Genomic DNA, 72,089 nt, shown 5'->3' on the forward strand with positions numbered 1-72,089 from the left:
ACAATTTTTTAATATTGCCGTTTTTTTGGAACTTAAGTAGGTATTATGTGGAAGTACAGTGCGGGAAGTTCTAGCGATGATTTGACTATCTTTAACTTGCATATAGTCTGTAATATTTATTAGTCTTGGTTTGATGAACACTTATTAGATTAGAAATTAAAAAGCGTTTTTTGATTAAAATAGTAACATTTTTTGTTCGAAAACTTTTTTCACAGAGCATACAGTTTAATCAAAAAGGGACTGACAAGTTTTACCCGAAATTGATAAGTTCTACCCAAAATTGTTGTTTCGTTTAGTTGTTTCTGCGATATCTAGGCAATCTTCGAAAAAAAATTTTCCAATAAAATCAATAAAAGTGGTTTCTTTTTCTTTAAAGGTCATTTTTGTTCAAATTGAATGAACAAACGCACAAAATGCTAGATTTTTGTTATCAATTACTGTCTAAATTATTCTGTTTACAAAAAATATGTTTCATACAAAAAATGTTTCCGTATTTATATAGAACAACTTTTTAATTTAAAGCGTTCATTTAATGTTTCTCAGTTATTAACCAGAGAGAGATTTTAATTGAATCTGAAAACTTAGATCGAATTCGATACCGGTACTTATACCGCAGCTAGTATCTTAATACTAGCTGCGAATTTCTCTACTATTTTATGCATGTATTAAACATGAAAACTTTCCTCTTGAATCACTCTATCTATTAGAAAAGCTCATCAAAATCCGTTGCGTAGTTTTAAAGATCTAAGCATACATAGGGACAACAACAGCGAGAAGCGTTTTTGTTTTATACTATGTATTGATGTTCCGTTGAATTTAACATTTTTCGTTTGAAGCCTTTTGCTCGATTAAAATTTATCGTGTTTTAAGCATATGTCAACTTAAAAAAGACTCTGTATATCTGTACACAGTATTTATTAACACTCCAACGACCATAACTCAGAAACGTTCCCATTTGGATCGTCGGACGCATTGAGACTTAATCAGGATGTCAAAGTCTATAAAATATCGCCATACATGAGCTTTGACCGATACCCAATTCTCATGAGATTAGTGCGGTCATATATACGCTACTAACTGTTATGTCCTATTATTGGAATAGTATCTGATGGTTCAATGCAATTCTTTTTTCAAAATTTCAAGGGTCTTAGATGTAACAAATTTCACCCTCGAATCTCAACGTGAATTGGTATGTTTGCAATGGGGTAAACGGCTGATATCGAATTTGCCACATTACCCATAAAAATGTAAAAGTAGATTTGATACCATAATAAAATTTTGATTAAAAAACGAACAAGTTTTAAACATTCAAAGATAAGTGGCCACCTTTTTCTTGCAAAACCGAGTTTTATATGTAATCTCTGTGGCGCTACTCAACAATGACGTCACTTTTAATAAGTTCGCATTTTTCATACTTCTAAAGATTAGCCCATTTCACTTTTCTATCCGTGTTGTGAGATTTCTTCACCTGAAGATTGATCCTTATTGTATGATTATGATTTATGCCACCATACTTTATCATTTAGCTATTGAAAGTTTAAAATTTTATCCAGTTTCACTTTGTTCCTCGATTTAACCGTTTATTTCATTATTAAAATAAATGTTCGGAACAAAATTTATAAAATGAAAGGTATTTTGTGGGTTTTCTAATCAGTGTTTCAGTGTTAGTATTTTGGTGTACCTGTAGTTTTGGTGACCTGATATATGTGCAGAATCGACCAAAAGATTTTTGAAGAATTTTCAATTTGATATTTTCTGTTAACTCTTTTCTTTCCACGTATATCTCCCAATTCATTTGGTAATCTATGCTGATGTGACATTCAAGAGAATGAAGTATAAAAAACTTTTGTGGATGTGTTTTATTTCCGTTTAATGCTCAAGCTCATCCATTTCCGCAGATTTATCAAAAACCGACGATATTTTATTATATCAACATCGGCTTTATCTGTTCAAATACCGTTCGTATGACACTCTTTAAATTTAATTAAAATTCACAATTTTTGAAATCGGTGGTTATAAATATAAAGTAATTTTAACAATTAAGTTAATTTTCTGTTAACTATGCACATTTTGTTGTCAGTTATTTGATTAAATTTTTATTTTACGGTGATGTTTTATTAATTACAATTATTTTTCATTTATTTGTGGTATTTTGTAAATGTATAGCTTAGCGGTTTTTATCAATAATTATTTTATATTAATACTAAAGTACTAATTATTATATCAGCGTTAAAATTTAATAATTAAAGTGATGTCGCAATGTGCACACGATTTGTAAACCGCCAATAACAGTTCTTTTTGTGTATATGAGTGTGCAGTATGCATGATAAAGCTAACGATATGAAGTGGGAATAAAACGAAATCGATTTGAACGTTGTTCACGAAGCAGAGGATATCTATGCAAGATATCGAATAGCATATGGGAAATTATGTTTCCCTTGTTGATTTTCCACAATAAATTAGCTTTTGTCCTAAATTTGAAAAATTGGCTTATACGTTACATTAATATCTGATTTATACCGTATTATTAAAAGCACTAATTGCATTATTAATTTAGTATTTTCAAAAAAAAAAAAACAATTCAAAGGACCCCGCAATATTAGATATCAAAATGGCTTCTTTTTTCTAACGTACACTAAAATGTTCTTAGGATCAATCTGATCAAAAGCTCTCACGACCACAAAAAGTAAAAGTAAAGTTTTTTACGAGTAGTTTTCGAGCTACAAGCGATCAAAGCTACGAATATATTAGTTTTAGTATATGACTAGGAAAATGGCTTTCTGTGAAAATTTATTAACCCGCCCTCAAAATTTTCTTCAGATTCTTCTGATCAAAAACTGTCACACCCACAAAACTTTTAACGAGTATAGTTTTCAAGCTACGGGTAATCAAAGCTACATATACATTATAGTTATATAGCCCGTAGCTTGAAAACTACTCTTTAAGAATTTTTGTTGCCGTGGGCGCTTTTGATCAGAATGATCCAAAGAACATTTTAGGGCGGATTAAAAAAAGTTTCACAGAAAGCAATTTTTCTATCTAATATTGCGGAGTCCTTTACTTCAAAAACAGTGTAGTGTCATGACGTCTTGAATGACATCACGACTTGTCAAACAACCATTTCTGTTTATGAAAGTTTTTAATAAATGTAAATAAATAATCATTTTTGTGTATGACAATGACAATATATGAACCTGCTTCGTTCTATTAATGTGTAAGAAGCGTTTGACATGGCGTGACGTAACACTTTCTGATTGCTGTTTGCTTCCATGTGACTGAAAGCCTAATTTTACTAATTTTATTTTCTAAAAATAATAATATACCTTATTTATTATAAAAAATAATTTTGTGTAATGTTATCTACATATCATGATTAATCATTAGAAACTCTTATCCATCCAATTTATTCTTAGAGACCAAAAGGCTATTGTCGTATTTTATGAATGGAGTAAAATATTTTGTCGCGTGTGAATATTTAAATTTAAAAAAAAATCTGGTATAAATCTCTTTTTTCGGTGGAAGAAGGAAATAAAAAGCAACTGAAAATTTGTGTCCATTTTCTATTATTTTAACGTTTGTATGTTTTAAAAAAAGTGGTAGGCCCTTCGTCACCTCATATTAGCTTTTATAACTAAATTTCCAAAAATACCGGTTAAAATCAAAGCCAATATTTTAATTTGATTTTGATTTATAAACCAACTAGCTGTGAACTACCCGCTTCGCTGGGCAACTTCAATTTTAAATAGATTATTGTGTTATAACCTTCACTTCATATGCCGTCACTTATCTTCCTTTTGTTCACAATTTCGTTTAACCTCTAAAATCTTCAGTGTTTCTCTACTGTATTATGCATGTATTTTAAATAAAAATCTTTCTCTAGAATCACTCTATCTATTAGAAAATAGATAACATCAAAATCCGTTGCGTAGTTTTAAAGATCTAAGCATACATAGGTACGCAAGGACAGGTAGCGGGAAGCGATTTTGTTTTATACTAGGTATTGATATTATTTCAAGTTCACTAAAATAATAATTTTGCTGGTAAAAATTGAGAACGATTTATAATATTTAATATATTTAAATACAGGAATTATCGATTTTAATGAAATATTTCCGCTTTTAGAAAAAAAAAGAATACTCCCCTATTGTCGTATACACATACATACCAGCTGTTTATATCACTCCCTTGGAATCTCATAGTTAAACTTCCCTTAAACAATAGTTAATTCGATTTAATTAGTCTATACTTTATACTGAGCAGCGTAGAAAATGGGATGGATAACTTTAAAATATTTTTCTAACAATTCATTCCTTATTTTATCTAATGCGTTTTTTATACAGTCAAGTGTAGACGAAGTAGATTTCAGCGTATTTTAAACTTTTTGACGATTGACCCATTATTTGTCTTTAAATCGTACAACAATCCAATTATTAGAGGTTATGTTTTCCACATAAAAAAACACGATATTTTATGATTTGAACTCAAACATAAAGTGAGTTAAGCTGCAACTCATTCAATGTTTTTTGAGGTATGCAAGAAAAAAAATCCTCGAACAACTGATTTTCCTGCCTTACGACGGTTAAAAAATATTTTTTGTTTTATCGAAAAATTAAATTTCATTCGATGTATTTTTGTTGATGCATTATTTTTTAAAGAAGTTGAAATTCAAAACAAAAATCTTAGAGTGTCAAATTTGGAAAGTTAATTTCAGTTTTGTAATAATATCATCTAGTTAGTCATACTGAGTGAATTTTCTCCTGATAACAGAGAGGAATAAGACAAAAAAACAGCCAATCTGCTTTAATAATCCAAGTGAAGTTTGTTCACCGGGATTTTCTTTATTTGGATGCAAGAAATGACCTATGAAAAAACCATTAAAAAATTATGTGCGCAAAAAAAAATTGTTCAATGTCGAAGGTCCCGAAAATAGGTTTTTTTTTTTCAAATATCGCGTAAACTATTAAGCTTTTGACATAGGTTTAGTTATTATAAAAAAGGTTCTGAACAAAATACCCGTATAAGCAATAGTTCTCAAGACATTTGGCTTAAAAAATATTTAAAAAAAAATTATTTTTTTTAAATATTTTTGATTTACAAAATATTTTTGAAATTTTTTGTGTAGTAGAGTAAGCAACATACTTTTTCTCTGTAAGTTACTTACATTTCTCAGTTAAATGTTTCGAAAACTATTGCTTCCTCGGAAATTTTGTAAGAAACTTTTATATGTAAAATTAACTCGCGGATAAATTTTATAATAGCTAAAACTGCTATAAACTTAATTGTTTACGAGATAGATACTTGAAAAAAACCTATTTTAGCCACTTTCATTGAACAATTTTTTTGCGCATATGATTTTATTAAAGGACTTTTTATAGGTTATTTCTTGCATCCGAATAGATACTCCTATAGAATTTTTAATTGGAATTTTTAAGCATAAAAGCTTCATTTGTCTGGGCTTTGAAAGATAATATAGCTAACAATTTTCTACCGATGAAGGTAAGCGTTATTATAATAATAATAATAATAAAATTTATTTAAAAAAAACTATGTAAATTGTGAAATAATATAGTAAATACTATGAATTTTGTGTTTATCTGGTTACGTACGTGGTACCAGCAATTAGGTACGAATGCCATTATATATATATACAGGGCGTTCTGTTATTAACTGCAGATCGTTGGCCTACAGAATAAGCTCATAAAGACGAAGGAAAAAGTCATTTACCAATTTTTGATCTGAGCCCTAATTTGGGCGCTACAGGTATGACAAAAATTGATAAATTGGTAAATTCACTGGCTATCATTCGATAACCAGTAGCCAATGATAATCAGTAGATATTAAAAAATGTCATTTGATAATATTCAACTAAAGAAGGGGTATGAACTGATTTCAATTGGTTTATATTATTTTGAAAAAAACATTTAAAAAAAACTATTATATTATGCCATTGGTTTGATCAATTCCCACTTTTTTTTATTATTATATTTTTGCAAAAAAACATGAGATTCTTAGTAAAAAAACAAATAACGTCACAAAGAAGGCGTTTCTTGTTTATTTACGCTAAATTAAAAAAACGTCTTTTTGTGACGTTATTTGTTTTTTACTAAGAATCTCATGTTTTCTTGCAAAAATATAATAATAAAAAAAAGTGGGAATTGATCAAACCAATGGCATAATATAATAGTTTTTTTTAAATGTTTTTTTCAAAATAATATAAACCAATTGAAATCAGTTCATACCCCTTCTTTAGTTGAATATTATCAAATGACATTTTTTAATATCTACTGATTATCATTGGCTACTGGTTATCGAATGATAGCCAGTGAATTTACCAATTTATCAATTTTTGTCATACCTGTAGCGCCCAAATTAGGGCTCAGATCCAAAATTGGTAAATGACTTTTTCCTTCGTCTTTATGAGCTTATTCTGTAGGCCAACGATCTGCAGTTAATAACAGAACGCCCTGTATACAGAATGTTCGATTTACATCTAGGCATATAAATATCACGAGCATGACAGAATACATGCGTTAAGCAATGCATCTAAGTAAGAGGTATTATATACATGTGTTGAACATTCGATATGCGTTGAGATAGTTGTAAGATGCTTGGAGAGTTGGAGTTTCTGAATTGAATAGATGAACTACAACAGTTAAGCCACGATACAAGTCACTTTTGCAATTTCATATAACACCTATGATACCTCTTACTTAGATGCATTGCTTAACGCATGTACTCTGTCATACTCGTGATATTTATATGTCTAGATGTAAATCGAACATTCTGTGTATTAATATCACGTGGTTCATATTAGAACACAATTAGAAACATATTAACTACAATGAGGTAATGCAATTCGGTAACCTGTTTGATTGTGGGATGTATTATTGGCAAGGACAATTCGATTTTTTTGTATAGTCAAGTTTGACTTGGCTCATCAGGTTAGGTAAAAAATATCAATAATCAAAAACTATTTAAAATATTCCAAAATATAATATCAAATGATTTTAAAATCAAATTTTTGACCACAACCACAAAATAATCTTGAGTGTCGTCAATAACGAATTTTCGGCAAAAACTTCTTTTTTTTTAACGTTTATATATCAAAAACGGTGAGGTTTGGTGAAAATTGTCAAAAGTCATAAAATACTCAAAATTTTATTTTTTTGCTTCCATGCCACATTTACTTATCTTGCTTAACACATTTTTATCAGTGGATGACGGCTTATAGTTAACTTGATGTAAAGAAAACAACATTCCTTCAAAATTTTTGTTTGAAAAATTCTTCTTGTCAAAATGTCTTTGCATTTTTAGCATGTAAGCTGACTGAAGTTTTAATAGCGTATTTTACGGCTGTGTTGGTTGTTAGAGCTTTGAAGTTTCTAAATATTTAAATAGCTGCACTTAATTAGTATGTAAATAAAGTTTTGTTCTAGTTTTTAAAAAAAATTTACCTAGCGTGCCAATTTAGGAAATTTTGTTCTTTCACCTTTTTCCTCTATACATTTCTACGATATTCAATTTAAATCACACAGACAGACGTCTAATTTATTATATACAAAGTTTACAAAACTCTTTAAGATTTACTAACAGTGATTTGTTAAATGAACCTGAAAATCACGAAGCCAGGTATGTATTAAATAATATGTCGTCGCATGGAGTATTAGTAAATCATATTATACTCATATAAAAAAATGCAGGGGGAATAATTCCCTACTTCTCTTCCTCCTAGCATACGTCGTTTATTAACATAATAATATTGAGGAAGTTAACTAACAAATGACAAATAAATATTAATAATACATAATAACAAATTGTAATATTCAGACTGAAATAACTGTAGTGGTATTTAATCGATTTTGCTGTCTTGTACACTTGTTTCTAAAAATTAATAAACATGTACGCTCAGTAGTAAACAATCAGGTTGGTAATTGACGTGGAAAATTTAAAAACCTTAGAGGATTTTGAGATTATAGAAAAATCAAGAAATGACTTCTTTTAAAATAGCACAAAGAACCGTTGATCAATTCGATTTCCATAAAAGACACTCGAGCCATTGTTATAATTATAGCTTCTATTTCCTTTCCCACCAAACTTACGTTGATTAATCCTTCAAAAGGTAGGTAAAAAAAATCATAGTCTATACTTGTAGACAAGCGTATTGGAAGTTCTGACGCTTAAACATTTAGTAAAACAAGTGAAATAAACAATTTACTGAGTTAATTTTTGAAATGCCATGTATAGATAATGTTAGTTACGCAATCGTTTGTTTTTTTACGTAATGTAAGTAAATAAAGATAGCCACTCTTACACAGAAAGTAATAAATGTATATCTTTTCTTCTCACTTCCTCATGGTAATAAACAAACACATACATGTATACAAAACATGTATACTTGATACAATATAATACATGTATACATACTATATTTATTCTAACCTAATTTGAGCCCTCACGAGTAAACAGTGCCGTTTTCGAAAAAATGCTTCAAATAAAAGTTGTTTATTTTTTTATAAGAATCATTTTTTGCACATACTTTTTTGTTTTATCTCTTCACAAGAAGGACCTTACGGACCCAACACCCAATTGATTTATCTTGCTCATTTACGAACTCAATCTCATTTTTTACGTCCTGACCACGCTATACAAATTTCAGATTGATATCTCTTTTCGTTGTTTTTAAGTTATCGTGTCCTCAGACAGCTAGACAACCAGAAATGAACTAATTAGGTGATTTTATGAACACCAATACCAAAATTTTGTTTGTAGTTTCAATATTTTTAGTAACTTGGGACTAAACTTAGAATACCTTGGTATATTTCATATATACATTTGTATATGTTTGACGATGTAAACTTTTGTTTATTTTTTTATGAAAAAAAGTTCTGTATGGCCTAGAACGCGATATGAAATGATCAAATTTCAAATTTTGCATTCGTATACGAGGTTTGTCAAAGAATGTAAAGCTCAGGACCTTTATTTTTTTACAATATCTACAATCTTTATTAAGAAAAATTCCTACAATAGGTTACAGGCACAATAGGACTATTTGACAAAAAAAGATGAAATATCTGACAATAGAAATTGTGTATTTACGTAATTTAAAATATTACGTAATGTTATTTTGTAATCATGAGAGTAAATACCTACAGTAATAACTTACAAACACAGTACACTTTGTGTCACAAAAATCGCCCGGATTTAGATAGAGATGATATATACTTAAACACGAGTTTTTTGTGACACGGAGTGAGTGTAAGTAATTAAAATATTATATGCTGACGCAAGTTTCACTTCCATTGCATTTGGAACCGCAAAGAACTATGTGTTTAAAAGAAGCAAGTCTTATTATTGCGACACTGCTTTACAGCAGGCTAACAACTACATTTTTTTAAATCCCTGGCCACCGAATAGTTTGAGACTTGCCACAGCTCCTCTCAAAGAAGTTGGACTTTCTGAAGTTTCCACCATAATTTGTATCTGAGTACCGCAACTCTTGTCATGAAATTCAGTTTTTAATAGTACCATAGTTAATTCCACTCAATCAAACTAGGAGAAACACTAACAAAACTGTTTATACCGACGCCATTTTAACAGTGTGTGGGTTTCAGTGCCAGGTGGCAGAAAGTGGAACTAAATTTAAATGATTTGGCTAGGCAAGGAGTTAAACGTTATCGATCCAAGTCATTTGCCTAGCTATTATAGATGGGCTGTTAATTAAACGGCTAAATATGCTAGTTGGCTGTGATATATATAAGCAAACAAAAAATACCATTCTAGAGGGATTCTAGAGAGCGGTGAGGAAAGTACGGGCGGAGACTCTAAATTTTACTATCATTAATTTTTCAATATTCTAAAATACAAAATGTAATTTTTTGTCGAAAACTTTACAATTTTGTATTTTAAACGTACCATCGTAAATATTTAAAATCGTAAAAGTTAGAGAAAACATTTTTCTGCGACTGTAGTTATTTGGGACATAATGTATAATAATGAGAGTCTATTGTATCATATTTTGTCATATTTAAAAGAAATTAATACTCTTATGGAAAATAAATTTTTACTAACAAGCTTATTGTCTCTCTTTTTTCATCATTTTAAAATGGTTTAATTTGTTTGAAATTTGAGTGTACACATAGAAGGTATATGTAAAGATTCGTTTTGCGTGGTAGTATTTTTCTTGTATCAATTCAAACGTAAAAAATATTGCGTGCTTAATGAAATTGATAATGACAAGAAGGCAATATTAATAAACAATAAATTGACAAATATTCTTATATAATGAGCTCTAACATGAGCTGGCAACGTGATGACCATTCACGATGTTAATACAGCGAAGGCACGTTTCATTTGTCGAAATGTCTCTCCTAAACACCAAGTGGGGTCTTTTAACTATTTACAATGAATGAATTCACGTTGTTGGTGTTACCAAAAGCATGGTTGACTATGCGACCACTCCATAAAGTTTATCATAAACTAATTTGACGGTAAAATAAGATTTGAAATATGGAAAAATTTGGTCGTATACGAACAATTTTAATAATGAAGATAAAAGGTATATTATTATACACAATTTCTTTACAAGTGAAATTTACAAAATTTAAAAAACCCCCGACCAATTTTTTTGGTACAGAACTCTAAACCCGCACTTGAAACAAATTTAAGAACATTCTCCATTAAATTACCTTTTTCCTTAGAGCCTTCTCAAAGCTGAATCGATTGTGAGGATCATCGCCACTTTTTTAGTTGTAACGAGTACGGAACATTAAACTTGCATTGGAAATATATCTAAGAACACTCTCCATTAAATTATCTTTAAAACGAAACAAAAAAAAACAAAATCGGTTTATCCGTTTAGGATTGAGAGCTATGATGCCACAGACAGACAGTCAGACACATACATAGCGGTTAAACTTATAACACCCCTTTTTGGTTCGAGGGTTAAAAATTTATTTATCTAGTTTTAGTATAGAATAATAATTATTTATCAAAGCATTTCACTGGGAAACAAAAACTAGCAGAAAGGTTTACCTCGGTGTTTCTTCTTCTTTTAATACGAGAAGGGTTTCATAGTCCAATTTTAACGCCAAGTATCTCAAGTTTGTATAATTAGCGATACTATTATTTATTTTGATATTTTTAGTCGTTAATGAATTTTAGAATTATGGGAAAAAGTTAAGAATAAAAATATTTTCTGTTATTCTAAAACGTTTTTAACTATCAAATTAGCAGTAATTATGATATATGATGTATTCATTGACGCCTATTGTGTGCAGAACAGTTTATAGCGCCTTTCATGCGAATATAATTATTTAAAGATACAGGCAATATTATTACTTACATAATAATCAAACCTTACAGAGAATCCATAATCGAATTTTTACAAAAAAAAAATGTATAAACGGGCGATTAATTGAAAAATACCTATAATTTAAAATTTTTTGTATTTATTTCAATTTTACACATATATTTGATTTCGAAAGTTATCAGTATAACTGTCATATTAAAATATTAAAACTTCATAATAAATAGTTCAAAGATTGACAATTAATTATAATACCGGATATTGAAGTATTTAATTCTTTAGGGGTAGTATTTAATTCTTGATGGTTATTTATTAATGACATAAAAATTTAGTTGTTCATGCAATGGCCTATATATAGCGATATAAACTATGCACTTATTTTGCATGACTTATGTACAGGTTATTAACTTATAAGTTATAATTTCTGAACTTATTAAATTCGCAAATACCTGCTGTAAAGAACAATAAACTGGGTGAGGCATTTTAATTGATCACACTTAAGACACTTTACTTATATTAAGACTAAACGGTCAATGAAAAATGTTAATTAATAATTAAATAATATAAAATATCTTATCAATTGATATAAATGTAATTTATTCTACAGTAGATTCTAAATATAATTTTTTTACGTTTAATATATAAATAGTCTTTGTTTCTTTTTGTTCAAATGATTACATTGACTCATTACAGATAGACTTTTATAAATAAAATACACTAAGTTTATTATTTAAGGATGTACGAACACAAAAAAAAAAAAAACGTTGTGCCCGACTAAGTAAGGATGTATGAGCACGGTAGTAGGGACACAATTTTAAAAAAATTATATTTTCAATTTTGATGGTGAATTATGTTATAACTTGACAATATAAGACGAAAAGTAAGAATTTTTAGGAATCTGGAGGAATTTTAACAATATCGAAAATTGAACATTTTGTTTAATTATTAAGCTTTCGAAATTTCGAAAACCAAGACAGATATTGAAAAATTTTATTCTTACTTAACGTCTACATTCGTGAAGTTCTAACAAAATTCATCATCAAAGTTGAAAATAATGTACAAATAATTTCAACCCTAAATATAATATTGCCTTGGTGTTCGTACTACTTTAACATACTTTTTAGCGAATTTTCTGTAAGAAAAATCAACTATTTGGATTGAAATATAAAATAACTAGCTTGATACCCACCCGTTTCGCAGGGTTTAAAAGTAAAAATTGGTAAAGCCCACCGCGTTATAGCCTACACCTCCCTTGCTTTCACTTATTCCCTTTCCATAACGAAAGAATGGTAGCGATTGTTTTACACAGGTAAAATATATGTACAATTTTTTTAAATGTAAAACAGTCATAATTCATTGAGTATATCAGAAAAGATGGCTATGAATTGTTTTACATTGACTATTTTTAGTCTTTCAACGAAAATTATTTCGAACATGATCCGTTAATTCGGAACGTAAAATATTTTGAAAGCTTGCATCTTCTGAAATATACATCTGAGGAGAAAAGTTATTTGAAACTTTTAATTCTTTTTAAGACCTATTTAACGACATAGAATACGATAATGCATGCTTTCGCGAAAATTTTTTCCCAATAATTTTCAAGATAATAAATATGTGTTGTATAAAATTGAAGGTATTTTAGAGGTACTTAAAAGGAGGTATTTATGGTGCGTGTAGTAAGGCATAAAGTACAAGACTTGAAAAAAAATTGTAAATAAATTGGTCGTGTTTGGTATCAAATGAAAGATATTGATGAAAAAATTACAACAATGTGTACACATTACCTATGTATTAAATATGAATTTCAAGCAAAACGTTTAAAATAAAATGGAAGTTAAACAAATTAAACTCGACTACACACAAGATGAAAATAATATTAAAAACTAAATTCGACAACGTATAAGATAAAACAAGTATATGATATGGACATCTTTTTTTAATTTGAAACGTTTTGGATTAAAGTTGAACCCCGAGGTCTTCTTCCTTTCATGCTAAATTACAGTTGAAAATCATGATCGATATAGTGCATTCCTACAAAAGAGATGTTTAGAAAATATATGACGTCCTGATCAAGATTTTGTACAATCTATTTGTCCGCGTGGCAAAGCCGCGGGGCATATACTAGTAAATTAATAAACCTGTAAGATGTTAGTCTGTTCGCTCACAAAAAATACACAGGTAAATGTTTGCATATCACAATGCCGTCACATTTAGATTCTAAACTAATGAACAAATTTTGATGAAAATTCTTCAAAATAAATAAAAAGGTATTATACATTTTGCATTAAATAATTTAATTTAGGTGCTTACTTAGATAACAAATTCCCACTTTCGTTTTTGTTTTTTTGCGAAAGGGTTGTTAATTCTATTGGTATTCAGATGTTTAGGAGAACTAGCCCGATAATCTCTCCTGTCCCATTGAGGCACGCAACTGATAGAAAACGATCTCTCTGCGATAGTTAGGCTCGCCGGAAAAGTTGTCAGTATTTGTAAGAACATTTTTATATTAGGGCACAAATTAGGGTCGCATGCGCTTCGATGAGAAGCTATCGACTCTGGAATAGTGGAATTGTTCTGTTTTGCATTTGGCCATCCAGAGTCGGTATTCATTTATAACAGTTGATTCACTATCATTAATGAATCGCTGGTACATCTGAACCACTTTTTTCACAGCCTGAATATCGATATTCAAGTCTTTGACACCAACATTTGGTTCATGTAGTAAAACTCCCAACCGAAATTGGTCGAGTACTTCCGGAGATAATCTTTTGCTCTAAGAGTCTAAGTCATTGATAACGGAATCTAATAGAGATGTAAATTGATTTCCAAAAGTACTACCTCTACCGATTTCGCTATAATTTTTTTCGATTTTTGATATGTACATGCTTTGAAACGAATTTTTAAACAAAATAAATGTTCCCCCCAAAAATTATCAGATGGGGGTTTAGTATAAAAATTAGGAACAATAGACTAACTATTTGAAGCGAGTCATTTTTTTAAATATTTATTAAATCATTAGTCTATTTAGGTGATGGGCATGTCCATCGTGCCCATATGGGTGGACCCGTCACTAGTAATAAAGGATTAAAGTTGGAGCCATAGCTTCCGGACTCCACATAAAAAAGCACATCTTGATATAAATAAGTCAATGATTTTGATAATAATTATAATATGATCGTGTGTGAAATAGCTTCCATGTGTATGTAATATAATATGCTAGACATGTATATTTAGAATATTAGTTTTATAATTTTCATTATATTTAATGATGAAGACATGCTAATGAAGAAATTTTAAATGTACTTTTATTAAAAAAATAAAACTACGTATTCTTCTCTGCTATTATAGTCTTTTCAAATCACATAAATATGATTAAAGGTCAGTGAGACATGTGTAAACACATTATTATAATGTATCATAAAATAATGTTTTAATATTTATGATTCATATTAGCACAACAAAATTATATCAAAAACCATGGTAATAATAAAGAAAAAATTGTTGCATCTTTAAAATTTTTCGCAATTGTTGATTAGGTTGTAAAAACTTCGTACTAAAAAAATCAGCCACTCAGGAAAGGGGTCTTTTTTGGGGGGACAGTTTGGTGTTTTAATTAGTTTTTTACAAATCACTAAAAAACCTATGCATCAAATTAAAAAAAAGGTCAAATAAAAGTTCTAGCTAATTTAATTGTGCACATTTTTATACCATATGTATATATGAAATATACATAGTATACTAAGTTTAGTCCCAAGTTTATAACGCTTAAAAATATTGATGCTACGACCAAAATTTTGGTAATGGAATTCATAAAATCACCTAATTAGTCCATTTTCGGTTGTCTGTCCGTCTGTCTGTCAACACGGTAACTCAAAAAGGAAAAATTATATCAAGCTGAAATTTTTACAGCGTGCTCAGGACATAAAAAGTCGAGTTCGTAAATGGGCAACATAAGTTAATTGGGTCTTGGGTTTTTATAACTTTTCGTCTTTAAGAAAGGGTAAATTTTTTGTTTTATTCATATAATAATGTAAACCTCCGTCTGTTTTCTTGTAATATGTCGTGTACAATAACAATGGATGAAATTTGTTTACGTTGGGAATAGATTTTTTTTTATTTAAAAGGTTGTATTATTCCAGCGCGGTATAATACGGCTCAAGGCAAGGGTTTTTAAAAAGTCAAATATTTCTTTTGTAACCTTTTATTTTCTTTGCACTGCAACAAAATGTACCAACTATGCAAGAAAGTATATTTTGTCTCCCTAATTCTAATTGTATGCTTTTTATAGCATTGATTATTTAGGTGGGCCTTAAATGTCGCAAGTTATTGAATTCCACTCACAATGAATATTTGTCAATTTTAGATTTTCCGAACATTAAAAAATTACCCAGGCTCTGTGAAAGAACCCGGTTATAATTCAATTGAAATGACGGACAAAACTATTTTCGTCTTGCATTCGTCCAGTGCCGGGTTAAGCCAGCGCGGGGCCGGTATCAAATTCTGTTTAGGGGCCCTTGGTTTGCTTTAGATTCTCAAGTTTAGGGTATTAAATAAAACAAAACTGTTACAAATAAACTTTTCTGTATTTAATATGGGCAAATTTAAATATAACACTTTCAATATCGACTTCTTTAAGCAAATCATGCTCTATATTCAACAAAGTGAGACGTTCTTGGCCCATCGTGTTCCTTAATTCATTTTTAATACGTTTTAATGTTGAAAAAGAATGTTCGTCACTGCAGTTAGTGATCATGAGAGACAAGTAAATGGTCAAGGCAATTTTTAAGTTTGGGGAATACGATTCTAAAGAATTATTTAATTAAAGTTTATAAAATGGCTGTTCCAGACTCTCCTGTTACTGTCAATAAGAGTAGCCACATCTGTTTCCAACAACTCTGCGAACTGCACTAATTCGCCACCTAGACTGTTCTCCAAATTATCTTCGTAAGCACTGACCATACTTGAGGATTTTTCCAAAATCTATTCTTTTGTAAGAGATTTTAGCTGTCGAAATACTTCAAAAACACTAGTAATCTTATGATATGCTTTCATAAGTTTAGTTAAAGCAAACAGTAGGTTATCAATAATGACAATAAACACCTGAACTTGTCCAGGTGTTTGATTTTCAGCAAAGTCGTCGAGTGTAGTAGAGCCGCTAAAATGGTCGTACTTTTTATTTCGCTTGATTCGTCTTGTCTGAAATATCTAAAAATGTGGATCGCATTGTTTGAACGTAGACATATAATGATTCATAAAGGGCGTATCCCGTACTAAGGTCTTGATCAGATCAGACGACTGCAGCGAAGCACTAGTCGCTTGCAAGTGTTCTAGGATTCCGTTCCACGTGATTGTCATTATTCCCGTTTCTAACTTATTCATCGTTGAAACTAGTCCATAAGCTTTATTACGCAACTCCGCTTTTTGATCCACGTTATTGAAAATGTCTTGATATGATATGATAAAACCACATAAGGCATGCAAGATATTTTACGCTCCTATCTAAATTTTTTTTTATTACGGTCAGACAGGCGTTGGAGCGCAAGGCCCCAAAATTCACGGGGCTCGTAGCATTTGCTACTCTTGCCACGGGACTAATCCGGCATTGCACTTGCCTCGAATCCGTCACTGGGTAAAATCCGATCTAATAAGGGAGTTTAAACAACTGTGTGTTTAATAAAGTGTAATATAATTTGTTAGAACAATACATGTGTATAATATGATAATTTGTTTATTTATGTCTTCTCGCATTTAGCAATCGAAACAATCAATTTATTCTCTTAATAAATACAAAAACCATTTTATATTTAAAACGGTCATTAACGACTTATCTGTTGATTGGTCTTAATGCTCTGGAAATTAAAGCTTCATGTATATTATTGTTCTTTACTCGCTATAAAAATCTTACAATATAATAAATAGTATTTTCTCTCTCGCACAATAAAAAGAATACATGTTGTGTTTTAAAAAATTAGGTATAAGTCTAAACAAATTAGGAATTTGTCATTTGTTGATTTTCACTAAATTCTAAAACAAAAATAGTAGGTTTTTAATTTTTTTAAAGAATTTTCGGGACCCGTACTCTGACAGCACCTGGAAAATTATATAATTTATAAATATGATGTGCCATATACAGTGTGGGCCATTTTAATCTATGCATCTGAATATCTCGCCAGTGGCGCCACCTATTATAAAATGACCTTAACAAAAATTGTAGAGTTTGATGACGAGCATCATGTTCTGTCATCAGATTGGACCTAGTTCTTCGGGTTCCTTTAATAGCCAATTTAGATTCTAAACGGTAAGAGATAGAACGCCACTTTAAATTATAACTTGTTTTCTTTCGATTTCTTACCATTTAGGATCTAAATTGGCTATTAAAGAAACCCGAAGAACTAAGTCAAATCTGATGTCAAAACATTATGCCCCCCATCAAACTCTACAATTTTTGTTAAGGTTATTTATTAATGGGCGATGATGCATCTGACGAGATATTCAGGTGCATAGATTAAAACGATCCACCCTGTATATATAATGCGTCCAATTTGTTGGTTTGTCGAAAAATGTAAATTTTGTCCAAGATTATAGTACCTACCTTTATTAAGATTTCTAATAATAATAATACATGGACAGAGATAACTGACCAATCGCACGCAACACAATATTTAAGGCACGCCACCGATCACAAAGTTGACTATGAAGTATTTTACAAACGAACGCGTGTGATCCTGCGAATGCGTGCTCGTTTGTTATTGTATTTTCTTCGTGGACTAGAATTTCTAATGCCGCATAGTTTGTTAACGTATAGCATAAAGTGTTTTACGTTGATAGTATTTAGTATTATTATTTTCCCAATAAGCACGAAGTCAAAATTATTTGTCTCTGGCCTCATTAAATATTTCTTTAGAAAAAATGGCACGTTGATACAGAAAGATTCGCCACCTCCTGTACTAGGAGAGAGACAAAGCCTGGAAAACAGACCTTTCTATTTCTTAAATAACCCCTGTTTAATCCATCTCTTTAACTTTTTACACTATCTGTTAAACGTATTTCATTTCCCTTAGTTCTTTGGGCACTGGCGAATTTACCAGCCAAAAGTTAATATGTATTCATACTCACCACGGTACAATGACCAATGATTTATTACACACGCTGTATAAATATTTGATAAAATATATACTCTAAAACCAGTGTATAAAAAACTATAAAAATATTTATATCTGAAACTTTATCAGTTTTAAAATTACTTTCATTGCGATTAGTGTTTATCTTGTAATAATAAAAAATTAATTTTGTTTTTTTTTTCATTTCAGTTTGCAACTTGAAGATTTAATAATGCAATAACAAAATTTAAAAAAAGTTTTTAAAAAAACAGTAATATTTATGTGCCGCCGTAAAAAATGACTTCAAAACATAATAATGAAGATTCATCAGTATCACTGAACGTTGTTTCAATATTAGGTGCATTTATTTTGACAATATGCACCTTTTATTTTTGGGGTTTCTTAATGGCACTGTTATTATTTGTACCATACGAATTATTAATTAGAAATAAAGAATGGTTTTATATTTTTTATAAAACATGTCCAAGAGATTTCAAGTGAGTACTACAATTTTTTATTTATCTAATTTAAAATTATTTATCTCATATTAGCCATGGAAAAGTTTACACTTATTCAAAAGTTGATACATTTCTAAACGAATGTCAGGAGAGATTAAATTGGGTTTTGAACATTTTTTTTTGAATTCTTTTTGAGAAACTTTTCAATTTTAGACTTAATATTTTTTTATGAAATTATTAGAATAATTGACGTAGTCAGATCTTAAAATACAAAATAAAGTTGCATTAAAATTAATTACTTTAAGAAAGTTATAATTTAGTAATTAAAATCATACTAATGAACTAAAATAAAATTTTTAGCTAATGAAGTTAGTTTTTGTTAAAATTTATAAATGCTTTTGATTTTAATTTTGAATTTTTCCTAATTAGTTAAATTTACTTAATTAAAAATCGTTATTATTTTATTAGCTTTGTTATAAAATTTATATTTAACAATTTTTATATTTTAGAATTAAACATTAAAATTGACTTTTCTTTTGATATTTCATGTATTAATTAGTAATTTAGAATTATAATAAAGCGGGCCATTTTAATTTATAATGGCTAATTGCTCGTTTTGTAGTTAACCAATCAAAAAATAACTGATACAAAAATTGTAGAATTTCATGTTCTCGCATCACATTAGACCTAGTTTTTCGAATTGCTTTAATAACTAATTTAGATTCTAAACGGTAAGAGATAGATTGACAATTTAAATTAGAAATTTGAACCTCATAAAAAATAATAATTTTTGTTTAAAACATTTTTTTTGAAAAACGTTAGCTTTCAGAGGAAATTCGACTTAAAAATATGTCATTATTGCATTTAATCGAAAGAAAATACGATAATCTAGGTCATGGACACAGGCGAATGTACTCTATTGCCCTGGACTCTATTTACCGTGTTTTCTTTCGATTAAATGCAATAACGACATATTTTTAAGTCGCATTTTCTCTCAAAGCTGACGATTTTCGAAAAAATGGTTTAGATGAAAAATATTAGTTTTTTATGAAGATCAACTCTCTAATTTAATTATTTGATTATTAAAGAAACCGTAAGCACCAGGTCCAATTTGATGTCAGAATATGATGGCGCTATCAAGCTCTGCAACTTTTGTCCAAGTTATTTTTTTTATTGGAACTACAAAACGAGATATTTGGATGTGTAGATTAAAATGGCTCAGCCTGTATGATTCATAAATATTCAATTTGACAATCTATTTTTAAGATTTATTTCTTAACACATTTTCGAACAAAATTTCGTTTTTAAAGAAAATACTTGAAATAAAAAACCAAACTTTAACCAAACACACTGCCTCTTTAGTCCAACTAAGAATTGAATAAAGAAACATTTGTAATTTTGAACTATCGATAAATATCGTATTAATAAGTTTATTCGAAATACTATTTGATATGGAACCTGAAAATGAGTCAATGTTTTATCTAGTATTTTACAGTTTAGTTCAGCACAAAGAAAGCACTCACGGCATGTTTATTGTCTGATTCAACAGTAGTAAATCATTATTTTTCAATTTATGCAATTGTTATTACATATATGACATTCAAATAGTCAGTCATACCAATTTAAATATTACCATTTGTTTTTAGCAGCGAACGATACAATTTTGATGTTTGTTTATTATGGACTAAGAGATAGAGACGTGTTCTGCTCGTGATTTTACCCGCCATTACCGAAAAAAGGTTTCCCCCCACACACCGTTTGCATAATGACAACAACATTGGAAGGACATCTTAGGAAGGACTACATATCACGAGCAGAACACGTCTCTATCTCTTAATCCATAATTAAAATGTCAAACACGGCTCCTTTCACAGATTTCGAATCTGATTTTTTTATAGTTCTGTTAATGAGAAAATCGTTCGATTTTTAATTTATAAGTTTAAAAAAAATTAAATTTGCACTTTAAGTGATTTTTTTGCAAAAATATCAGGTTATTGGCCTATAGATCTTAAACTACGAATATTACGGCAAAAAGTTTTGGATGAAATTTATTGGAAATGATATGTTATACAAATTTGCTTATCACCATTTTTAATATACCGTGAACCGTTAACTTTATATTTAGCAATAACCATATTAAGAAAATTTTGTATCGGTATAAATAAAAACCTATGCATTATACAGAAAAAAATTTCGAATAAAAGTTATAGAAAGTGTTATTCTGTATGAAGATGGCTGCTGAAGCTCACGCCCCTGCGTTCCGCAATTTGGATTTACATTCGGAGGCTACCCCTAAATATGTTCCAAGACGAAAAAAATTTCAGCAGTAAATTGCATTATGAAACTACTTTTTTTGCTCTGGCTATTGGGGTATTAACTTCAAATTAAAAATTTAGTTATAAAGATGTGAAAAATTAAAGAAAATTTAATCCAACAATTTGGATAAGCAGAATGTTTAAAGTTGGTTTTTATTTGTAAATCTTAAAAATAAACTAATGCAATATAAAAACAGATTAATATTGAAAGAATTTTATCGATTTCATGCTCAATTTATCTTCTCTGCGGCAAAAATATCCTTAAAATATTAACTTAATTGCTAAGAACTTGCTAATTTACTTTTTATTGTTTTGGGAATCATTCGATATTTAACGGTAAAAAGTATTTTAACACCTTTTATTTACTAATTTCTAATGAATACAAATTAAAAACAAATAATAAAATTAATGGCAGGATCATTCTTAATTTTTTACACATCATAAAATAATCAGTCATTATAAGTTATGAATAGTACCTAATCATGATTTTCATAAAATTCAAATTATTTACAACTACAAACACTTAAAAAACAACTCTTGAGCAGCGCAGCTCCATCGCTATGGTCACATTTCTCCTTCAATATATATTTCTTATAAAAAGATGTTTTTTTTTTTAATTCATGCCTTTTCCAGTTCTTTGCCAGTTTTGAATTTATTCCTCTAGCTTAATTTAGAGAGGCTGGAAAAGCCTCCTATAAATCCCGAAAAATATAATATTTCGATATAACGAGGGGGAAAGGGTTAGGAATTTGCACCCTTTTAAAAGACACATCCTGACTCAACCTACATACCGATTTTCTACCCTTTAGCTCAATTTACATAGGCTATAATGAAGTTTAAAGCCATAAAAACGTCGAAAAATCGATTTCTTCCCTTGCCATCCCCCTTCCCCAAATTACTGAAATTTAATGACATCAATCTGCCTAGTAAATAACTCTATATGCCGAACTTCAGCTCATTCGGGCTAAAGCGAGCCCTTTACATATAGTACACGATCCGAATTAAGGGCAATCTTCACCCATCTACTTACCGAATGAAAGTTATTTTTTATGAAATGTAAAATATTTACAAATATCCCTGTAGTGGGTTGCCTAAAAAAATATGGTCAAGACAACTTTTAATAAAAATATCAAAACTTTTGAAGCTTGTAAACTTTATTTTTGACTGATATTTTGTGGACTATGATATAGCACCGCATTTGTAATCAATTTATCTTTATTTAGATATGCGAGACAATGAATTTACAGATGAACGTAATTACTATTCACAACTTGTATAAATGCGATAATGAACGAAAAGAGGCAGACAACATAGCTGCAGCATATTCTTTAAGGCTTTTACTTTCGAGTAGATCATAATTCGTTAGATATATAAGTCAGTGAAAAATTTCAAAAAATTTTACTCTTGATATTTTTACTAGAAGTAGCCTTGACCACATTTTTTTAGGAAACCCATTGCAGGGATATTTGTTAACATTCTATATTTCATAAAAAATAACTTTCATTCGGTAAACAGATGGGTGAAGATCGATCCTAATTGATATCTTAGACTATAACCACATTCTTCCTCGTGACCTTCAATACAATGTATAAATCTACATTTTCAGGGAAAATATGACTAAAAAGATTTATTTTGAATATTATGGTAAATACAAAGTCTAAAGTATCATTTAACTTGATAACAGAAAACAATGATATTTTTTATACGAGTTAATCTTTACGGGCGAGAAATTCTTTAAGATGATAAATTATTTCAAAAATTTTATAATAAAGCTAAAATATTGCCGTTTATCCCTAATAATTCCAGCTATGACCGATATCAATCAACAACCCTCAATAAAAATACCTCTCAATATGGCACATAATTAATCATATTATTATTTATATAATTATTTTTAATTTTAGGATTATAGTTCGATATCTGAAATTTAATATTTCGTATTTTTTTTGGCATCGACAAACTCGAACAATTACCAATCAATTTAGAAAGATTGCAAGCAAATATCCGAATAAACCTGCATTTATTATTGATGATCGACAAATGACATTTAATGAGGTAAGTTTGGCAAATGCTTAAATCATGAAAACGATGGGGTAATGTAAAAAAATCAAGGATAAAAAAATGCTGAGAATGGTCCAAAATATAAAATTCAATAGTTTTTTAAATTATAAATAGAGAGAATGTGGTATCTGATAGTAGGGTATTTCGGTCCCACCGTATGGGCTTAATCCGAAAAAGCACAAGAGTACGCATGAATGTAACTTTGTTGAGTACACTCGGGCAAAAATTTTCCACTGGCTCTCATAAAAATCTACTGACGAGTAGTTAATTCCTAGGTCAAATGCTTCATTTCCTACAGTAAAAATGTTTTATGTTACTTATGTCACGTTGAATAAAACCACCGGCCGCTTCTTAGATAGATGGATGATATATTTTCATAGATTTATCCAAAATTAGCAGGTGGAAATTAAAAAAAAAAAAAAAAAAAAACTATTTAAATTAAAGTTAAAACCTTAATAAATTATGAGAAAAAAACACGATGTGCCCGACTAATTAAGGAAGTAAGAGGACACTACTGGTGGATTATGTTATAACTGAAAATTAAGAATTTTGTTTAATTATTTAGCTTTCGACATTTCGAAGACCAAGGCAGATATCGAAAAATTGTATTCTTATTTTTCGTGTACATTCATGAAGTTATAACAAAATTCATCATCAAAGTTGAAAATAAGGTACAAATAATTTTAACCCCAAGTATAAACTTACTTTGGCACTCGTACTGCCTTAACATTGATGGCGAAAATTTGCATATTGGAAAAGAATAAGTCTTGCGGTTTTACGAAGCAGAACATATTTCCCCCTTTGCCTACTTTGCTTAAAAGTTATATTGTTATTAAAAACATCTTAAAATGATTCCGACATTATTTAAAAGGAATTGAAAGTTCGAATCTCGATATCTTCATGCAATACATTCGTCTAACAGGTTTAAATTGAATTTATTTTCTATTTTCTTATCTCTTTTTGCAGGTGGAGTTATTTTCAAATCAAGTAGCACGCTATTTTCAAGAACAAGGCTTTAAAAAGGGCGATAGTGTTGCATTGTTTATGGAAAATAAGCCAGAATATGTGTGTTTTTGGTTAGGTTTATCAAAAATCGGTGTAATTACTGCATTAATTAATAGTAATTTACAAAAAGATACATTATTACATTCAATAACATGTGCAAGTTGTATTGCTGTAATTTACGGTACAGAATTAAAAGCTCAATTCCAAGAAATTCAATCTCAATTGAAAGATGATATTAAAAGTTATGAATTTGATGACATCGTTACTGTTAAAACAACATTTACAAAAGATTTACTGGCAACATCAAGTGATTCGTTAGATTGTTTAAATATATGTGGACCATCCGATAAATTGGTATTCATTTATACATCTGGGACAACTGGACTACCAAAGCCCGCGGTTATTAGAAATTCAAGGTTTGTTTTGACATTTTTCTCTTCAGTAATTTATCTTTTTAGATATTTACTATCTATGTTCAATCGTAACAAAATAAAATTTCTAATTCGCCCAATCAATGTCTAGAAAATTTTTATGTATTATAAATACATATTTCGACTACAATGTAATCATCATCAGTATGAACTATCTAATAGTAATTGTTATTCTCCTACGAGATGTTACTCGTCACTAATTTGGTGACTGAACACCTTTCAGGAGAACTATGACGATAAGATAATACTAAATATACCGGAGCAAGTCTTAAAAAAATTTCAAAACATCGAAAAAAGTCTCTTTTCCCATTTCGACATAAGACGATTTTAACCCAAAAGATACACAAATCGAGTTCGTTTGATCATTGGATAGTTTCTCAGTCCAATATTCCACAAGGAAAGTAATTTTTGGATATATTTCAGGCAATTTATTAACAAGTGAAATTTACATTTAAAAAATCCCCGACAATTTATTGGGGTACGGAACCCTATACAAGCACTTGAAACATATTTAAGAACATTCTCCATTAAATTAATTTTTCCCTTAGAACCTTCTTCAAACTGAAACATAGCTAAGAACACTGTCCATTAAATTACGTTTCAACATAGCGGTTAAACTTATATTACTCTTTTTTTGATTCGAAAGTTGAAAAATATTGGTTTAAAAGGGAAATCAATTGGATTTTCGTGATATAAAAATAAATGTTTATTGTTTTAGGTATTATTTTATGGCAGAAGCATTTCGTTCATTAGCTGCGTTAAGAACCAATGATATCATTTATGATCCATTGCCATTATATCATTCAGCTGGCGGTGTCTTAGGTGCTGGGCAAGCACTTTGTTATGGTATTACTGTTGTCACACGTAAAAAATTTTCAGCATCTAATTTTTGGAAAGATTGCATTAAATATAATTGCACGGTAAGATTTAAACTTTATTTATTTATTTTTTTTTTTTTTTTTGCTTAAGCATTTATTTTTAATTGATGTTTTTGAGTAACAATCAATCTTCTTATATTTATTTATTTATTTGACTGAACTGTAATTAAAAATTTTATTTACTTTTAACATAAAATCTTTTTTATTTAAAGGGTTTTCCATTTAAAATGATAGAATTTTAAACTTAAATTAAACAACTTATGAGGGTCCTCTTTTTTCTCTATGTATCAGGGCCCTTGTCCACCTAGCTACGCCACTGGTATGAATCAATCATATAAGAAAATGAGCATCATTAGGGAATTTTAAAAATTCTTATGAACAACCTGAACACACTATGAAACCGAGAACGGCATATTCTTGCTCACGCTTTAATTTTAATCCAGAAAATATGCATTTTAGGTAAGCCAATACATTGGTGAAATATGTCGTTATTTGTTGACACAACCCGAACGCCCCGAAGATAAACAACATAAAATTCGTCTAATGTATGGAAATGGTCTACGTCCACAAATATGGGAAGCATTTATAAAACGATTCAATGTAAAAATTATTGAATTTTATGGTGCCACTGAAGGAAATTCAAATATCATGAATATTGATTCAAAAATTGGTGCTGTAGGATTTGTACCTACCATACTTAAAATACCATATTTAAAATCATTATATCCAGTGAATTTGTTAAAATGTGATGAATATACTGGTGAAATAATACGTGATAAAAATGGTTTTTGTATACCATGTAAAGTGGGTGAACCAGGTGTGTTTGTTGGATTAATTAATCCAAAAAAACCATCATCCGCATTTGAAGGCTATGCCAACAAACAAGATAGTGAACGTAAAATAATTCGAGATGTACGAAGAAAGGGTGATATGTACTTTAATTCTGGTGATATTTTAGTTAGTGATAAATTTGGTTATTACTATTTTAAGGATCGAACTGGTGACACATTTAGGTGAGTTTGATTTGAATGAATATTGTTCTAACTCTTTTCTTTTTTTTAATAATAAAGTAAATATTGCAATCGAGTTGGAGTGTAAGTGGGTTTCCTGAAAATCTAAATATAAAGTTATCATTTATAATAATGAGATGGTGATAAAAACCTTGAGATCTATTCATGCTCTCGGATAGCAATCGTTCGAAGCTTTCCGAAAAAGCATTTGTAGGTATGCAGGTTTACTTTTGCTAATTACAGGCTACACTTGAATTAATCTATATAATTAGAATTTAATTAGAAGTTTCCCTATAATTGCTTCTCTTTGAAAGATTTCTATAGACACCATACTAGCATCCATTATAACGAATTGGCTTTGGTTGATTCGCAAAAATAATGAACGTTTATCCTTTTACACCACAACTATTGCAGGGGCGTTCACAAGCCAGTCTACCTACATTAGTCGGTCAATCTTTAATAACGTCTCTGATTTATTATATCTCGCTTATTGTTCTTGAAAAACTTCAAATAATTCAGGAAGTAATGGCTGGGGAAGATTGAGTCCATTTTTAGGTATCGTTTTTTAAGAGAGTCAACCGCTGGGACAATTGCTAAAACTCAACCTGAGTTGATTTTTTTATCATTGTAGATTTCTTTTTTTTTGTATTGATTTAGTCGATACTTGACGAAAATTCAACTTTCATCTTGTTATTACGTCGTAGTGATACACGGCTACACTTTTTTCAGTCAGATTCTAATACATTTGAGATTTCATTTATATTATTTTGTTTTTTTAGGTGGCGTGGTGAAAATGTTGCGACATCTGAAGTTGAAGCTGTTATTAGTAATGTGGCTGGCTTAAGCGACTGTGTTGTTTATGGTGTAGAGGTAAGGAACAACTATTTCGAATATGTTAAGAAATTTAACCGAAGAATGACATTCTACGCAGAATCTGAGTTGAGAAATCTAATGAAAAAGCTTGTAGCTCCAATATTCCTATTCATTCTAATTTGAGATGTTCATTCATCTCTCATAAACTATAAACCAGAGTTGACTTTTAAATGATCCTGAATGCTTAATCTCACCATTACAAATATAATGGAATCGATAGAAACCTACCATTACTTACAGTTTCAAATTAATTGTTTTAATAGAGTTAGGCTATAAAAAAATATTACATATCCTATCAAAATCTAATCATATATGCATTGATGCTTTATTTTTTGTTCAACCGTATTGATTCCGATGTAATAAACATAAAACCAGAAATTGTTTATTACAATGTAAATTTTTTTTTTAGATTCCAAATGTTGAAGGCAAAGCTGGTATGGCAGCAATTGTTGATACAAATAAATCAATTGACTTAAAAGTGTTGTACGAGGGTGTGAAAAAACATTTACCAGCGTACGCACGTCCATTATTTATACGAATTATGAATGAAGTACCAATGACTGGTACATATAAATTAAAGAAACGAGATTTACAAATTGAAGGCTATGATATTACAAAAATAACAGATGATAATATTTATTTTTTATATAATAACGAATATACATTGTTAACAAAAGACTTATACGATAGTATTTTAAATGGACAAGCTCGATTATAATTTTCTTTTATATCATAAATAATTAAAAAACACACAAATCAATTTTGTTATTTAATTTTTGTTCTGTTTTGTTTTTTTTTTTCTTATCTTTTTTTTATGATACTGATGTTTTCATTGATTAATGTACAATAAATTGATAAAAAAGAAACATAAATTTTAAGTTTTATATATAGAAACCTATTTTTTATTAATAAAATTGTGTTTTAAATATTTGACTTCTTCAATAATAATTCCTGCACCTTTCAAACGCTTTCACATATTTAAAATTCTTATGGGGAAAAGTGAAATAATCTACCAAATATCGTAAAATGTTTTTGCGAATGTTAAAATTCAGAAATAATTTTTAAAGAATCTCAAGCGCAATAAACTATTTATGTTTTTTACGTCTGATTTAATAAAAATTATGAATTAATATATTAATCATTGAAGATTATTTCGAAAATTCGACATTTTCAAATGATTGTACCATGGTGACAAAAGAAATTCAACACCGAAAGCAGAATTTCGCTTCGTAAGTGTTCCATTTATATTTTTAAACTTTATTTAAGCATCTCCCAACCGCATTATTTTAATTAAAGCATCCACATTATTGTTTTTAATTGCTATTTTACAAGCGTTTACAACATTGCTTGCATATTTTCCAACTGAAAAAAATTATAGACACAATGAAAATGACATTAAAATTTATTGTTAAGGCAGTACGAGCGCTAAGACAATTTTAGATTATTGGTTGAAATTTATTCAACTTTGATGATGAATTTTGTTATAACTTCATGAATATAGACAGACGAAAATAAGAACAAAATTGTTCGATATCTGGTCAAGTTATAACATAGTTCACCATCAAAATTGAAAATATATATTTTTTTAATTTGTGTCACCACTACCGTGCTCATACATCGTTAATTAATCGGGCACAAAAGGTTTTTTTTTTTTTCAATAATTTAATAAGGTTTTAACTTTAATTTGAATAGTTTTTTTTTAATTTCCACCTACTATTTTTGGAAAAATCTATGAAAACACATCATTATTTTGGATATATATAAAGACAATGGATATTATCTTTTATCTCATGTAGAATAATTCATAATAAATTTGTAATTTAAATTACCCCGTAATCGAGATGAACGTTGAATAATTAAATTAATTTTTTTAATTGTATCCTGGCATTCGTTGTAATTTGATAATCGTATATTATAACCAGTGATTAATTCTTCGTTTATAATTTTTAATTGATTATAATGCTTTGCAGTTTCCTTTCTAAAAATAAGACATAGTAGTTATGCAATTTAGAGAAGATAATTATTAAATCTTAAAATGTTCGTCTTACAAATCATTTAAACGAGCATCTTCTGCACGCAATACCAATTCTCTGATTTGTCCCAATTTATCAGCAATATCAGTACCTAAATGTAATTTTACATTTTGTAGTTGGATTAATTTATCAAATAGACTGCGTAATAATTCTTCATCTTTTGGAAATGATGCTTTCACCTTTTTATTAAAAAAAAAAAGGATAGTTACTTGAAGAGGAATTTTAAAAGAGATTATAGTAAAATATAAAAAAAAATGGTAATTCATTACAAGAAATATGTACTTGAAAAATGTTTTTCATGGACACAATTTTTCGTAAAAAAATTACGTTGATTATCTTTTAAAAGATACTTCTTGTAATGAATTACCAATAAAGAAATTTACCTGCAATTCACTAAGATTTAAAAATACTGCTAGAGATTGTATCAAATCTGTTGCTAATAACATATCTTCAGTACTTATACGAAATTTACCAGAAATGTCTACTTGAATTCGTAGCAATGATTTCGTACGTAATGCAATCATTGTTAATATAAAATCTGGCGCTTTTAAATAAAAAAAAATATTATTTTACTCTTTTTTTTTTCAACCTAGGACTGTATACCCTAGTTATAATAGCAGAATTTTATCAAATAATACATAACGTTAAATTAATGGTAGTTTCAAATTCACTTCAGGATTCTTTGCAAAGGTATGCTTTTTCGGCTATGGGAATATAGTGTATTGAAAAAAACCAATATTTTAACGTATTCTATCATTTAATAAAGCCCTGCTATTATAAATTAAACCACTCTGTATAAACTTTGAAATTTGTATACAGAAATATTGTCTGCAAGACAACACAACTCCCAACTTAAACCGACTATTATGGAAAGGCTGGAAATTTATAATTTTCAAATCCTAAATAAAAAGTTAAAATCTATTAATATTTATAGGGTTTCCATATTTTTAATATTTTTTTCAAAAATGCAAGCCCTTGTGGAAATATTTCAGCCAAAAGATTTAAAAGGTCTTACTAATACAAAAAAAAGAGTTTTTCAGAATTAGTAAAACTTTCTAAGTCTTTCGTTTGAAATATTTCCACAAGGAAGTTTCTAACTTTGTTATGTTTTTGTCTAAATTGTATCTTACTTTTTTCTGGATCCAATCCCATATCTGGTTCCACATCAATTGGCAAAAGAAAATTTTGATTAATCCATATACAAATTCTGGGTAAACGTTCATTTACCCGAAATTCAACATAACTATCAAATAATTTCGATTGTGTATTCAATTTTCTAGTATATTCCAGAACTTCATCATCCGTTAATAAAGCATACATAGAAAATTTGGGTAATTGTCTTGTCAATTCAAATACGTGATATTGTATGCTATCTGGATAACCGACAAAAGCCTTAAACAAAAAAATGTTGGAAAAAATTTTCTGAGGGTATTGAAATTTATTTGGTGATTAGATGTACAGTTTACAAACAAATCAAATATAGGTAATAAATAATTACTTTAATATGAATATCAACAGGCACATCTTTTGGCGGATAAATTGGTATTCGAATCATACTTGCTAGTTGTGTATTTTTAGGGTGTACAACTAATGTCTCTCCTTCAAATATACCTTCAGCGAAAATCATTACAGCCCGAATAATTGTTGAATTATTTGTTGAAATTGATATATCCACATGTGGCTTGCTTGTTTTTAGTTCGGTGGAAATTCCTTAGAATTCAAATATACGTATAAAAAAAAAATGCTTTGTTTATAAAAGACGTAAAATAAATGTTTATACCAATTTGAAGACGTGTATTTGCTGGTATTACACCGACATTATCCTGAATAATTCCTGTTCGATTTGATTGCCCTTCTAAATCATTGTTAAATTTTAAATTTCCTTCATAATGCCGTAACTCTAGCAATAATGTTTGTTTTCTCGTAAATAAATCACTGATAATCTCATTCTCGCTTAAATGGCTTGTACTAGTTACAATCATTGTTGGACTTGTTGCGTATCCACGTACTAAAAGATATACCGTAAAAGTTATTTTAAAAAGGATTTGACTTAAAATCAATTAATTGGATTTTGATAAAAACGTTTTTTAATTCGTTCTCGTGCCCGATGTAGTCTAGAATATGTACGACTGAATTTCCTTGCCTCATGATTTGCCGTTAAGTTTTCGATTGTAATCTGAAAAGATGGCTTCCTATTCTAAGCTAATTTGTGAAAGTAAAATTCTTATTTTTACATAAGAATGATAGTTATTTTTGTATATATTTTTACCTTCGCCTTCAATTGTTATACAAATTAAATCAGCTTTTCCAACACCACGATAATCAGCTTCCACAATACCAGCAATTGATTTTCCAAAATGTTCTTTATATAATACCTCACCTGTTTGTATCGTACGTACATCAATTTTCCCATTTGACCATCCAGTTATTAATTGTTCAGATCCATGACCCAATAAATCAAAGCTCCGTATTGCAATGGCATTATTTTTCGACTAAAACATTGTAAATTTTATATTTACCGAGCTATGCTAAAATAACAAAAATTTTACTTGAGGATACACGAACGCTAATTAATTTATACGCACAAAGATTTTTTAAATGAGCGTTTAAATAGCAAAACATAATGCCGAACAGAGTTTTTAAAATTACATCGCTTTTTAGTTAACATATAGTGGATTGCTAAAAATACACTTTAAATAATTTTACGTCATTTTTAACGTTCGCGTGTATTTAGACTCAATAAATATTAAACCTTAACACGCCAAAGTCGAATATCTTGTTCATAAACACCAATTGTTCCGTTACCCACACCATAGGCAAATCGATGATCAGGTAATATTGATAACGTGTTCACAGTTTCAGTTTCATGTAATTCTGATATTACGTTTGTATTTTTGAAAACACGTATGGTAAAATCTTCTGAACCTACAACCAACTAAAAATATTGAAAATTAAACCTCATTAAAATATGGTCGACGACTGTTTTGATACAAAAAGGACTGGAAAAGTGTGCGAAAGTTTCATATTCGTTTATAAAGAATTGCAAAATTTATAAATAAATAAAAATAAAACAGGATTCCTATTTTTGGGAATAGCTCAAAAACTGCATACTACAAGGAAAACATTCAGGAATAAACTACAGCTCCGTGAGGATGAATAATGCTGACAGGTACTACTATAAGCAAATGAAGCTAAAAAATTCTACAGAGGTCAGAAGCGATACAAATCACAAAAAGCTGCTTTTTCGAGACTTTTCACAAAGTAAATGAGTCTAAAGTTTTGGAAATAAACATGTGGAATTCAATTGGCAATGCCCAGACTACAGACATTGCAACACCCATTTTAATTACATCCTAGTTTTTCTAATTGTGGTTATCCATAATCTTGCTTGTCAAATTTTGTTTTTTGCGAAATTCTTCTGATCAAAATGAGCTTGTTGTTTTTCAACCATTTTGCCGCACGACTGGCTCCTCTAAGGGGAGTCATCTCCCTGATGATTCGATAACAATAATTTTCGCTAGTGTCTTAAACATCCGTTCTGGATAGATCCCCTCTCCTTGACTCCTTTGTCTCGCCAACTAGCTGTATAAATGAAATTAAAATCCAAGTACCTCACTGAAAATACTTACTTTATTTTCGCCGTCGTTATTAAAATCATAAATAATCATATCAGTGACATTATCACCAATTACAGTCCAAAATATTTCATTACCACTATGATCAAAGCCATGTATTGAACAATTACCACCAACAAATATCAATTGATTTTTATTATTTGGTGTAGTACTTAGACCAAAATTTCCAACGGTAATTGCATTTACGCCATTTACACATTCTTTATAAAATATGTCTCTATTATCATGCACATTATATACCAGAATGTGCGATGGCGAACCTACCAATAATTATTTGCTTGAATATTAATGGAATTTATTTTTTAAAAACAAAGCTACTTTAAGGCTAACAGGATAACTGTAAGTTCAATCATAGCTTGTCGATCTCTCCACAGGAAGATAGAAGACATTGGCGTACAGTTACACTAAGCCTCAACGTCTAAGCGGAACGTCATTGGAGAAGGATGCTGATCAGTTCAGTATTGAACTAAACAATACTTTAACAACACAACCAAAAATTACTTGTAAACATCATTATTTCACACAAATTTTGGCTGAGATTTATCGTCGATGGAGTATTTGGGACATCCCATTCAGCACTACCCCCGCGACGGCGTAGTGTGGAATATTTTCAAAATGTGACGGATACCGATGAAATAAAATACTCTAAAACCAAAGGTTCTTAAACTTAATTGCCCACCACCACACTTTCTAAAGTTCAAAAAATAGCTTTCACACGCTGCGTTTTTCTTTATCTACTACATGCTACCCAAATGTCTTGTGAATATTGCTTCGTCCGTGGCGCATATCCACACGGACACATCCTGAAATTTTCAATGTTTTTGTCTGCTTTGTAAATCCAGACTGGCTATAATATGTATGGTAGGTATTTGTTTAAATAATGTAATAACTAATGGATGAAATCAAATAAATTGATGGAATTGATTATATATTCACTATACATTATTCAAAGTCTCCAGCATCGATAAGAGAACGTTATCTCTTCTACTACCCCTTCAAAGGCTCGGATACTCAAGTAGAATCGTTCCGTTCTAGAGCAAATAAAGGGGCGTTATCGCTCAATTTGAGAAAGATTACTCTAAATGGACCAAAAAATCAGTTCTTCTAAAATGCAGCACCCTTCACAGGGCTGTCGGTTCTATGGGCTTTGGATCCATGGCTGCTTTCGGTATTATACAAAGATGCTGCTTATCCTCCCTCAATTTTGTTTCTTATGAAACCTGGTCATGACAAGTGCAATGAACTAATCGTAGAGGTTTTTAATGAAACTCAGTACACTCCCCCAGACAACCTTGACGTAGCCGTTGATCCGTATTCAATAGCACATATTTAAATAATACATACTTATATAGATACAATTTCAGGCGAACTTAAAGATTAAAAAAAAAAATGCTTCACGGGTTATTTCAGAACGAGGAATAGTACGATAGTCAAGGTATCGTATTAAAACCAAATAAATGATACATGTGCTCTATACGTGTTTTGTATTATTTTTTGAGAAAATAACGTAGGTAACTATTAAAAATGTATAAACTTTTACAGTTCTTTTAAAATTTGTTTGGAGAGAAAAAAAATCTATAAAAATAGAAATAAGTCTATAAATGAGTGAAACTTTGTTGTCATTTGCAAATAAATGATTATATTTTGTATAGGCAAAAGCTGCTACACATTTGTATATACATTACCTATAATAAGCATATCACGTTCATCATTTGGTAAAACTTTTGCAGCTAAAATAGCCGTAATTGTTTGTGACATGTTTAAAAATGCCACTTCTTTGTTTGCATGTGACCATGTTATACGTCCCGTAGCCAGAGCTGATCTTCTATGTGGACTATGTATTAAAATCTAAAAAAAATGATTTGTTGCTTTTTTTCTTTTCTTTAAATTTTTAAGTGATTTATCCAACCTTATCGGAGTTTGTAACGGCTGTTAAACATGGATGTGTGCCATCATATTTGCCAATTGTAACTTTTCCGATTAGAATTGTATGATTTAAATCAATTGTAAAAACAGGTCTAATGTTTAGAGACGACATTTTATTTAAAATTGTGTTAATCATATAAACATTTGACAAACACAGTATATAATTCAATTGCGTATCTTAGCAACGCATTCAAACAAAACAAATAACGTTTTTGCAAGCTATCAGATGTTTTTGTGATTAATACCCTTTTACCGGTTAATGTTTTTTACTTGACCCAATTGCCCAATTTTGCTGATTTACGAACTCAAAATTACTCTAACATATGCAGAACACGCTATAAATTTCCAGCTTACAATCTCTTTTGAGTTATGATGTCTAGGCATGCAGATGAACAGCTGAAAATGGGGCACATGCCTACTTACAGAAACATTTTTTTTAAATTTTGCAGAAATCGAATGCAAAAATCATGTTGATTGCTTGTTTAAAATCTAAACAATCAGATTTAGACGTATATATGTCACCGTAATATTGTAATTTCCGTCAGATTGTAAACTGATTATAGTAACAGTTAGAAAAAACTTCTAATTATCTGTTTACGGCTCAGATGATGATCTACAGTGGCTAATACATTCTCACGAGCCATGAGACGACGAATTTTGGGAATGTGGAGATAACTTATCCATTGTTAAAATGTTGGAAAAACAAAGAATGCGGTTGAAAATATTGACACGAATATCGCCAACAGCTCTCAAATTTGGACAAAATTTCAAGGAAGAAAATGAAACATTTGATTTCATTCATAAAAGTTGCCTACACGTTTCAGTTTCAAATAAAGTAAACCCTCTCGAATCTTTTTTATCATTTGTTTTATGATGAAACTGTTCGCGTTTTTTAACTTTTTAATCATTGATAAGTCATTTTAATGCATAGAAAAGCATTAAAAAACGTTAATATAGACGGGCATTTTAATGCATTGACATCCCATATTAAGTTATTAGTGGATTTATTTTCCAAAAAAAATTAAACAAGTGAAAATAAACAATTGATTGAGTTAATTGTTGAAATACCATGTATAGACAGTGTTGATTACACTGTCACATTACACATGCATACATGTCACACATACATTACTGATATTCCCTCACGGGTAAACAGTGATATTTACGAAAAAATTTTCCAAACAAAAGTTGTTTATTTTTTTATAAGGAACATTTTTTTCTTTTTAAACTTTTGTTCTATCTGTAACGGTTTACAAGGTGGGTCCTACGGATCCAAGACCCAATTGACCTATGTTGCTCATTTATCAACGCGACATCACTTTTTACGCCCTGAGCACGCTATAAAAATTTCAGTTTGATGTCTTTTTCGTTGTTGAGTTATCGTGTTCACAGACGGACAGACAGAAAACCGGAAGTGTAATAATTAGGTAATTTTATAAACACATACAAAAATTTTGTTCATAACATCAATATATTTAAGCGTTAAAAACTTGGGACTAAACTTAGTATAACATGATATATATTACATATATACATGGTATAATAAACAGTCGATTTTTTTAATCCGTAAACTCGAGAGTTTTAATCCTGAAAAATAAAAGTTTCAAAGAACATTAATATTATAACAAATTTAATTAATGAATTTATCTTATACCAAATATACAATTTCGAGCAAGCAATATTTTAAAAATGGAAAATTTTCTTACAGAAAATTTTTTAACTGACTTATAATGCGTACTTTATTATAACTAATACAATAAACAGTAATCAGGAAGGGAAATTTTTTAAGTATTTATTAGTATTTTTATAAAAAGTTTTTTTCGCTTGTTGCTGAAGTAGTTAGCAAGAGCCGGAAAGATATCTCTTAGAAACACAGAAAACATAAAAATAATTAGAGAAATTCAAAAATTGGAATCGCTATCAATTTCTAAAAATGTTCGGCAATTTTCTAATATTTTTAGTGTTTTTTTGTTGCCAGAATCGATTTTTAAATTGATGTGGATTCAGTTCTAGGATAGCAATTCAGGAAATTCACACCTAGAAGGAAATTCACACCTCTATTGTCTAACAGGTTTTTGATTCACACACTGTAAGACTAGATACAATAATTGATCGAAACAATTTTAATTGAAACCTTTTGAAGAATTTCAATGTTACTATTGCTAGCAGTTCCCCATAAATTCACTCAGGTTTAAGAATTGTTTTTATACACTAGCAAGCACTTTATTTATTATCTATTTTATTATATAATTTTAAGTTTAGTTTGTTTTCCTTAGAGCATATATGTTTGCGCTTTGTAAGCTTTCTAAGTGTATTCCCAAATATATCACTTCATTTGCCTATGGAAAACTGTCATAGTTTATTTGTTAGATGGGCAGCAAAAAGAAAAAGCCAATGTGGGCCCTTAACATATAAGGGCCAACCACGAATACGGGGTTAAATATTTTATGACAAATATCACATGCCAACCGTTTTCTCAATTATGAATTTTTGTTTGAAACTTGTTTATGTTTGACTAAACTGCGTCTATTACTAAATGCTTTATAACAAATGCCATATGAAAACCGTTTTATTCCAGAGTGAATCAGTTTATGTTGAATTAAATCGCCTTTCCGAGTAAATGTTTTACTACAAATATCACATAAAAATGGTTTTTATTTATTGTGAATACGTTTATGGATAATTAAATTATATTTAGTAGTCAATGTTTTATTACAAATATCACATTCAAATGATCTTTCTCTATTGTGATGAATACGTTTATGTTTATCTAATTTACTTTCATTGGTAAATGATTTAGAACAAATATCACAAGAAAATGGTTTTTCTTTATTGTGAATGCGTCTATGTGTAACTAAATAACTTTGTGTATTAAATGATTTATTACAAATATCACATGAGAACGGTCTCTCTCCTGTGTGAATCACTTTATGCCTAATCAAATTATTTTTTTGATTAAAAGCTTTATTACAAACATCACATGAAAATAGTTTTTCTTCATTGTGAGTACGTTTATGTATATTTAAATAACACCGATAGATAAAGGTTTTATTACAAATATCGCAAGCAAATGGTTTTTCTTCATTATGAATTCGTTTGTGTTGAGATAAATAGATTTGCCGAGTAAATGTTTTATTACAAATATCACACGAAAATAGTTTTTCTTTCGTATGAATTCCTTTATGTTTAGCTAAAAGACTTTGTGCGTAAAATATTTTATTACAAATATCACAAGAAAATTGTTTTTCATCCGAGTGACTACGTTTATGTGTAAGTAGACTACTTTGATGGTAAAAGGTATTATTACAAACATCACAAGAATACGGTTTTTCCCCAGAGTGAATTCGTTTATGTTTTATTAAGCTGCTTTCATCATTAAATGTTTTATTGCAAATATCACATGGATATGAAATTTCTCCAGTGTGGACTCGTTTATGTTTTGTTAAACCTTTTTCATCAGTATATGTTCTATTACAAATATCACATACAAATGGCTTGCCTCGAGTATGAATGCGTTTATGTTGAACTAAATAACTTTGTGTATTAAATGATTTATTACAAATATTACATGTAAACGGTTTTTCTCCTGTGTGAATTATTTCATGTCTAACTAAATTTACTTTTAAAGTAAATGTTTTGTTACAAACATCGCATGAAAAAGGCTTTACTTCATTATGAATACGTTTGTGTCTAACTAAATAGCAGTTATAGGTAAAAGTTTTATAACAAATATCACACGTAAATGGTTTTTCTACCCCATTATGATGAATGTTTTTATGTTGAGCTAAACAAATTTGCTGAGTAAATGTTTCATTACAAATATCACATGAAAATAGCTTGTTTTTAGTATGAATTTCCTTATGTTTAGCTAAAAGACTTTGAGCATAAAATGCTTTATTACAAACGGTACAAGAAAATGGTTTTTCTCCAGTGTGAAGTCGCCTATGTGTAACTAGACTGCTTTGATAGTTAAATGTTTTATCACAAACCTCACACGAATATGGTTTTTCTACATAATGAATTCGTTTATGTTTTGCTAAACTGCTTTCATCAACATATGATTTATTACAAATATCACATAATAATGATTTTTCTCGAGTATGAATGCGTCTATGTGTAACTAAATAACTTTGTGTATTAAATGATTTATTACAAAAATCACATGAGAACGGTCTCTCTCCTGTATGAATCACTTGATGCCTAATCAAATTATTTTTTTGATTAAATTTTTTGTTACAAACATCACATGAAAATAGATTTTCTTCATTGTGGGTACGTTTATGCGCTACTAAATAACATTGATAGGTAAAAGTTTTATTACAAATATCGCATGCAAATGGTTTTTCTGCAGTGTGAATTCGTTTGTGTTGAGCTAAATATCGTTTCTTTTTAAAGGTTTTATTACAAATATCACATGAAAACGGATCTTTTGTAACATGTACGCGTTGTGTTTTTAAAACACTTTCATCTAATACTTCATCTTTAATAATTAATTCTGAACGTATTTCTTCGAGTTCAAAATTTGGTACCGTATACAAATGCTCTTCATTTTCACGAGTTCGTTCCATATAAATATTTCTGTTGTTTTCTGATATATTTTCCAATGTCATGTTGCTGCTTTTCAGTATTTCATCTTTAAATCTCCCATCTTCCATTACACCACCTTCTTCTGTTATTTCATTAGACATTAATTCCGTATTTGATTCTTGTTTAACATTTTCATAGTTGACCGCATATAAAGGCTCCTCATTTTCATGATCTTGTTCAGCCTGTTCAAGTTTTATCCTAACACAAAGACTGCCGTTGTCTAGTATTTCTTCCATTGTGAAACTGTCGTTTTCCAGTGTTTCTTTTTTAATTCGCTCATCTTCTATGAATTCCGTATTTAGTTTTTTTAGTTCTTCTTTACTATGAATTCCTTTATGTTGTTCTAAACTATTTTCATCAATAAATTCTTTTCTACAAATATCGCCTGAAGAAGATTTTTCTCGATTGTGAAAACGTTTATGTTGAACTAAATAACTTTGTGTGTTAAATGATTTATTACAAATATCGCATGAAAACGGTCTCTCTCCTGTATGAATCACTTGATGCCTAACCAAATTATTTTTTTGATTAAATGTTTTGTTACAAATATTACACGAAAATAGCTTTTCTTCAGTGTGAATACGTTTGTGCACAACTAAATAGCATTGATAAGTAAAGGTTTTATTACAAATATCGCATGAAAATGGTTTCTCTACCGTATGAATTCGTTTGTGTTGTTCTAAATATCTTTTTCTTTTAAATGTTTTATTACAAATATCACATGAAAAATGCTCTTCTTCAGTATGAATCCCCTTATGTTGTACTAAACTGTCCTCATCAACATATGATTTATTACAAATATCACAAGCAAATGGTTTTTCTCGAGTATGAAAGCGTTTGTGTTGAACTAAGTAACTTTTTGTATTAAATGATTTATTACAAATATCACATGAAAACGGTCTCTCTCCGGTGTGAATCACTTGATGCCTAATCAAATTACCTTTTTGATTAAACGTTTTGTTACAAATGTCACATGAAAACAGCTTTTCTTCATTGTGAATTCGTTTATGTACAAGTAAATAGCATTGATAGGTAAAAGTTTTATTACAAATATCGCATGAAAATGGTTTTTCTACAGCGTGAATTTGTTTGTGTTGAACTAAATATCTTTTTCTTTTGAATGTTTTACTACAAATGTCACATGAAAAATCGTCATTCTCATTAATTCTTTCCATTTCAATACTGCTATTGTCTGGTATTTTTTCCAATATTTCATTTTTAATTATCTCATTTTCCATTACAACACTTTCTTCTGTTATTTCATTAGTCATTAATTCCGTATTTAATTCTGGTTCAAGTTTAACTTTTTCGTAGTTGACCACACATAAAGGTTCCTCATTTTCATGATCTTGTACAGCCTGTTCAAGTTTTATCCTAACACACAAACTGCCGTTGTCTAGTATTTCTTCCATTGTGAAACTATCGTTTTCCAGTGTTTCTTTTTTAATTCGTTGATCATCCATTATAACGTCTTACTATTAATTCCGTATTTCGTTATGATTTTCAATAAACTATTTTCTAAAACTTTTTTAATTCACCACCAATTTTATTATTAACATTTTATTACGATGTCACTAACGCTGGGTGGAAAAGGTTGACGAACGCTAGAATGGAAATGGAAACCATAGATATATAATTTTATTTAGGTTTTATATGTGTTCTACAGACCTGTATATGTTTTAGACTACTGCCGTAATAGCTCCAAATAACTCCGGAACTTATAAGTTAAATGTCCTTTTTGTATCTTAGGACCTATAGTCTATTGATGTTGTCTAGTTTCCACATGGTTTCCGATTAAGAGATAATATATCTAGCATCTTTAATAAGTACCGTCTTCAAAAAGTACATTTCCAATGTTTGTTTAATTTTTTTATTTCCATGGAATTAAAATTATATTGTTTTTAAATTTAAATATATATATTGCTAAAGTGGTATTTTGAACTGACAAAAAATAGAACAAAATAATTATTTGGCATATATTAATAAAATTTCTGAAAGTTCGTTTTTTTTCTAGGATATTAAAAATACATTTTACAAAAATTACCTGTTTGGTTAAAATAAATTTAAATCATTAAAATTGATATTTGCTTGACCTGCAGAAGCTCAAATGCTATTATGGCACGAAATCTTAATTTAAAAGTTCAATACATTTACAATAAGTGTTAGTAGGAGAGTCTTATAACACTATAAATGTAATTTCAATAACGAATTAATTTTTACTTACATTCAGGCGCTTCGATCCAAAAAAGGAAGTTTTATGATTCATACTGTTAAGCTTGGTTGCTAACTAACATTTAATCTAATATCTTTACTGATTTTGGTAATATATATCGGTTGTTAGAAATATTCCAAAACAGCAGTAAAGCACGGAAAATAACAGTTTTGGAAAACAAGTTTCATACAAAAGTTGTAGAGCTAAAGAAACTGTATAAATTCTCATATTTTGAGAGACCTTGGTTTGCAAAGTCACTGAGAAGTTTAACTGTAACTTTTAGCTATTAAAACATAAAACTTTAAATTACAAAGATGTTCCTCATAAAAAAAAAAAAACAACTTCTGTTCGAAACATGATTTCAAGAACAGAATATATTCGGCAGACATTGAACTCGAAAATTGGTACTCTTCATTTTCGATTTGTTATCGTACTCTCCCCTTTTTCAAAAACTAACTAGACTTTAGAAATATTTCGGTACCTTTCTAACATCCGAACACTCAGGTGCAGGTCTACTTCTACTTAGTTATAAGTCTGTGATTTGATTTAAATGTCATTTTTATTATTGTTTACTTTTGTCTTTTTTTAAATGTCAACTTTTCAAAGCTGCTTTTGCAAACATTTTGAAAATGAAATCTAAAATTTAAATAAATGAAATATGGTCAGATCTTGTGCAGTAAAGGGTTGTGTTAGTGGTCGAAAATATGCACCGAAAAAAAGTTTTTTTAAAGTACCTAAAGTAAGTTGTATTTTTTAATATTTACAAAGTATCGTATAAACATGAGTATAAACGGTATAATCTGTTGTTACTGTTACCCTTCATTAGTCATATTTCCCCCCGAAATATATTCTTAGGCACTGTATCGATGGTTGACGGGGAGTTGTTGAGGGGCTGTTCTGAAGCCATAAAAAGTGGTTTTTTCCCTGGAAACCTTCCCCAAATAGCTGAAATGAGTTCCCGCTTTTATAACATAAACCCTACATCCCTATCGGCTTCCTTTCCCGACGTTCATTTCAGCTATTTGGGTCTCTTCAAATTGATCTAGATGTTTGAAAATTGGTATGCAGGTTTTTTGAGATGAAAATCTTAATTTTCCCGCCCCCTCTTCTGATTTCATCATGTTTTTTCGCTGTTTTTAAGGCATTGTACACCTTCAAAATTCCTCCAAATTGAGCTAGAGGTTATAAAATTGGTATGTAAGTTTCGTATCAACGATGTGCATTCAACTTTCCAACACTCCTTCCTTTTTTTTATATAGAAAAATTTTATTTTTTCGCGGTTTATAACGCTTTGCGCACTTCTACAGTCTATCTAAATGGAGTTGGGGAATTAAAAATTTGTATCTGAATTGCGCTTTTATGTAGACATTTAATATTTACAAAAACCAGAAAAGGCCAAACCCCATTTCAATAATAAAAAAACTTCTAACAATAAGAAGCATTAGTGAGGAGGAAATATGACTTTTGTAGTGTAGTTCTGCTGCTCACGAGTTTTTGTTTGTTTTAACAATTATGTTTCTTGCCCTTCAAGAAAATAGTATCATTAGAGAAATGGAGTGCAGCAATCGGGCAAGAATTAAAGCCAACACAATACATTTGTAGCCTACATTTTAATAATAATGATATCATTGAAGAGATGAGAATACCTTTAAAAGATGGTAAAATATATGTTCATAATTATGGTCACAGACATTTGAAACTAGATGCAGTACCATGCTTAAATATTGCTGCAGAACTCGAGAACGAAAATTCTGTATTTTCATCAGACGTTAAAAATGTAAGTATGAGTAAATAATCATTTTGAACAGGTAAAAGTATTAATTATTTATGTCTTCAAAACAATTCAATAAATTAGAAAGTGGCGTGTTTCTATTGAAGCATTTGAAAATCATATCAACTAACAATGATCCCATAAGAGAGTTAGTACCGATCACGGGTGCCAATAAATTACAATTGTTATTATTAGGTATTATTTGAATTAGTTCTATCCAGTTGATCATTTTTTTTAAATTTTTTGTACGTATTTATCTTTTAATAAAATAAATTGAATTTTTTAAAATAAAATCACTAATATTATTAAAATAATAATGATTTATTGCAATATTTAAAACAAAATCGCATTCATTTTATATTATTAATATATTTAAAATTATTAATTACTAGTTTGGTGTACACTAGATAATCAACAGTTAGAGGGGTAATAGTTAATAATCACGATTAAAATGATCTAAACACTAAAACATAGTCTCTAGTAACAACAATCAAAGTTTATAAACACGATTAAAACCTAAGCACTAAAATATAGTCACGAGTAATTAGAATAATAGTTATGAACATAATGAAAACGGCCTAAGCACTTAAATAAAGTCACTAAACAAATGGTCCAAAAAAAGTTAATAAACGCAATTAATTGAGAATACAAAGAAACTTAAATAATTTTAACAACTTAGACATGCAAAGTTTGGAAGATGTATTGTTTATTTATTTTAAAATATGCTTTCCCCAACAAAAATTGAAATAAATTTTTCTTCAATAGATGGTCTAAACATACTATCGTGTAGTCCTATCTTGAATAAGACAGCATTTTTAGGACTAAATATTTCTTAGGGAGTTTCAGATCGTTTTAAATTTAAAATTATAATCTGTAATAAAGATCAAATATAGTTTGACATTTTCGTTGTATAAAGAAACATTCCTTAGATACTGCTTATGAGAAGAATTTTTTAAATTCTCTTTTGTAAATACTATAATTTCAGTGTAACCTACAACATTTTTATTTACGAAAACTTTGGAAATTGGGGCGTTAGCATAACAAAACATATAGTCTTTAAACTGATGTATATGTAGGCCAGTATGTACATTTAATTTTACTTATATTTATTAAATAATTGTGTAAAAATTAGCTGGTTGTTCATAAATTTTCACACCACCGTTTTCCGACATGTTGGGGGTGGAGGTCACACCAAACGGTTCAATATTTTTGTAGGTCATTAGTATTCTTTCTTATTATATTCATAAAAAAATCAATGTACATACTGGCCTACATATTTCATGAGCCGTTTTTTCAGACCTACGCCTTAAACATGTCAGGTTAACGACCATATGTTTTATTATGCTAACGCCCCAATTTCCAAAGTTTTCGTAAATAAAAATGTTGTAGGATACACTGAAATGCCACTCATGAAGTTTCGTGAGTGTGTTAGTCACGAAGTCATAGCCCACCCTGTACTGTAGACTATGAACCACATGAAGCTAAGAAAACCTTAGTAACATTAACATTATAGTCATCTTTGATCTATATATGTCTATAAGATTATTTACATGGGGTTTCTATATACAAACCATCATCCCTTTATCCTGAAGAACCTGATCGGGATAAATGGATAAACTTATTAAATTATTGTATCGTCGTCGGCCCTCGATCAGTGTGTGAAATTTTAATTCATCCCGACGTTATAAAGTGGATAAAAATCACGCTCAAAGATTCCATTATATAAATACATACCAAGCTAATAAAAGCGTGTTAACAGCTGAAAATTTCTTTCAGTATCTCGCAAGATTATAATTATTAGTTACTAATAGAAAAAGATTTCAAAAGCACTGTTTTCCAAAGTATTTGCTGAATTTACGTACAAATGTTAACAGACAAGAAAATTTGAATTTTATAAAAAAGAAACAACTTTATAATTAAAATAATAATAATTAATGTAATCAATTTTTAGGAAAGTGGAAACGAAGAATCGTTTGTTGCTAATAATCATTCACAATTTTCCAATACTATACCAGACACGAGTTTACTTGAACAACTTTCATTTGAGGAGGTGGATGTTAAAGAAATTCAAAGATTTTCAATTAATAACATTGTCGAGGAACTTGAAATTAAACCTCTACCTAGAAACTGGAGTTGGATGATAGATCATAAGCAATGCATATTTCTTACACATTTAAACAATTTTAAAGTGCAAAGTCATATAAAAATAGACAAAAATCTTACAGTTTCGGTAAGAAATTCTTATCAATTAAAGATTTAAATAACTGAAAAAGAAAAAGTGGTGACAAAACTTCGTCAAAATCTTTTTCCGACTATTCTAAGGCTTTGCGTCTTCAACTTTCTAGTCTCCATTACAATTTTTTAAGTCGAAATATTATTTTTTCGCGATTTTAAGGCTTTTCAGATTGTGTTTAAAGGTTTTTATGTGAACAGAGTTAATGTTAAGGCAGTATCTTCTAGTAGTATCTATATTCTAAAAGATATTCCATGTGTTCAAAAAAAAAAAAAAAAACACGAAATTAAAATAATTCCATTTCAATAAAAACCATCTTATAATAAGAAGCATGTAAAGCATGAAAATATATCCTTGGGATTGAAGTTTTGCTGTTCACGAGTTTTTTTATTTATTTATAGATTATTAACGCATATACAGATAAAACCATGGACTATGGAGGAAATATGTCATCAATTGAAGATGTTTGGCAATTGTTAAAAATAGTAGAAAATAGTAATTTTTGTTCTGGGACTGGATATGATGAAAAACGGTATTTAATTATTAATATTATAAAAGTATTTTTCGACAAAAAACTTTAAATGACTAATAAAATTATTTAATATTTATTTCTTTCTTTTTTAGATTTTCGACAAATTGTATAGGCATTTTATCACCTGATGAAGAGTATAAAAGAACTCAAACTCACCTTAGGTGTTTAGGGTGTCGTAAAGTCAGGAATAATATTAAAAAAACGAAATAATTTCACGTTATCAAAACCTCATCGAGATGAACAGTAACTATATTACATCTAATAAACACAAAAAGTTCCTAAATACAGATATTTACGTTTCTGCAAGGTCTCTGTACACTTAGTTTAAAGATGAATTGAAGGACCCAAGTAGATGTGGGAGAAAGAAAATCCAAAAGGATTCATAATGATATTATGCCACTATATATATGAGGGTGAGACTGTACATTTCAATGGAAAACGCACATTCATTTGAATACAGAAAGAAACGAAAAAATTACACGTCGGGACTATACTCATCGATAAATAAAAAAAGGAAATATTTATTCCCAAAAATGCATTGTTTTTGAGTAAACTGAATTAAAAAACTGCCCAAATACATGGAAAAATATGAAAGACTGAAAAATTAGTTTAAAAAGTCGACGGCAGGTGGCCATGTCACCTATTTTCGCGGTATAGCTACAAAATTTCCAAGCTGTGCCTGCCAGATCATTTTGCGCTTGACGGCTAAAGGAGGGTTAATAATTAAATTAAATTAAATTCCTTGTACAAATACTAGTTTCATCAGATCCATCCAAACAAGCTTTAATTCCGACACAAAAAACACGTTTTGGATAAATGGAAACGGGCCTCGAAAAAGTGGATGTTTTTTTTCTGAAGGGTTTTGGTATGGAGTGAAAAAATTTATAATGTCTATTTTCTTTTTTTTGTTTAAAATTGTTCAAAATTTCTAGTAAAAATAAAGTTAATACTGTTATTTTTAATGTTGATTGATAAAGATGGTATAGTTTTATATGCGCTCCCATTTGGACGAATTGGGCCCAAATTTTCAGGGTCATCTTCTTTTCTGATGTACTTTCAAGGAAAAAATCGGCATCAAAATCGGTGATCCACCCCCGCACACTTTCACAATTATGATTTCAAGGCCGCCTAGTCCTATCTAAGAGCCAAAGAAATAGAAAAATACAAATTTTTTGTCAAAATAGATGTTCAATTTTTGCTTGTGCGCTAATTTTCAAAAAATAAGACAACAAACAAGTAATAGTTCATGTTTTGGAAGAAAATTTTGAAAAAAAAATCAAAGAAAAATTGTACTTGTAATTTAAATAAATAATATATTAAATTAATTTTACGATAGATAACAAACGATTAAAGCACTAAAAAATAAAATACAATTACATTATGCAATTTTTTTTTTACAAAAATACATATTCGATTTATAAGTACGTTAATAATTACTGTAATTACAAACAATCGAAACATAAAAATAATAAGTACAACTAAAAAAATATTTTTCGAAACATAAGCGAAAAACTACTTTTAAAATACATATAAAAAAATATAATCAAAAAATCTACAAATATTTACGAGAAAAAACAAAAACTTATTTTTAGTATACGATTTTACAAATAATATGAACACACAATTTGTTTTAAAATTTCTTTATCGTCGTTTCAAATAATTATATGTAAAAAATATTATAGACCAGCACCTAGCCAGAAAAATTGATTGGGATTCCTGATGCTACTTACATCAATTGTTAGAATCCCTCAAAAAAAACGTTTATAGGCTAGTTCTTAATTTTCATTCACGTTTACATAAATATAAAGAAATTTAAAATATATGTAAAAATTCAATGTGATCGTTATTTATGTTAATAGGCCTTTTCATTGATTCGCTTTTGTTTTGGACAATTGTCAAAAAATTAATCGGACAAGTAGAAAAAAGCAAGTATATTTTACCTTTATCAAACAACGCTGTTTCACAAAGATAGAAGATATTTTATATGTCTTTACCGTAACGGTTTTTTGTCATCTGACCGAAAGAAAAAAGAATCATTTTTATTATAAAAACACTGAAAGTGCATGATAAAAGGTATATGGGCTTTTATGCTTAGTCGTTCTTTGGCTCATAAAAGTTTTTTGGTAAATGTAGCTAAATAGTGGTGACACAGATTTGAATTTTCCCCTCAATGAGTGAGTGGTAGACCTGTTGTGAGAAACTTTAGACTTTTTAGACTACCATGGTATAATCTCTCTGAATTTTTCGAAATTTATGATTTTCGCATTTGTTGAAGCTAAATCACTATTTTAATCATAGTTTATACGAAAATCGCGAGCTGAAACTGCTTAAGCTTATTATTTTTTAAACCTTGCCCAACAGTGAAAACGTGTTCTTTTTTTGTCGAGTCCGCTTTTTTAAAAAACCCAAACTTTTAAAAAACGCCAAAGTGTCACGATGTCTTTGCTTTTTTATTGTCAACACCATGGAGATTATAAAGAAGGAGAACGATCGCAATAGAAAATATTGTCCCCAAAATATGGACAAAATAAGTGAGGTGCTGGGATCGCTAAGTTGTCTCATTAAATGCGGGCTGTTGTGCGCTAATATAATTACCGACGACAGCGCGGCTGGTGGCTAAAAAATTAACTATAAAATCTACAAATTTTCAGGGACAGGTGCGCTAATGCTTTAGCACGTAGCGATCGTTCTCCTTCTTTATAACCTCCATGGTCAACACTTTACCACAAATCCTATAACCTGCGGCAAGATATAATTTGCGTAACAAAAAAAAATAAACCATCGTTATTTTCGTGAAGTTAACGTAAATGAGAATTGTCGGAGAAGCTATAAATGTTTTTTTGGAGGCATTTTAAAAATTGACGTGTATGGCGACAGGAACAGAGCCCGGACCTATTTTTCGGGATACGGACTGCTCTATTATAGATGGCAGTACATAATTTATTACCTATTTATAATAGATGGCAGTACTATGTTTATTTTCTTGTAAACTTTCTTCAAATAATTTCTAGAAAATCGTAATTTACAATATTTCCTTAATTTATAAAACAATTTCTATAATAACGCTATCTTACATAAAGCGTTCATTCGTTAAATTAATTATTAAGGCACATATTTAGAATTGACTTAAACTCTAATTTAAATGATCCAAGATCGCCGTTCATAATCAACCTTTCTCCGATAATACTAAAGTTCAATTTTATTTTACCGCTCTTAACAAGGTTCAAGGTTTTATAATCTTAAAATGGGGACCAAAATTCTAAATAAGGGCTACTCCCAGTAGAAATGTCTTGGCAATTCTCACTTTAATTAATATATATCCAAAAATAAATTTGAAATTTTTATAACGAGTAATGAGTTCAGTTATGATAATACAAGAGGACCAGTGAGGCTAGATTTAAGGCAGTGCATCTTTGAATTTTTTTTGCCATGAAGACCATCTTAAATGTTTCCTATTAAGCTTAAATTATTTAAAAAATCCATGCTGTTTGTGTTATTATATTGGGTTAAGTTAGCACGGGTTGGCCTGTTTCTGGTAGCTAGAAAAGGAAAATACCGGATATACCTAAAATGTCTTTAAAACGCTCTACCAGATATAGTACAGCGCAAAATAATTTGATTTAGCCAAACTTGCCTTGGTACCAAGTTGCTTAGTTTGGGGCCCAGGCGGTCTTAAATTTTAAAAATTTTTTTGTAACTTAACCTCAAACGCAAAGGCTACGTTGCCAAATTTGGCATTGTTTTATAGGACAAATCTCTCATATTTATACACCCAATGAGGTAAAGGACTGAAAAGGTTGAATTTTGATTTAGTAAATTGTCTACTGCGAAAATGTACTCTCGATAAAAATCGCCTATTATGATTTACTCAAAATTTGCAATATTAATAATTTAAAACAATAAAATTTAACTATGAAAATTTCCGTTCATGGTTCCAGATGTTCTTCAACATCTAAAAATATCGTTAATAGAGCACTTAAGGGTCTCTTACTATTGATGATAAATTTAATTTTTATTTTTTCCTATAAAACAATATCTAGATATCCAATTTTAGCGTTTGGAGTTAAGTTCCAAAAAACTATTTCAAAATTCCAACTTTAGGACTGTCTAGCTCCCTAACAAAGCAACTCCATACTTAGGCAAGTTTTATTACATCGACATACTTTGATCCCTTCTATATCTAATAGAGCGTTTTAAAAAGGAGATATTTTTAGGTAAATTATTATTTATTACTATTATTGTTTTTGTATGTCAACATTATTCTACAGTACAAGTCAATCAAGTAAAGGATGGTTTTTAGAAGTTCACATCCTTGATTTGGCAGTCCAGCGTTTCCAACCCAAAATCTGTCTAGGTGGTAGATATGATTTAAAAAGTTGGTAGTTTTCAGCAAATTCTTTTTAAAAGTTGGTAGATCTAATCTTAGATCAAGATACTTTGAGTATCTTTGAGCCAACTAAAGATAGGCTGAATAAAATCTTGTACCTCTTTATTTACTATAAAAACTATAAAATAAACACGAATTGAATTTTAGTGTTATCAAGAATGGTTAACTACGAGCAGTTCTCTTATATTAAAAAAAATTGAACTTCACATAAACTGGATCTTCTTTTTGTTTTATCTCCTTAATTGTGTTGAATAGTTTATGTGAACTTGAATTCATTTATGGATTTGTTGTGAGAATAAAATTCTCTGGTTGAACCCATGTTCCAAATACGTAACGTTCAATATTACATTCATTTTTACCACGAACAATACGGAAGTATCCGTCCTCACCCCAATCTTTTCCCCAAGAGTTTGCCACTTTCTGAAAACAAAAAACATATAATTATGATTAATAATGTGAACTGAACGGAGAAAGTATTGCGTGGGTATAAATTTTTATTTATTGAAAAATAAAATCGATTAAAACAAATGCCAATCACTTAAAATTAGCTATTGTGTTTGAAATTTAATTTGTTTTATTTATTTTGGGATATCATACCGTGAAGAGTGACCCTTAAACCATTATAAAATTTATATTCAGTGAGTCTCTTGTCCGTTAAACCAGTCCATAAATGGTGGACGTAACTCTTAGAGATCAGACCTTATTCGAGAAATTAAAGTATTCATTGATAAATTATGGTAACACTTATTTTCTACCATTTTGTTTGCGATAAAAATTTTCTTTTTACTAATAATAAAAATCATTAAAATTGTAGATATCTTTATAAATAGTAAATATTTAAAAAAAAATGGTAAAATGATAAATTATTATATTAAATAATAGTTTAAAAATCTAAAAAATATGCTTTTGTAACTAGCTGAACTAAAAGGTATAAAATAATTTCATTAAATTAAAAAAAATGGGGTTTTATTGGTTTTATGGGGTGCTAAATTTCAATTATTGTAAATATTAAAAAAAATTATTTTCTAGAACTTTGCTTACGTTAAATAATTATTCTGTACTATTTACACAGTTCAGTGCACGGAAGGCAACGTCAGTTCAGTGAAATATCTCATATCTATTTAGTATGTAAATGCCTCATGAGATGGGACTTCTCTATACAACGGAAGTCGGAAACCTTCCATCTCTTATAATTTCGGAGAAAAGATAGAAAGATGCTAAAAGCCTGTCACTCTGAGTTGTTGGTCTATAGTGCCTAATTTTATATTAACTTTTCTCTTAATTATAAGGGGATTAGGATTTTTTCTAGTTTAGTTTCCAGAGGTGTAGTTTATAGTTTCCTTTTTAGGAAACTATAAAAGATATAAGAATTTATAAAGAGCTATTCGATCCTGTTATCAAATCATAGATTGATATGATAATAGGAACAACCTAATCTGATAGTCTTAAGAGGATGAAAACGAGGAATCAAAATTTTATTTGACAGCCAAATATGTCGTTTTTATGTTTTAAAATTCGTTATTTACCCGCTGATTAAAAAAAGCCAATTTGACAGGAAAAAAAGTGAATTTGACGATATGTTTTTTGGAATGGACATGTTTTGAAACGAATTTTGATCGAAAAGCGAAATCAAACCCAAAAATTTTTTACAAGGCCGAAAATTTTAGCTTGCAAAAATGAAAAAATAGTTGAATATTTTTAGTTTTAGTCCCAAATTTTAATGCAAAATGGGATTAGAAGTTTGTGTGTAATTGAAAACATTATTAGCACTTCAAAACGTTAAGATAAGAATATTTTTTACTTCGATCTTCGAGATGAATACAATAATTACTGTTAGGAAATTAATAAATTTATTTTTGAAATGAGTTGTTTATCTACCTAGTCCCAATCAAAGTTAATGGAATATTATTTCATCTAAGTAATTCATTTTGAGTGAAGTTTTAGTCTTGCACATTTGAATATGTTTGTTTACATAATTAATACCCCAAAATGAATACAAAGAAAGTTATTAGTCTGACTCTTAAAGGTCACATCTACACATTCTTCTCTTGTTTAATTAAATTCCCAACACTTTAATTTTATATTTGACTAACATATCATTTTCTAACGTACCCAATATTTGACACCTCGTTCTTCGCCCCATCCTACAATTCGAACTGAATGGTATCCAGTTGGTTTTCTGGATGCTTCTGGTAAATGTGAATAAATACCACGTTGATATACAAATAAATCTGGATACACAGTCATTATTGCTTGTACTGGACCAGATCGACGAATCTCTTCCATAATATCAGTCTCATTGCCCAGTGAATACCATGGACTTGCCACATAATAATTTTTACGTGATAATACTTTTGGTCTGCAGCCAGCTTTAACTAAATTATAACCTTTTTTAAATGGACATCGTTTATCAACACCTTCATATGGGAAACATTCTTCGTTGACAACCCCATTTAATGTTAAATATGTCCAGGCTCTATCGACATGACCACCATTGCATCCTTGTTGGCCTTTAATGTTGCATGATATTAAATGTTGTGGACTGTAATCAACATTTTCCAAATTTACGGACATTATTCCCAATCTAAAATGGAGAAATTTTAATTGTATTATATCAAATTTTAAAAATAAATCGGTTGTCTGGTGGACAAAGACCTCTCTAAGTGTAACTAAGAGAAAATTGATTCATTGTTGGTTGATTCACTCATACTATGATTTACTGTTGTTTTAAATGCCACTATAATAAGAACTTCCATTGAGGCGCTTTTTGGCATTCCATTAGGGAGGCAAAATCATAAAAAAATATAACCTAATCGGAGACTTATTGAGTCTCGAGAAGTGACGAAGTCGGACAAACATGAGAAGGATAAAATACTCTCATGCCAAGCTGGAAACTTGAACATCATTTGTGGACAGACAAACATAGGGATATCTAGGCATGTTATGAGGTATGAGTCAAAGGTCTGTTTTCAAGCAATTTCTTTTGTTTGGCACGTGTCTTTTTATTAAGAAAAGATACAAAGGGGCACATTTCAACAATAGGAATCGAAACTGAGCTCTTGTAGTTCTATCTTAGGCACATCATGGTAGCAATTGAAACTTCAGAGACTTCTTCGATTTTGACTTTAAACGAGAACAGATAATTAGTTGAGCTGAATCAAATTCATCTTCTTTGGAATTGTAGCTTTTGAGGTAAAATGCAGAAAGGAAGCAGATATAGGCAAACATAACGCATGACATAAAGACATGCCTGTTTGTGGGATGGGGCTTCACCATGATTTCCAATTTTTTTAAATAACAAAACGATTGGTAATTAGGGGAATTTGTCCTATTAAGATTCCCCTAAGAAAAAATGTAGCTTATAGCCAAACTATGCGAGATATGTATAACGTCGAAATATTTTTGGTTTCTTTATTAGCATGCCAATTTCTTTTGATTTGATCAAATTTTTCAAAAGGGAACGTTTTACTGACCTTGTAAGAATAAGGAAATCATTTTACCCATAATGACATATTTGAATATCGTGATAGAAACTGACTTTAAAATTTACCTATGCCTATCAAAATTTGTTATTAAAAGTCAACAGAATTGCCAAGAGTAAAACAACCAGCCACCGAAAACTAACACAAAAAAAGGAAACTTTACGCTGAAATCTGTCTTACCATAGATCAAAAGCAGTAAAATTAATATTTTTGTTACGAAACATCAAATAACTTATACATCTCCATAAGTCTTTGTTCAACGATTAATTTGATCACGTGGAAGCTATCTATCGATAAATAAATTAGATGGCTTTAATGGTTCAGTTAAAACAACTTAATTTAATGCTTCAGTTAAAACAAATGGTTTAGTTATAACAACGAGGGACCATTTTACCCTCAGGAATTATTAAATAGCACTTTCCCAACTAAACATCGAGGTTATTTAAACCGGATTTATTTGATTTCGACTAGTTAAAAATTTATGTGCAAAGAAAAGTTTATGCTTAATACATTTTGCGAAAATTATTTTCAAACTTTTCATAAATTTTCTAAATAGAGGTGTCTGTAAAGATAGGAAATTTTACAAAGGGGGCGTTAGTTGATGAACTTGTGTAACTACATGATTTACTTCCATGGTATCTATCTAGCGCATAGTTAGTTCTCTTATAAAACACCTTCAATACATGTTTTTTGAATTTTTGCTTTTATATAAAATACTGTATTATTTTAAATACCTGTCAGAAGCTACCGATGTGGTACTAATGGCCCATGATGATCCACACCAACCTTGATCCCGAATTGGAGATATGGCACTACGCCATTTATCAGCAGCATCAAATTGTCGTGGTAGTGTTTTTGGCTCATAAACTAACATTAATGGATTCATATTTTTTTGTATATAATAGCTTGGTGCAAATGTACCCAAACGTAATTTTAAACCTTCCTTAAGAGTATGTCCCCAAAATTTACTGTAATTTGTAGCAGACCATTCCAGGCGATTATTATTTACGTCATTTATTAAATCGGTATCGACTAAGCATTCGTTATCCTCGCATAGAAATTCAGCTCGTTCTCCAACATTTGAACAGGTACTATAAAACAAAATGTAAATTTAATATTAATTCCTGGAATAAAGGAGAAATAAGAGTTCAAGGAATGGTCAGGCAATTGCTTAAAAAGGATGAGAGAAATTTCAGAATTTTGGTATAATATGCAGCAGCTTGCTTTACACTAACATATCGTAACTATAACGTATTAAAATTTCACTCATTTGATGTACTTAAAATTCTCGCGCCAGTTTGAATTGTAATTCAGCTATATCATTTTAAGTTTGTTGAGGCGCTACAGAAAAATGAAACACCATTAACTTACAATTTTTAGTAATTGTTTTTAAAAATGTATAGAAGTCGCAATTAAATTTTTGAAAAGATTGTCTGGAAATGATACAAGTTACTCAGAGAATAAGTCACCGTAAATTAAAATTAGTTCTTTTATGGGATAGTCATAATTTTTAGATTTTTAACAAAGACTTAACATTGTTCCAGAAACAAGAAATTTTTTTATTTTTAAACTTATTATATAAAAAATAGTTTAATCTTTAACTATTTATATAAAAAATAATGCTTACTAAAAATTACAATTAATATTTAAGAAAAACTGTATGAAAAAATCATTTTCATTATTAATTTTATCAATTCCTATGTTTACGATAAATTATATTTTCTGAAAAACATAATTTTCAGACTTACATAATTTTTTTTTTTTTTAAATTTAATTGTGACTTCTTATTATGATTAAGAATAATTTTTCGAAAGTTAATTATTGAATTTTTAGTTTGTAATGCGGGCTTTTTTTTCTGAAACGCTTTAACAACCAATAGTATTGTATAAATATTGTCTTTTACACAAAACGCTGCTCTGACCCGTGAAAAAGCAATAATCAATTAAACAAAACAAAATTGTGACTTGCGGGCGATAAGCTGTATACGAAGCGCTTCGGAGATTACCGAATAACCCCGAAACAATGATCGGCTTGGCCTATTAATCGGTCTTTTTACAACCGACTAATCGGCTAGTCGGCCAAAGTCATAGTCGGCACATCTCTATAAATTATACATTTACCAACATGACTTCTTTGGTAAGGGAAATAATAAGAGTAAGGGGGCGGAAATAATATAATTTACTTTGAAAAATTAGGCTAAACTTAAACTTACCATGTGTTACAATTCTTCTTCCTTTGCTGTCCCTGTATATAATATTTACCGTTCTCATCCGTACATTGTCGAAAGGTTGCTGGTGGTGGCTCAATTCCACGACAATGTGACCAATAATCTGGGCAACAGTCATCATGAATTGTACGATTACAGAAATCATCACAGTAACATCGTGTACCCAATATTGGATATGAACAATCATCATTACGTGATGGACAACATTGTCCTTGACGTGTTGCACAATACGGTCCAGGAGGTAGATCTGGATCGAACTGTACACAATTAACTAGTGTTGGTAAGATAATTGCTATAACAGTGGTGATTAAAAGTACAAATTGAATGTTGTATGGATTCCGCTTTTGTTGATGCGATTGATGTAACATTCTGAAATAAAAAGAAAAATTCTTTTAGCAAAATTGAACCAAAAATTTCAAAGCAAATTGTTTTTGAGCTATTGCATACAAAAAGGGGAAATGGTTTTTGGGTGAAGGTATGTCGTTTTAATCTATTTTGAAAAATGAGATGTGTGTATCGTAACCCTGGGGCAAGTTGCTTCTCCTGGGTCAAATAATTTTTATGGTTCTACCCAGGTTTTTTAATGCATTGAAGGTGCAGCTATACCGAAAAAATGAAAATGATCCAAAAAATTGTATTTATCAAATTATCATCCTTTTATACGTCTTTTGTGGAAAATATCTATTCTCGAAACGGTTTATGAGAAATTAACTATCAAAGTCTTTTTTTTTCTTTTTACCAAAAAAGGGCACATTTCTCATAAACTGTACAGACAGAAAAGACCACAAGGGTGATTAATTGATAAATAAAATTTTAAATTTTTGTTATCATTTTCATTAAAAGATATTTCGATACCGTAAATTGAAAATGATACCAAAAATTTGAATTTTCATTTATCAATTATTCATTCTCTTATACGTCTTTTGTGAAAAATTCATGTCTATTCTCTGTGCGATTTAGAAGAAATTAAAGACCTTGACCATGATCTTCAAAGTTATTCCAAGATCAAAGCTATTTTTGAAATAGTAATTCTTGCATAACCACCATATCCAACATATTTTTCGACGGAAAATCCAATGGTGACCTTGGATTTGACCTTGAACGTAACCTTAAAGCTACAGCGAACCAAAAATCGAATTTTACAATGAGAACTCCTATTTTTTATTCCGGATTTGAAAAGAGCAGAATATTTTACATCCAAATATGACTTTGACCATGACCTTCAAGGTTATATTCCAAGTTCAAACATCTTATTTCATAGGAAACTCTAAGGCAAGAAGGACAATCTTGATATTCCTTTTTTTCTCGCTGATTCTGCGATCTCCGGGGTTCCATACTTTTTGGGACACCCTGTAGTCATGTTCATTAAAATGTGCTCAATTCACACGCAACTTACAAGCTGTTTTTTTCTTTATCATTTCAACAAATCTATAAAAAAAATTTCCATCTCTAAATTTTTCTGATTCTATGTTCTATTAAATATTGGTTTTTTAGAGCATTTCCTAAAACCCGTTTTTAACATATATACGAAATTATGTCCTTTTTTTTATTATAGTGCATGTTAATTATAGTGCACTTTAATTATTAATTTTAAGTATCCTATTTAATTTTTTTTTGACAAATTTTTATTTAAATAATTCTTAGTAAAGTGAGCCAAATGAATTGTTTCTTGTTTGCAAAATAATTGTATGATCACAGTATTGTCTAAAAGCGCTCATTAAAATTTATGTGAAGGTGGTACTATTAAATATTAATTAAATCATAAATTATCAATTATTTTTCTATGAATAAATGGTTTTATATAATATCTATCAATTTTTAAAGGTAATTAAGTTGGAATGAAAATTCAATAAAGTTATTCTTAGAATAAATAAAAATAAATATGGAAAAAATTTGGAACACTGAAATTGATTATTTAATTATGTATAAAGAATACACTGAGGTACTGAGTCTGAATATATTTTATTAAACAGGTCAAAAACATAATTCAAAAATATTACTTTTATTATATTGTTCCAGTATAATGTATTATTGGGTCGCAAGTAAATTAATCAAAGTTTTTAAATCTAGCTAACATGAACTATTTTTATAACTCAACGACGAGTAGAAAAATTCGTATAATGGATATGTTCTTTAAGAGCCAAGTCAATGGCTTTTGAATGTAGTAAATTATTATTATCAATTGTAGTAAAATTTATTGTCTACAATTTTGCTTACGATGAATTATATACTCTTATCTACTGACTTTACTTAAAATTTTATTTTATAGAACATTAAAATCGTCAAATTGTTTTACCACTTTTGATAAATACAATCAATAAAAGTAAAAATATGAAATGGAATTATCTAATAATATAAAAATTGCTCACAATTTAAATAAAATAAAATTTGATTATAGAAAAAAAATTATGGAATTTACTTCCTACTGTAAATGAATATAATAATTGTTTCCATATTAAAATAAATTTAATTTATCAAAAAAGTAGGTTATTTTATTTCTGTCTTACAAATCTTTTTTTATTTATTATTTTATTTTTAATAATTTTTCCAAAATTAATTGCGACTGAAAGATGAAGCAGCTTGGATGTTGAAAGCAATATTTCAATCCGTTTTCAAAAATACATACAATTATAATACAAACCGATTTTTGTGTGTTTGTGTGTGTAAAAAAATGATTTAAATAATGGCATACGTCGTGCCAAAAGAAACCGTATAGCCAAATCCATGGTGCACAAGATTTAAATCGAGGCAAAAAACAAAAAGGGCGGAATATACCATTTATATGTGAAGTATACCTAAGTTTGTAACGCTTAAAAATATTGATGCTACGAACAAAATTTAAGTATAGGTGTTCATAGATTCATCTAATTAGTCCATTTTTGGTTGTCCGTCCGTCCGTCTGTGAACACGATAACTCAAAAACGGAAAAAGATATCAAGCTGAAATTTTTACAGCGCACTCAGGACGTAAAAAGTGAGGTCGAGTTCGTAAATGAATAACATAGGTCAATTGGGTCCGTAGGGCCCATCTTGTAAACCGTTAGAGATAGAACAAAAGTTTAAATATTTTTTTGTAAACACCACTGTTTACTCAAGAGGGCACACATTAGATGCAAATTTTATAGTATGTATTAATATGGGATTATTAGTTATGTATGTGTGACATGTATAGGTATATGTATAATATGAAAGTCATCAACACTGTCTATACATGGTATTTCAACAATTAACTCAGTCAATTGTTTGTTTTTACTTGTTTCTTATTTTATTTTAATTATTAAGATTGTCATTTACCTTATGCACATGTTTAATAGTTATTGGCTATTTAAAAAAAATAGAAATTTTGAAATATATCTTAATATATATATTTCTTGTGTGCGTGTGTACGTGACTGAACTCCTCCTAGACGGCTGGACCGATTTTGATGAAATTTTTTGTGTGTGTTCGTGGAGATTCGAGAATGGTTTAGATTTACAATTTGGTCCAGTACAACTGTTTTTGAGGGCTCCGTACCAAAAAAATTAAATTTCATTAAATGGTGGGAGCGCATATAAATCATATCACATTATGTATACTATGTGTACTATGTATTTTTAATAGTATTCAGGTATTGTCAATAGGCATTTATTAGAGCCATATGCGAGCGCAGCGAGCTCTACTATCAAAGGTCAGGCCAAAGGTCGAAGGTCAGGCCACTCCAATAAATAGGAGTTAAATTGGGGTTTAGCGGGATGGGTTTAGCGGACAGGCTAAACGTAGTATAAGTATTCATGAATTGGAGTTACGTTTTTACGGGACAACGTCCGTCGGGGCCGCTAGTATATATATATATTTGAACCTGTGTACACTGTATGCCGGAAATAAAAATATAAATAAATAAATATAAGGTACCTAAATACTTAGATGTACCTAAATAGCTATACCTAAACATTAGAATAACAAAAAACACAGACAATTAATTTTTTTTTGTAATACGTCTTTGATGAACCTAAAAATTTAATAACTTGTTATGAATGATTGATAAATGTTATAAAAATTTGTGTTAGATCATTGATACGCGACCTCTATAGCAATAAAATAGCTCATGTTAAAATACATACAAAAGTTCAAACAAAAATAAACGGATTTTACGGACACTTTTTTTCTTGTGCATTGGGCCGAACATTCTATAAGTTCACGGTGGGTCGCTTACCGCAAATCAACCCCAGTCCGTACGAGTCGACTAGTATTAATATAATAAAAACTTCAAATTTCAAAAGAGCACAATAATGGTACAGTAACAATAAAATTGATAAAATATTTGAGAATGCAATGTGATATATCTTATTATAAGTATATGGTACACCTATCATATATAAAATATGTTATTCAGCAATATCAAAGCGTTTAAAAACATTATTGCAACAGACTTGAATAATAGTGAATTAAAGGTATTGTAAATAATATGAGATAAGCATATATGGATAAATATTTAATATGTTTATAATTTTTTTAAATTGTTTTTATCTATTTTTATATAAAATACACAGTTTAATTGTGACAATTTATGTTATGTAATACTAGTACCTTTATTCATTCCAACTATTAGAACAGGAGATGGAGTCAAATATAAAGTAATTAAGATTGGTCTTTCACTTGTCAGCAATTCAGTAAAGGATTTCACACTCATTAAGTAATTAAGTACTACTAGTGCAGTACGAATTCGAGAAGTCCTTGATGAGTAAATCAAAAGTTTCCACAGGTAAAAAGCTAGCTTTTTGAAACAGAAGAAAAATGACTGGAAAATTTTTATTCCGTTTTAAAGACCTGTACAAAGGAACAGGTCTATAAAACCCTACCCAATGAGGTATATGAATCTGTATCAAATTAGTTTAGGTGCCAAATGAACGGTAAAGATTTCTCACAAAAGAAACAAAAATGCTTGCATTAAATTAAAATAAATATTTATTAATTATAAGTTATCACTGCCTCCTAGAAATTAAGCTAGCCAAACAATTCAAATTAAATATACACTTTGCTTGCCTTTTTTCGGCAAATTGATTTATTAAATCATCTATAGCTGAAGATGATTTCAGTTTTTCAACATTTCTGCCTCTATAGACAATAGTAACAAATCTGATAGCCGTTCCCGTCCTATCGAAGACCTTACGTATTTTTTTATCAGTTTTAATTTTAAAAACTTTTGTCAACTGTTGTTGACACACGTTAGGGACCTCTGTAGCCTGGTGGCCCTGTATCATTGATACGGCTGATAACGGCCGTAGCTACGCTCCTATCCGAAGTTCTTCTCTTGCACATAAACTCGTATGTGCTCCACTCAGTGATGGGTAAAATTTATTCGAATGACCAATAATGAATAAGAATAACCAATCGTTGAATGAATTGCCACGAATAATTATTTATTAGAATATCTCATTAACTTTGCTGTTAGCTTTGTGATTGTTATTTGTAGGCATTAACGAAACGGACAAATATAGATAATAGTATTTATTATTCGTGTTGCTGATTTATATGGAATAACCAACAAACCTTAAATATTTTTCGTGGATTTATCCGAATAAAATAGCGAATAAATGATTCGTCATTTCACATTTAAAAAGGGATCGAATGATTTATTTAGCGAAGAAATTATTCGCGAATAAAAAAATCGTGAGTTATTTTTTATTCGAATTGGGATAAAAAATTATTCGGACAATGCCTATCTCCGACACTACTTAAGTATAAACAAAATTAATTTATTTATTGCACATATTTATTGCACAATTTATTTTTGATATATTTGATGAAATTTGAAAGGATATTATTATAAATCATAAAAAAGTTATTTTTGTCAAGAACGAATTTTTAATAATAATAAATTTAATATAAAAATATTTCTTTAACATTTATATTATGTTTTATATCATGTTGTTTGATTGTTAAAATTCTATTTTAATGAAATCATGAAAGATAATACGCGAATAATATTATTTTACAAAATGTGTCAAAAAATTGCAACATATCCGCCCTTGTTTTTTTATGTTATAATAAAAAATATATTAAATCGATTTGATATTTAGGTGACTGTTATTACACAAGTGAAAGATACTTTGCCTATGATGGAATGACTTTATTGTGTCAGCAACAATCATTCACATATTTTCACTTGTGTTTCTTGAGTATTCTAAACAAATATTTTAATTACTAGACGTAGCAAATTATCTTCTCTTCAACATAGCAATTTATCCAATCTCTTTCCTATAATCGAAAGAGTGATAGAAAGAAGATTTATTGAGATTAGCCACAAATTCAATATATCGTTTTCTTTGAGGGGTTTCGTACATTATAATTTTTGATTTTAATTTAACTACATAACGGTCTCATCTGGATAACCAGATGAGACATATTTTTAATGAAATTTTATTGATTTTTTAACATGCCTATCATAGTTTTTCTATCGAAAAGTGTTCACGGCTATTTTTGATTAAATTAATATTAATTAACTTTTTCCATGTACGGTTTTTTCAGGTAAGCCTATACCATTAATTTCGTAATTAAATTATCTTTCTTCCGATACTTATTTTGATTAGTTAACAGATTGATGAAGTTACTTCATCAAATATGAACAGGTAAATCAATATAAGTAACTACACCGATCTGTTAGCCAATCGAAATTGGTATCAGAAGAGAGATAATTTTATAAAGGAAATAATGGTATAGGCTTGCCATGAAAAACCGTTCATGGAAGAAATAATTAAAATTAATTAGATTAAAAATAGCCATGAACACTTTTTGATAGAAAAAATATGATAGGCATGTTTAAAAATCAATAAAATATCATAAAAAATATGTCTCAACTGGTTATAAAATGAGTGATGATCGACCTTATACCGTCTCTTGTACTAATACGAGATTAACAAAGTTAAGGTGCAATTAAACTAGCGCCAAAGGTGATAAGTTGTCAAGATCAAGGATAGAGATAAGTTGTAGAACAACACTGCTTACATACGCGATGGTAATGCCTACCTAATTTTACTCAGAACAACCACCAAACAATTAAATAAGGAAAATTATCGAAGAAACATAACAAAAAAGCAGAAAAAGGTTGGATAGGATTGAAATGATTAGACCATTGCTCGAATTTTCTTTATATATATCTATATAAGAATGGAAACTGATTGATCGATCAACGCACAGCTGAAATCGCTGCATCTACAGAAGCATTAAATTTTGTGCACAAGATCCTTAAATGACGTGAGTGAGTACTATGCCAACAATGTTTATGTTTCCCTGACAGAGGATGATACCATTATTAGAAAACAATGGGCCACCAGGTGCTACGTACAAAAACTCTAAAAATGACTGGATAATAGAAAATATGCCTATTCGTCGAATTTTTCAGCATATGCCAAGCATAGGCAAGGTTAATATTCTTAATTACTACACACAACTGAAAGTTTTATCGGTTTGTGTTAAAATATTGATTACTAAATAGTTGCATTATTGTTATTTTCTTCTAATCTTAAAATAAAGTTATTAACTTAAAAAATATGAAGGCTTTTCCTTAAGTGAGCGGCATTCTTCCTGCTTTCCATTCACGGTAGGAAAGTTTATGGTAAAAATTTTTAAAAACTATATTCCCTTTTATGAAATTTTTGTCATAAACTCTCCTACTATTGAAAATAAATGAAAATTATTTATTTACAATAATGTTTTTACATAATAATTATCTATTTACTAAACTCAGTAATTGTTCAATATTTAAATATGTAAATATTTATGTTATCTATTTGCAGAAATAAAATAATATTATAAGTGCAGCACTGAGCACACCCACGCCCACTTTTTTAATAACTTTTCTATAAAATAAAGTAGAATAATTAATTTATACATAGAAAACAATTGAGATAATTCAAGGAGAAAAAAATCTTAAAATGACGTATTTATCGTCCTCTATCCCTTGGCAATAGGAGCTCTACCATAGAATGAAACAGCAGTGACTATGAATGGTTAAACTCAATTTTCTTACTACTTTGGAAATGACTGTTTGAGTATCCCTGAATTTATTTTTGAGTTTCAACGAGAGATTACCCCGACGGTATCTGCGATTGGGTACTCAAAATTTAATTTTGTAAAGGCTGTTTTAAAGACCCATCCAACGATATACTGCACAAAGGTATTCACCATATATATGAAATACGGGAGAGGCAAGCAAGCGTTTCTTTTTTCCGCCTGGTAACGGAACCCTAAAAAGCGTAACGGAAGCCCTAAAAAACAGATTAATTAAAATTAATTATAGGTGAAATTTATTTGTATAATTAATTTAAAATAGCCACATCAAAATAGATAAACATTTAGTTTAGGGTTAAGTGTTGCACCTTGGTGACATAATAATGTACCTTTTAGATCAGCAAATATATTCTTTTAAGTGCACTTACCAGAGGGAAGCAAGCGAAAGAATGGTTTTTCAAGTTTTAATACAAAAAGTAAACAAAGCTGTATTTTTTTAAAAGTATACTTTTTTTTTTAAATTATAAAAATAAAATTTTAATTATTAGTTTTAAAGAGAAAATGGCCAGTGGACAATTTATTGTTTACTTGATTTTCTACAACTTTAATAACTTTCGAAATTTCTAGTTTGTTAGATAAATTAATAGTTGAAGGTATAACTGGACTCTTTATGAGTAGAGAAAGAGTGCGTTTAAAAGAAACTTGAAGGGTTTCACATACCTTATATGATGCTGTGCCTTTGGTACCATTGTATGCCCTTGGAAGAGTTCTTGACACAAGATTAAACGATCAATAAGTATTTTTAATATTATCCTATTAATAATATATTACCTACTTTAATGCTATTTATGTGAAGTAGTAAGAAAGAATACACTAGGATTTGTGGCAAAACAATGCTTTCTGCATCGCAATAATGTACCTGCTCACACATCGTTGCTTGTTCGTATATAATTTTTTCAAAAGAATGGAAAATTCCTGTTACTTTTTGAACACACATGAATTTCATGAATTATGATTCTAGGTACAACACTTTCCACATAAACATGAAAATTTTTAGAGAAGGTCACAAATTCCACATTTTCACATATTTTTCAAGATAAATAATTGAATATAAATGATGTTTATTAATTCAGGAAGGTCATTAAATTGTTTATATTAAAAACAATATGTAATATTTTGTTTGGACATTATCTATCTAAACCATTTTTTTATTTACCGTTTAATTCAAGAACATTTCAAACATATATAAACTATTATGTTATTATACTTGTTTTTATTGATTTTTTAATTATCATTATCGATAATGTACTGATTAAATTAAATTATACAGTTATGTGTTAACAAAAGAAAAAGTTTTATGAGAATGAGAAATGTAATATGAAATTGAATCGGCTATAGAAGATATATAATAAAGTTAATAAACGAATATTGTAGCCTTTATTTTCATCTGGAAAAAATTTTAGAATAGAAGCTCTTGTAATCTAAAAAGTAGGAGAGTGGAAATAGTCTTTAGGTCAAATTTAAAGTTTATAACCATTCAAGAAATCACATCAGATTTGTATTTTAAGTTTAATATTTTTTAATTCGGTACCATTCCCAAAAAAAAAATTAAAATTGGGCCGATTTTCGAGAAGGAAAACCTTGTGACTGACAGGAAAGTGAATACATTATACTTTTTAGTAGAAACATGTTCGATCAAAGTAACGTAAGGGACCATCCATTAATTGCGTTAAACATTAAGGGGGAGGGAGGGCGGCAACGAAATGTGACATTGTGTGAAAAGGGGTAGGGGGGATAAAAGCTTTGTGACGTCACATGTAAAAATTTAAAATATAAACGCAAAATTTATATTGCGTTTTAATTTATTTTCGCAGACTGCGTCGGCCGTGATACCAGGCTGTCGGTATAAGATTTAAACCTAACTGAGAAGATTACAAATTTTCAGCGGAAAGTTTTATTTGCCTTGAATCAAGTTCAGTATTTTACATGTTATATGTTGATTGATTATTAATTACTAACTTGATACCCACCCGCTTCGCTGAGCTTGAAAATAAAGACCACCGAGTTATAGTTTTAACCTCCCATTCTCTTACTTATTCGCGTTCCATAACACTCGAAATAGGGATACGGATTGTTTTACACAAGTAGTTTTTTAAATGTTAAACAGTCATTATTTATCAAGTATATCCGAAATGATGGTCATGAATTGTATCTCGTTCACTATTTTTCAGAAATATTTAATTTATTGTTTAAAATGATGCTCAAAGATGTCGCAGTAAAATGTCTTCGAGTAAATTTTTAAATATATCTTTATAAATTATAGTTTATTTGTTATTCTGATGTATGAGCTATATTATTGTAGAGTTTCATTGAAATCTATTGAGTAGTTTTTGCATGAAATCTTGACAAACACAAAAACAAACATAATATAGAGATTAGTACGAAAACATTATTTATTTCATGTTAAAAAAATTACATATTTTAGAACATCGTGAATTATTATTTGTTTCTATGACGACTTTACCAAATGTTTATTGATTAATTAAAATAATAAAATCAATTTATTAAAAAAAGGAATCATTCTGTTATCGAGGAGAGTTTAAAATAGTAGAATATTATGTTTATAAATAATATTAGATATTTGTGAAAAGTTGAATGTACTCATTTTTATTATGTTAGAAAACTTCAAAAATATTCGATTGTTCTTATCAAAAAATTGAAATCAGTCCAAGATTGTATTATAATAATAATAATTATCTAATGAAAGTTTCAAACGGTATAATAAATTAGAGGAAAAATATTGCGATATTTATTTAATATTTATAAGATTCTTAAAATTAAAGATAATAATTGCGAAAACTTAAAAAAAAAAGACAACGTAGGGCTACATTTTATTTTTCTTAAATATGATGCACTGGTTTGTACTTCTGCAGTTGATTAACGTCTCGGTAGGATATATGTATAATCCGTTTTATAATAGCCAAAGAACACCTGAGGAAATGAGATATTTTCCCGAAATAAAAAGAACCACATATCACACCTTCCGGTCATAAAACAGTCTCCATGCTAAAATTCATACTAATCGAATATTTCGATTTTAAGTGAAAGAAAAGCAAATTATTAAGCACATACTTATAAAGAGATTTATGCATATTTATTTTGGCACTATGAAATAATTAACAGTGACTTCATCCTGTTTTTGATCTAACAAGTTTGTGTATCCCTGTTCAATAGTACAGATGATAACAGGATATTTATAAAACAAATTAATTTTAGTATTGATCCCATATTTCAAATTATTAATGACGTCATATATTTAGTGTAGGAGGGATAAAATTTAAAAGCATTGAACACTTAAAATTTTCTAGATAAATAAGTTTTTTTTTAAATTTTGTAGAAAAACAAAATGATTAATGGCTAATTTGTATTTAGGTAATATGAAATATGTTAATTGAATTAAATAATTTCTTTAAATAAACTGCTTATACAAATAACACATACAGGTCCATTATATTAAGCTGTGTTAAAATGTTTAAATGCAGTGAAAATTATTTATTATGATATTTAAAGAATCGTAAAATACTTCAACTGATATGGTTTATTAAATGGCCTGAACTATTTAACTTTTTAATATTCAAAACAAATTTTTCACTTTTTCCTCACTTTACTGAAATATAGACTAGTTACCTAGTACAAAGTAATTTTTACTCCGACGATGGCTGATTATAGAGGACATGAAATTCTAATGGAATGATATCGCGTTAGGAATCAAATGAAAGGGTGTAATTAGCAATCTTTCAAAAATCTTGTAAAACTTATTTTAGAAAATAATTACATTGTACATTGAAAAAATGAATTCGTTTCATAAAAATACCCTTTAAAAATAAGCTTGTAATTAAGCATGAATCAAAGCTCTTTCATTGTATTAAAGCTCTTTTATTTTATCTAAAAAGTTTGAAAACAAGAAAATATTTTCATCTGAAATAGTTATGAAAGGTAAAATCGTCATTACAATCCTTGTGACCTCTAAGATTAAAAAGTTTTCCACAGGACGGAAAAGAGCTCTCCCGACTCTGTAATGACGATTTTGTTTATCCAATTTCAGATGAAAATATTTTATTGTTTTCATCTACTTTTTAGAGCATATAACAAAAGAGCTTTGATTCATATTTAATTGCCAGCTTATTTTTGAAGGGTATTTCATGAACAGAAAAATGTGTTTTCAATGTATTCAAGCTATTTTCTAAAATAAATTTTACAACTTCTATTAAAAATAAACGTATACCTACTTATTCAAATGAGATTCATAGATACACGACGAATTACGCCCGCCACACATATGATCGTTCTGCACGATTATGATTCAGTGTACTATCGCCTTTTTTTAAATGTTGACTGGTGTCGAAAGGTTTCTGTCCATATACCTACTATGGGTGTTTAAAAAAACGTGAATTTAAAATTTTGGGAAATACTTTTATTTATTTTTCTACATCGATGTAATCCCTTTCAAAATGATTTCCATTGAACATTATGCTAGCGCTTCTCTCAGTTCTCAAAACACTTTTGGAACTCGATGTTTGTGATAGATTAGAGCTCTTTCAATGATGCACTTTTTATCTCACCAAGGCTTGTAACGAGGACACTTCAAGATTCTCTTTATCTTTCACAACGATGTGTAAGTACTTTGTAAGTACCTATTTGCACCTTGTTACAAATACGGGTGTTTTTTCCAGTGCTAACAAAAGCGACCTTAAACTTGTAGTCAGTATTTGTTATTGATCGTTTTACTTCAGTCTTGGCGATTCAGAATACCTCCACTGGGGCTACTGAGGCTTAGTTTTGGCATAATATGTTGTAGTTTATTCTATATAGCAAAATTTTATGAAAACATTCTAATGCAAGGATTATACAAATGAATAATCGCCGACTATATCAAAACACGACTATATCAAATAGATACTCGAACATTATCCAAATTTAAATCGGAACGATTGTTAGCCGGATGCAAAAACTTTTAAATGACCGGAAAACAAGTTACGAATACTTTTTATAAGAAACTCTGCAATCTGCTTCAGAAAAATATAAAATATCATGATAGTCAACATCTTGTATACTTTGATATACTTTTCAGTAGGTTCAAAATTTTGGGTGGAATCGCGTTCCCAAATTTAGTAGCAAAAGTATAGTTTCAAACGTTATTGTCGATACATTGAGTTAAATGTCACCATAAGCATTTTTCACTGTATTTTATTTGTTTGTATCGATTGAAAAACATAAAGTAATAATTTACAGAATTTAATTGGTAAATTGAAATATTTATTTGTTGTGTGCAACATAAAAATGATAAGGTTTGATCAAAAAATATTATTTTAATGCTAATTGCAAATAAATTAAAATTTAAAAAGCTCAATGGGGAGTGCAGAATACATAATGGGTTGTTTATTTGTTTTCGTTAAAATAACACAATATCTGCAGGCATGTAGATTTGTTAACCTTATCCTTTACCAGGGCTCGTTTTTAGGCAAAAAATTACTTTGTTGATCCGCTACTTTAATGTACTAATAATCCGTTCAGTAAAAATAGGTGGCCAACCTCGGAATCTAACGGAATAAGCTGAATTTTTGTACAAACTAAGTGAAGCTAAATTTGTAAATGAGCAACATAGGTCAATTGGGTCAGAGATAGAACAATAGTTTTAATGTAAAAAATGTTCCTTAAAAAAAACAACTTTTTTTTTGTTTGAAACATTTTTTCGTAAACATCACTGTTTACCAGTGAGAGCGCAAATTAGGTTAAAACATTATATATAATATGTATACAGGTATTGTATATATTTTAAATTTATGTGTTACAATATTTTACATATACTATATCTACTGAGGAAATGAGAAGAAAGATACTCTTATAATTTTGTGTATAAGAGTGGATATCTTTCGTTACTTACATTACGTGATTATGATATTTCAATAATTAACTCAGCGAATTGTTTGCTTTCACTTGTTTTCCTTTTACAAATAGTCTTGAATTTCTGATTGCCGTGACAACAGTTCAAATCATAGTTTTTTAAAAAGTAACAAAAGTATCGTTTTTTTCAACGTAAGAAAAAGGAGGATAATTTCGATAATTATTTTTTCATTGAATAGGGTATACTTTGAAAATAAAATTAATAATTGGGTATTCCTTGTAAATTAATAATGAATTGGCATACCCAGAATTTGGTCCAGGAAGAAGGGAGGGGGTTAAAAGAGGGTTTTTTTTGGCGTACAGAGAGGCAGCCACCCTGTCCATCCCCCTCTCGATACGTCTATGATAAAATGAATTGTGTAACATTTATGGCAAAAATACAACAATATATTGTAAAATGCAATTAAAATGTGTATGCGCCATACTGCAAAAATAGTTGATGAATTCATTGAAGTTTTTATATTTAGTTACTGTTTTTTAATACTTTTTGGCAATTACCAATAATTACTTTTCAAACAAAATAATTAGTACATTTTTTTATGATTATTGTAATGTTGTTATTGCAAGGTAAAATATAAATGCAGTAACACGTGTTTTTTTTCAGACAAATTACGTAAAAATCACTAATAATTAGATATTTATTTCTTTTGGCATTACTAATTGAATGTGTTTATTTTATAACTTACAGGTATTACTCACCTATTTTTTTTGAAGTGTCAATACAGCTCATAATAAATGTTGCAAATAATTAGACAAAGGTCCATTATTTATTGTTTTACATTTTTATTGATTGTGTCTAGACTAAGTTTAAAATTGCGCATAAACGAAACCATCAACTAGTCAACTAAATTTTTGCTAAGAAACGGAAGTTACTTTTCAAAAAGAACTTTCTTGATGTATTTAATCTGAATCAGAGCTCAATCTTTCCAGAATATCATGTTTTCGAAAATATAGTGGCGATAAAATTTGCAACAGCAGAAAGTATCCTTTAATCACCTTCAAAATCCATTATCGAGCTACCTGACGTTTATGTCTACAAAAAATTTTGAAATTCAGCAAATAAGTTCAAAAAATGCATGCTGATTTATTACGCCATTCATAAAAACCGCAAAACGCAATGTAAAGCGGCTGTTTTGGTATGTTATTTAGACTCCTTAGGAGTGTGTGAAGTTAAGTTTTGCCAAGCAGAAAAAAGTTGTGCTACCTTCACACAATCCGTGAAAAATTTTTCGGACTTATTTCGGATTTTGCAGTTCAAGTCAAAAACTATGAGCTTTGAACATATAATTTTGAAAGTATATTAAATTAGAAATAATTGAAGCCAACCCACAGCTCTGTATGTCTGATAATTTTTGAGATATGAAGCTTGCAGAATTTACATGGTATTCAGAAATGTTAAAATTTTGAGTTTTGCTTATGTTTAACCCTTAGAGATAAAGCAAAAGTTAAAACATGAAAAATATTCCTCATAGAAATATAACAAGCTCTTGTTTGAAACAATTTTTCGTAAATATCATCGTTTTCTCGTTATTTCTATAATTTTCGAAAATTAGTACAAATGGCGGCCGGAAGACGAAGTAAAGCCTCCTTTTTGTATGTTATTTTTACCTCTTAAAGGAGTGTGAAACTACGTTTTGCACGCAAAAAAAGTTGTATTGCCTGCGTTATAGGTGCAA

The 72,089-nt window shown here is 29.3% G+C and overlaps 3 protein-coding genes across 3 annotated transcripts; 1 reads left to right on the top strand and 2 right to left on the bottom strand.

The window, feature by feature from the left end:
* The first annotated feature begins 18,605 nt into the window (after positions 1-18,605).
* LOC123291041 (long-chain fatty acid transport protein 4) lies at positions 18,606-28,184 on the top strand. The gene is made up of 7 exons (XM_044871471.1): positions 18,606-18,902; positions 23,083-23,233; positions 24,206-24,660; positions 25,394-25,595; positions 26,013-26,566; positions 27,343-27,433; positions 27,846-28,184. Exons 1-7 carry the CDS (start codon positions 18,703-18,705, stop codon positions 28,152-28,154), a joined length of 1,962 nt encoding a protein of 653 aa, XP_044727406.1. The 5' UTR covers positions 18,606-18,702; the 3' UTR covers positions 28,155-28,184.
* Positions 28,185-28,634: 450 nt separating this feature from the next.
* LOC123297661 (Bardet-Biedl syndrome 2 protein homolog) lies at positions 28,635-45,011 on the bottom strand. Its single transcript, XM_044879446.1, has 13 exons — positions 44,995-45,011; positions 35,014-35,122; positions 34,790-34,952; positions 33,099-33,364; positions 32,222-32,404; positions 31,739-31,961; positions 31,250-31,477; positions 30,968-31,179; positions 30,600-30,861; positions 29,853-30,013; positions 29,485-29,648; positions 29,266-29,414; positions 28,635-28,798 (listed from the first exon to the last, which is right to left on the bottom strand). The coding sequence occupies exons 1-13, from the start codon at positions 45,009-45,011 to the stop codon at positions 28,698-28,700; spliced, it is 2,238 nt and encodes a 745-aa protein (XP_044735381.1). The 3' UTR covers positions 28,635-28,697.
* Positions 45,012-49,061: 4,050 nt separating this feature from the next.
* LOC123290666 (tubulointerstitial nephritis antigen-like) lies at positions 49,062-56,833 on the bottom strand. The gene is made up of 4 exons (XM_044870928.1): positions 56,447-56,833; positions 54,969-55,325; positions 52,865-53,336; positions 49,062-51,172 (listed from the first exon to the last, which is right to left on the bottom strand). Exons 1-4 carry the CDS (start codon positions 56,827-56,829, stop codon positions 51,029-51,031), a joined length of 1,356 nt encoding a protein of 451 aa, XP_044726863.1. The 5' UTR covers positions 56,830-56,833; the 3' UTR covers positions 49,062-51,028.
* Between the last annotated feature and the right edge of the window lie 15,256 nt (positions 56,834-72,089).

This window comes from Chrysoperla carnea, chromosome 1, assembly GCF_905475395.1.
Source record: "Chrysoperla carnea chromosome 1, inChrCarn1.1, whole genome shotgun sequence".
Lineage (NCBI taxonomy): Eukaryota > Metazoa > Arthropoda > Insecta > Neuroptera > Chrysopidae > Chrysoperla > Chrysoperla carnea.

Excerpts from the sequence above, each read along its gene's own strand:
- LOC123297661 (XM_044879446.1), bottom strand. Across the intron at positions 34,953-35,013 it reads CCGTTACAAACTCCGATAAG|ATTTTAATACATAGTCCACA; the intron begins GTTGGATAAATC and ends CATTTTTTTTAG. Across the intron at positions 31,478-31,738 it reads TATAACAATTGAAGGCGAAG|TACGTGGATACGCAACAAGT; the intron begins GTAAAAATATAT and ends TATATCTTTTAG.
- LOC123290666 (XM_044870928.1), bottom strand. The coding sequence starts at position 56,829 with ATGTTACATCAATCGCATCAACAAAAGCGGAATCCATACAACATTCAA. Across the intron at positions 55,326-56,446 it reads AAGAAGAATTGTAACACATG|TACCTGTTCAAATGTTGGAG; the intron begins GTAAGTTTAAGT and ends TTTGTTTTATAG. Across the intron at positions 51,173-52,864 it reads AACGAGGTGTCAAATATTGG|AAAGTGGCAAACTCTTGGGG; the intron begins GTACGTTAGAAA and ends TTTTGTTTTCAG.
- LOC123291041 (XM_044871471.1), top strand. The coding sequence starts at position 18,703 with ATGACTTCAAAACATAATAATGAAGATTCATCAGTATCACTGAACGTT. Across the intron at positions 23,234-24,205 it reads GACAAATGACATTTAATGAG|GTGGAGTTATTTTCAAATCA; the intron begins GTAAGTTTGGCA and ends CTCTTTTTGCAG. Across the intron at positions 27,434-27,845 it reads GTGTTGTTTATGGTGTAGAG|ATTCCAAATGTTGAAGGCAA; the intron begins GTAAGGAACAAC and ends TTTTTTTTTTAG.